At 43.4% G+C, this 72089-nt stretch overlaps 2 protein-coding genes across 3 annotated transcripts; one reads left to right on the top strand and one right to left on the bottom strand.

Annotated features, from left to right (window-relative positions):
* The first annotated feature begins 4928 nt into the window (after positions 1–4928).
* Positions 4929–6087, top strand: LOC111161308 (claudin 2). The gene has a single exon (XM_022524899.1). The coding sequence runs from the start codon at positions 5214–5216 to the stop codon at positions 5904–5906; it is 693 nt and encodes a 230-aa protein (XP_022380607.1). The 5' UTR covers positions 4929–5213; the 3' UTR covers positions 5907–6087.
* Positions 6088–18541: 12454 nt separating this feature from the next.
* LOC111161294 (MORC family CW-type zinc finger 4) lies at positions 18542–66397 on the bottom strand. Of its 2 annotated transcripts, none has more exons than XM_022524876.1 (17): positions 66296–66397; positions 66105–66177; positions 60208–60340; positions 54747–54964; positions 53969–54116; positions 51544–51676; positions 51105–51233; positions 47105–47224; positions 45602–45702; positions 39045–39143; positions 35692–35820; positions 33138–33206; positions 32698–32749; positions 31148–31323; positions 19673–20366; positions 19105–19388; positions 18542–18797 (listed from the first exon to the last, which is right to left on the bottom strand). In XM_022524876.1, exons 1-17 carry the CDS (start codon positions 66395–66397, stop codon positions 18644–18646), a joined length of 2814 nt encoding a protein of 937 aa, XP_022380584.1. In that variant the 3' UTR covers positions 18542–18643. The 2 variants fall into 2 exon arrangements, with proteins under 2 accessions (XP_022380584.1, XP_022380585.1); XM_022524877.1 differs by having other exon boundaries at positions 18665–18797; positions 19143–19388.
* Positions 66398–72089: the final 5692 nt, after the last annotated feature.

Below are 72089 nucleotides of genomic sequence, written 5' to 3'. Positions count from 1 at the left end.
TCCTGACCCTGCTGAAATCTGACCTCCTTCAGGCCATCTCTCCCAATTGAATAAGCTCAATCAACGGGTTCTTCCTCCTGCCCAGTCTCCCCAGTATAGACTCCAGAGACTCCCAGCCTCACTGGTGGCCTTTTTAAAATTCTGCCTTCCCCAAACTACTCTTCCTACTTAGGCCTACTGAGTCAGGACTGACCCTGGGGAGAAGCCCTCATCTTGGGGACACTGCTGACTCTCATGGGAAACTCAAGCTGGGCTCTTCTGCCGGCTTCCCCACAAGGCTGAAGCGGGAGCTGCTCTTCTTGGAGGCAGCGGGTCCGTGCCCTAAAAACCTCAAGGTAGCTCACCAACACTCACGGGGGACCCATAAATAGATCATAAATACAAAGGAAAAGTATGTGACCCAGCCTGAGCTGACAGAGGGAGTCCAAAGAAGTTTTCAAAGGGGAGGATGAGTCCTGAAGGACGACCAGCAATTAACCAAGCAAATGTTGGGTAGTAGAATATCATACTCAAGGCCTTAGAGACAGAGAAAGGCAAATTCAGGGAAATACACCTGTACAGCCATGGCTGGATTGTGCGTGTGTGTGTGTGTGTGTGTGTGTGTGTGTATGTGTGTGTGTGAGAGAGAGAGAGAGAGAGTATAAAGCTTGAGATTGGAGATTATTGGTGGGAAACGAGGCTGAAAAGGAAATCAGAAGCCAGACAAAGGGGGGCATTCCTGATTTCCTGTGCTAGAGAGTTTGAACTTCATCTTGAAAGCAATTAAGAGGCCCTGAAGTTTTTAAAGCATGGCAAGGGGTGGGGTGGCACTTAAGATTAGATTCCAAATTAGAAAGATTGTTGGCTACCACATGGGTAATTGATTGCGGATGTGGAACTAGAGAGACAAATTTGAGATGCCCATGAGAGAAGTGGATGCATTCAGAACATTTTGAAGGTATATTTGATAAGACTTTATAATTGATCACATGTCAAGAAGAGGGGAAGAATCAAGGATGCCTGGCTTGAGTTGCTGGATGAGGGATGGTCCTAGTGAGATGGGGAACACTATGTGAGAAATCACTTGAAGGTAGAGAAAGAGCAGATGATTTCAGCTTTTCAAATGTTGAGTTTGAGGTGCCATGAAAAAATTCAGATGGGGTCATTCCAAATGCAGTTGATTATACAAATCTTGAGTTCATGAGAGAGATCTGGGCTGGAAGTATGGATTCAGGGGGCATTGGCATACAGACAGATTATTGAGACCACCCTTAGAGAATGTGAAGAATGAGAAGTCCCAAAGTCCAAATGAAACCCTACAGGGAACAGTCAGTATTGTACAAAGGGCACAAGAAGAAAAACTTATAAAGAAGACTTAGAAGGGGACTCCCAGGGGACTCAGTTAAGTGTCTGCCTGCAGCTCAGGTCAGGATCCCAGGGTCCTGGGGTCAAGTTCCCGTACTGGACTCCCTGCTCTGTGGAGAGACTGCTTCTCCCTCTCCCTCTGCTGCTCCCCCTGCCTGCACTCTTTCATTCTCTCCCTCTGCATGTGTCAAGTAAATAAAATCTTTAAAAAAAAAAAGACTTAGAATCACAGAAAACAAGGGAGAAGACAGTTTTAGGAAAGAGAGGGACAAAGTGAGATGACAGCGATATGACCATTGGATCTGGGGACAAAAAAACTGTGGACAACCTTAGTTTCAGAGGAGGTCTAATGGCTGGAGCCAGACTAAAGAGGATTGAGCAGTGGGTGGGATGGGAAAGAAGTAGAGACATCAACATGAAACGGTTTGTATAGGAATCTTAATTGTAAGGAAATGATGAGGAGAGAGTAGTAGTTGCACAAGGAGAAGGTCGGGAAAGGGGCTCAAAAAAAAAAAAAAGTGGTGTTTGAAGCTGTCACCAGGAGATGCTCGCCAGGGAGAAGCAGAAGGTGCCATTGAGATGCAAGGTCATGATCAGGATAGGGTAGAATCCTGCCAGCTTAATGGTAAGAAAACCAATGCGTGGAAAGGAGCGGTGCAGTGTCACACCTGGTGAGCGCCAGAGCTGGGATTCAAACTAGATTTCCCTCCCCCTCCCATCAGGTGTGTATTGGCCCCTGTTCCACGCTGCTTGGCATCCACATTGGCCTTGTCAACCTCATCACTGAGGAATAGTGTTGACTGGCAGCTCTGCCTGATGCTGCCGAGATCCAGGACGTGTAATCGAGGTTTACAATATTGAGTAATTAACAAGCTTAATGTATTTCTTCCCTCAAGTGGTTTAGAATTGGAAGAGACAAGCTATTCAGCAAAGGCATATATACAGAAAATAGGAAATCCTGTTTCTTTCACTCTCTCTCTCTCTCTCTCTGGCTCTCTTTCTCTGTGTTTGTCTCTCTGTCTCTCTGTCTCTGTTTTCTCTCTGTGTCTCTCTCCCTTTCTGTCTCTCTTCTCTCTGTCTGTCTCTGTCCATATCCCTCCATCCTCTGATTCCCTCTCCCAACTTCCTTTCCCAACAGCAGGCTGCTCTCATCCCTTACACTGAAGTCATTGGCTCCTTTAGAAAGCCCACATCTTATAGTCCCTCAAACCCCTTTAAAACTTTTATTCACTCATTAAGAAGATATTTTCTTAAAGATTTATTTATCTATTTATTTATTTGAGAGAGGGAAAGAGAGAGAGAGCGTCAGCAAACACAGAAAGAGAGAGGGAGAAGCGGGGTCTCTGCTGAGGAGAGAGCCCGATGCGGGACTCAATCCCAGGAGCCTGGGGTCATGACCTGAGCCGAAGGCAGACGCTCAACCACCTGAGCCACCCAGGTGTCCCAAGAAGATATTTTTAAATACCTGTTCTGGGTGTCATACTCTGCAAGGCACTTGAGATCCAGAGATGAATACAATACAGTCCTTGCCCTTATGTAGCTCACAGACAAGCCGGGGAGGAATAAGGGTTTAAGTAGGAAATTGCAGTACAGGGCAGTAACTCCTCTTCCTAGCTCAGTTTCCTCATCTGTACCATAGGGATGATTAGCACCTACCACAAAACATTGCGGTGATGATTAAGTGAGTTAACACATATAGAAGGCTTCTAATTTATACATCAGTCACATCAGAAACACTATATAACTGTTATTATTATTATTATTATTATTACTATTACTATTACAGTTGTTATTATCACTATACTACCATGATAGGGGTAAGGAAACACAGAAAATGCTACAAGAACACAGAGGAGGTGAACTTGATCCAAGCTCGAGGAAGAGACATAAGAGTGGAACACTAAGTGGTGAGCAAGCACTAAACAGAGAGAAAAGAATGCCAGGCATCTTGCATAGAAGGAACAGCTTGCCCTCAGGTTTGCAAGCAAAAGACAATATGGCATGATTGAGGAACCAAGAGTAATTTAGCTCAGCAAGAATATGAGGAGGACAATGGCAAGAGATGAAGCTTGAGAGGTCATAGAGTACAAACAAGTTTGGACTTTATCCTTTAGCCAATGGGGAGCCACTGGAATGTTTTATGTAGATACTTGATCAGATTAATGTGTTGAAAGATCACCTTGGCAACGACATGGAGAATGAACCGTGGGAGACAAAACCGGAAATAAGACCAGTGAGGAAGTCATTGCTACAGTCTGGGGGGAGGAGGACTGACTCTGGCAAGTAGCGGTAGGGATGGGGAGAAGGGTGCCGTGAATTTGAGGTATATGCAAGAGATAGAGTTGGTGAGACATTGACCATGGAAAGTGAGGAGTCAGTATGAAAATAATGCCAAGAATCACTCTCAGGATTTTGGTTGGCACAAGGGGATGGATAGAGGTACAGTTCAGCGATCTCAGGGGGCCCAGGGAAGAACTGTTTGGGGAAAGGTGTGATAGGAGAGATGATGAGTTCTCTTTTGAACATGTCAAATTTGAGGTGCCTGTGGCATTTCCAGGTGGACATTTTATTCATTCATTCATTCGTTCATTCATTTATTTAGTTTTAAAGATTTATTTATTTATTTATTTATTTGAGAGAGAGACAGAGAGAGAGTAGGGGGAGGGGCAGAAGGAGAGGGAGAGAGAGAATCTCAAGCAGACTCCCCGCTGAGTGCAGAGCCCGACACCCGGCTCAGTCTTACCACCCTGAGATCACGACTTGAGCCAAAACCCAGAGTCGGATTCTTAACCGACTGAGCCAACCAGGCTTGAACAATGCAACATGCTAGACAGCTCCGAGTTTCTCAAGGATAGGCTCAGATACCTTCCTCTTACAAAGCCTTCTACAGTAGAAGAGCTTCCCTTTCCTCTGTCCATCCTAGGTCATCGGCTGGGAGATAGCCTAGGGAATTTCATGACTTCCCCCACCCCCAGGCCTTGGCAGAACTTTCGCTCCAAAAATCCTTCCCCATTATCTCCGAGGCTGGGGCTGGTAGGGAATCTATTAAGAAAACAGACAGGAAGTGTCCTTAGTCGTGCCTGGTGGAGGGAACTGGGGCAGGGCTGGGTGGATCTGAGCTCTCAGCGTGTGGACAGAAGTCTTCTTCGCCGACCCCAGTTGGCCCTGGTGTAGATTTCCACATGTGGGGACGATGACCTAGGGCCAGACCCCTCCTCTCTAGGCCCCTGGAGATTTGCGAGGCCTCTAGCAAGCCGGAGTCCAGAGCTGTATCCTAGGACCTGTTCCTCCTGTTCCAGGCTCCTGGAGTTTGGCCTCGGTGTGCAGCTGAGGGCCCCGTGGCAGTGTTGCCGGGCAGTGCATTCAACATCAGGCTCTGGAGACAGAAGCGTGCCAGGTGAGAGCCTGACCCGGAGCTACTGCAGCCGGCATAACCACCACTGTCACCACTACCTTCTCGGAAAGGAGCCACCCGTCTGGCCCCTGGCTTTGTCTGGCTGCCAACCCAACCCAAGGCATGTGCCTACGCAGGAGGCGATGACATTTTGGCTCCACTTTCAAAGTTCTTTTTTTCTTTCTCATGTGTTATTTCTAAAGATAACAAAGGTCAAAAGGCATCCAGCATTTTCTGGTTTCTCATAAGCTTCTGGTCAATATTTAATCTGGTTTATGGATTTTTTTTAGGTCTTCTAGATGCCTTCTTGAGCCTGCTTGTGGCCACCCACAGACACTTGTAAGGAGGAGAGAAATCAGCTTGGGAGAGGCACTCTGAAATGAGGGATTAGAGGCCAGGATCCAAGGAGCAAGCACTGCAGCCTGAAGGCAAGGGAGCAGGCCCCGACGACGCCCCCACTGCCGAGAGGTCCGCAATGGCCTCCCTTGGCCTCCAACTCGTAGGCTACGTCCTGGGCCTCCTGGGGTTGTTGGGCACCCTGGTGGCCATGCTACTTCCCAGCTGGCGAACAAGCTCCTACGTCGGTACGAGCATCGTGACAGCCGTCGGATTCTCCAAGGGCCTCTGGATGGAGTGTGCCACGCACAGCACAGGCATCACACAGTGCGACATCTACAGCACCCTCCTAGGCCTGCCCGCTGACATCCAGGCTGCCCAGGCCATGATGGTGACATCCAGTGCGCTCTCTTCTTTGGCCTGCATAGTCTCTGTGGTGGGCATGAGATGCACAGTCTTCTGCCAGGACTCCCGAGCCAAGGACAGGTTGGCTGTGGTGGGCGGAGTCTTCTTCATCCTCGGAGGCCTCCTGGGCTTCATTCCTGTTGCCTGGAATCTTCATGGGATCCTGCGGGACTTCTACTCCCCACTGGTACCTGACAGCATGAAATTTGAGATCGGAGAGGCTCTTTACCTGGGCATTATTTCCTCCCTCTTCTCCCTGGTAGCTGGAATCATCCTCTGCTTTTCCTGCCCATTCCAGGGAAATCGCTCCAACTACTATGATTCCTACCAGGCCCAGCCCCTCGCAACTAGGAGCTCCCCAAGGGCCAGCCAACTGCCCAAAGTCAAGAGTGAGTTTAACTCCTACAGCCTGACAGGGTATGTGTGAAGAACCAGGGGCCAGAGCTGGGGGCGGGTGGCTGGGTCTGTGAAAACCAGCGGACAGTGCCCCCCCCCACCCAGGGCCGCAGGTGAGGGACACTGGCACTGGGACATGTCAGAAGGTGCTGAGGATAGACTGACTTTGGCCGCTGGATAAAGCGAAGGCAGAAACGGGAACTGGTGTGACAGCTTGCAGGCTGGATTGTCAAGATGGTTGCAAGCCAGCCTTTCTGTTCCCTTCAACTTGCCCACGGCCCTGCCACCTCCCCCAACCCCCACCCCGGCCTGAGTCCCCAACCCTCAACTCCAAACCACAGAGTCTCCCCTCTGCCTTTCAGGTGACCTGCGAATCCACCCCCAAACCCACTCCTTAATTACATCCCACTGACTAACCGTTTCTGTGATCAAAGACCCTCCCTCTGGCTCAGGTTGGCTCTGAGCTCATTGCTGGGGGGTGGCGGGGAGGAGGACTGGTGGTTTTTATGGGCACGGCTCTCACCAACTTCCCAAACTTCTCTCCGAAGAAACTGTTTGGCCAGTAATGGAGCCCAGCGCCTCCATCCCATTGTTGTTATGACTCCACAGTGTTCAGACTGGTTTGTGCGTGGACTGAAATAAAACCACCCTGTGGTACCGAGGGAGCAGAGAGCAACTGGGTACAGGATGAGAGGGAGGGAAGGCAGTCAAGGACCCAAAAAAGACCTGACTCACTGCCCAGGGCATTTCCCGGAATTCCCTCCCACTGTGGGCTGGGGATCTAGCCCCCCTCCCACTAGGGGAAATCACAAAGAAAGAAGATATGGTGGAAAGCTCAAGGCAGCAGCAGACGCTGATTCTGCTGAGGAATTGCCTCCAAGCTGCAGCCCCAACTTTCACTGAAGCTCCTGCCTCCCTCTGACCTGGCCTCCTGCTAAGAAACAAGGCTACGGGTCTCCTGAGTCCTGCACGGTGGTTTCCTTAGGAGGGGGAACATGTCCTTTCTCGAGATGGCTCTTGGCTGGGGGATGACAGCGTGGGAGGCTTGGGGTTCCAAAGAAGAGACCGCTCCTTGATGCTGCCCCAGAAAGAAGAAGAACTTTGGTCTCTAAGAAGCTGGGGGGAGGGCATGTGAGGTGGCTCCAGTGGGAGTTTCTATCAAGCCAGAGAGAGGCGGCTTCCCCAGGGAGTCTGCAAGCCTAATAGAAAATCAGCCCAAAGTCTGCGATCCATTCCCAGGGGTCTCCCCACAGAGCGCCAGAGAGCCTCTGAAAGACAACAGCCCCCCAGGTCCCCCACCTCCGTCACCCTTCAGAAGGGCCCGCCATCCATCGCCAGACATCTCAGAGTTGCCAGAAGGCATCTGAGGGCTTTGGCATGGAATGCCCAAGGAGCTGTGCCCCCGATCTGAGCGAAAGATGAACCGCTGCCTGGGATTTCAATTGGGGAGGGACTGAGGAGAACGTCTCCCAGGCAGACACTTCCACCTCCAAGGTGTGGAAATGCTCCATTTCCCCTGGGGTGGGGGTGGGAGTCACAGATAGACCAAAGGCCTATTCCCTCACACACTGCCCTACAAGTACACCCAGCTTCAGACAAACTCCAGTCCACCTTCCCAAACCTCAGTACCAGCAGAAGGGGCTCACTCGTCTCTAACATGCTTCTCGCCTCTCCACCTTCTTGCTTATGATTAAGCTCTTCTCCCAAGCTGGAAGGCCCTGTCCCCTTAGCCGAGTCCTCCTGTTGTCTGGAGAACTTGTTCAGCACCAACTCCTACACTGAGTCTCCTCTGACCACTCCGTCCCTCTCCTGCCCTCCCTCCTCCACCCCCTCAGCATATAATTATTGCTTCTTTAATGCTTGTAATTCACAATTTTTGATGGATAGCTATCTTTTCGTGTGTGCCTATCTGATTTCACAAATACGTTATAAACTCTTGGAGGGTAGGGGCCATACCCAAGACCTCTCTGTATCCCCCCAGACTATCTGTAAGAGTGCTGGGCACACAGTAGGTGATCAATAAACACTTGTTGATTGAGTAATTTTGTTACTGTTTTATTCATTCAAAAGGGGCCTTGGCAAGCATGGCAGGTATGAGAGAGAACTGGGCCAGGGGGAGGGTAGAATGGAAACTGGCTTTTCTTCCCACAGGGTGGATAAAAAAAATTCTAGACTTTATGGGAGACATTATGAAAACAAGACACCCCCCACCACATTCCCAGGGAAACTTCACCTTTTCATTGTGCCCAGGGCTCCTCCCTCTTCACAATTCTTTCATGGAAGTTATTTACTGAATGGCTGTGTGTTTATTCCTTTCGCTCTCTGAACCAGCACTGTGAGGAAGGAAAAGTCAATCTGACAATCTCCATTCAGCAGATGGGGAAACCAAGGCCCATGTGAATAAAGAGATTGTTTTTCCCAGAGCTACATTGCTGGTGTTGGTGCCCCAGACTCTAGACTCCCCAAATAGGACTCTGCTGATCCACTCATTGGGAGAGCCTGCCAGGGGTCCCCCCAAGCTGCCGGAGGAGAGCAATTTATGGCCAACAAAGACACGTTGGGGACATACACAGTTCTCCTGGAGATCTCCCGCGAAGATGATCTGGGGGAGCAGGACCAATTCACATTTGAAAGAGACGTAATACCTCCGTACTAATTTCCCAAACTCTGGAGGTGTGAGAGTTTGGGAGGCCAATGATTCGGCCAGCCATTGTTCGAACCTCCTGGGGGAATGAACAAAAGCCCAGTTCAAAAAGATGTTAGCTGTGGCAACACTGATGATAACAGCTCCCGCCTGCTTCCCTACCTCCGCCCCAGCAAGATTCAACTTACACAGCCCCTGGAGAGAGTGGGTCGCAGAGCACAGGAACCTGTTACAACAGGCCCTGCCTTGCACTCCCCACGTAGGCCTTCTCTGGTGCAGAGGCGAGGACCCCGCCACCCGAGCCCATTTAGAGGGAATGGAGGTGGGCAGGAATAAGGTGTGGAGAGAAGAGGCTCCCTGAACAGAAGTTGTATAAGGGGTCGCGTCTCTGGCCTGGCACCAGGAACTCCAGAGTGCTTGACTCGGGTGGGGGGCAGTAGAGGCCGGAAGAAGGGGTTGCTTTGCTGACTGTGTTGTGCTGAGGGGGCAGCCGTCTGGTCTGGGCTCTGAGGACCCACCACAGGGCCACTAAAGCACTTTCAGATCCACAACTGCCTTGCGTTCTCCAAATACCCAAAATGAAGCAGGTCTTTTTACAAGAGACAAAATGGAGGCCTCCCTAAAGTCACAGTGTCAGAGTCTGACTCTAAGCTTAGAAATTCTTCCCCCAGCAATGTGGGTCTGTGATTCTGCCTGGGAAGGTGTAAGAGTGTCTTCTCCTCTTCGGACTGCCGCAGCCCTCCTCTCCCTGTCTGCCCTTGGGTTAGAAGGGCCTTCGAGGGAAATAGGGCCCGGGGCTTCTGTTCATCTTAGGATGAGGCTTCCCGGGGACGTCCTCCTTCCCTGTAATCTGGGAAGAGTCTACAGAGGAAGTTAGATTTTCATCCTTAACTAGAAAAACCGGGGCAGAGCCGATAAGGAGCAACTGTTCCCTTTGGCTGGGTGTGCAAGGAAAGCTTTGCTCTAAATAATTTCCTCGAAATATCCCGGTGTCTGAGTCCAAGTTGAACAGCTTTCAGCTCACCCCATTGCCTTCCATCATAAAGTAATTTAGATTAGCCACAACCAAGGGGATAGCAAAGGCCATTGTGTTTATGCCCCGAACTGATGGCTCTGACCCTTGCACAAGGAGAGATGTTTCTGCCCTCCCTCATTCCTCTGATAATAGTGTGACTCATGTTTTCTCCCCGTCAGGGCCTTACTGACCTACTGCTATGTGATCATTAATAGGGGAGGGGGAGGCTGAAACTAGCTTCTTGGGGGGAAAGGCGAGCTCCAGCTTCTTGAGAAACCTTCATCCAGCCCATCCAACAGCCATTCAATGGGCTCCACAGCCAGGCAGCCCACGTGGCCGGCACCCTCACTCCATGTGGGAAGAGGCTTCGAGGGCAATAAGTGCAATGAGGGTGAACAGCAAGGTAAAGTCTGTGCCTTGCAGGAGCTGACAGCTGATGCAGGGCCAGATAAGACATGCACACCTAAGCGTGGTGCAACGCGTGATACGGTGTGTCCTATGAGAGATAGGAGGGAAGTTCCAGAAGGTAGGGGTGTCAGCGGCTACTTCAGAAAGGCTTGTACATCCCCTCAAATCCCAATCCATATGAAGGGAGGGTCTGGCACCCCTTGAGCTTTGGTGGGGGGGGCGGGGAGGATGATCTAAAGAAACTGCCTCCTGTGGCTAAGGGACCATGGGAGACAGAGCAAAACAGTGGACAGCAGCGCTGAGGAGGAAACACGGTTATACCGTGCAGCTCATCCAGAACGCCTCTGAGTTTGCCTCACAGGCCTCCTGAGTGGCTCCAGTGGAAAGAGTGCCCCTAGCGCCCAGCCCCTTCTCCCTCATCTGCTTCTCTTGGGCAGCTTCCTGGAAATTGGTGGGGGCAGTGGAGGCAGTGCCCATCCGAGTAACCTGAGGCCTTTTGGCCCCGGACCAGAGGAGAAACAGCTGTGGGAGAAGGGAGAGAGGACGGAGAAGGGCACGGCGCTAAAGGCGGGCAGATGAGGCCTGGGCAGAGTCAACTGTTCCCTCCCACTCAGCCCTGGGTCCACGGACAGGTGATTCTTCTGTGCTTGTCGCTGCCCACTCTGGGACACAGAGGCCCCAGGCAGGGAAGCGCATGTGCTGCTCCGCTGGCTGAAGCCTGGCCTTTGCCCAGCCTGGTCTCCCTGCCCCAGCGGCTGCGGACTTTGATGAGAACTCCTGTTATCTCCCTGAGAGAGAAAACCTCAAACAGGAAGTCCAGCAGGTTATCTCTCTCTTTTGCCCTAAGTGGTGGCTCCTCCACGCTGCGATGTGATCGCTGATAAAATATTAACAGGTTGTTATCAGGCCTGGCACTGAGGAAGCTGTAATGGGACCACCCCTCTGTCTCCCACAAGCTACCACTTTCCTGAGACCAGCTGCTCAGGAATTCCTAGCTAACTCTTGCCTAAAGTTCCCTGCTCTGGGCCTCATGTCTCCACAAAACAGGTGGCAGTGGTGTTGGGCTTAACAAAGCAGGAGGTCACTCCACAAGTGCAGACCATCAGGTTGCACTTCCCCATTATCCCTGAAGTCCCAATCCTCCAGAATGGCACCCTTGCTGCTTCATAAGTCACCTCTGAGGAGGGCTTCAAAGAACTTTCTATTTGCAAACATGGCCTCGTGGAGGGAACACTGAGAAAGCTCACATGCTTTCAGACAGATACGTACAATGCAATGGGAAACAAGGTGCTCAATGAGTCTCATAGCATGGCAGACAATCCCAAGTTTCAGCGGGGGCCCCTTTCCTCCAACAGCACTTCGTGAGCCTGTGACATTTGACGAAGTTCCTGTGGGTTGCTCAGGAGAAAGGCCACTCCCACCAAAATCACAAGCAGCCTCTTTGCTTTTATGTAGAATCACCCAACGGGAGGCAAGAAGGTGGATCAGCATCCCCCACAAAGGCTATCTGCTGACATTGCGAAGACTCTGTTTCCTTGGTTTAAAGGCACTAAGTGCCTCGATGGGAGAAAAAAAAAAAGCACGTATATTTTTCTAGCAAGAGAAACCCATTCAGTCATAGATTAGCCACTGATGTCAGAATTTGCACTAGTTTCTCAGTTTAGCGCTTTTTTTTTTTTTTTAAAGAGCCAAAATGAGAAGACAAGCCCAGTGGGCTTAAGAAAAAATAGAACATCAATTCAGAGGCAATGGACGCTGGAATCACGGGAAGCAGGGGCCTTCTCTAAGTAACGCGTGCACTCTTCAACTAAATGATTCAATAGGCTTTGATGGAGATGAAGGAGAAATCAAGAAAGAGGCAGACAAGATGAGAAAGGTGGTGCCATCTTTTTCTCAGCAATTCCAGAGGCACCTCCTGTGGTTAATTTTACTCTTCTGTGTGTAATAATAAACCAGCATGTTCTCAAGAGTCACTTTCTCACTCCCCGAGAAACTTGCCCACCTCAGCACTGTCTGGGGTGGGGGTGGGGTAGCAAGGAGCCAGTGAGAACCCTCACAGGCAGAGGCCAACAAGTCCAAGACCTCCTGGAGTGTAAGAATAAGATCTTGATGGCTGTTTTGATATCAGGAAAGCTGCCAAGTGACAGCCCTGCGTGAAAAACCCAGTCAAGAGGAAATGAATTTCCACATTGTTTGGAGGGATATTCGTTACATAAGTGAACGATTTCCTGATCATGAGGGCAGTTAAACATTGTGTGGGATTGTGGAACTTTCTTCCTTGGAAATTCCTATTAGCATGGGCTGGCTTTAGCTTTTTCTTATCAAAAGGAAGAAGACAAGACTAATCGTTTTTAAGACAGGCCATACGGTGTTGTGGGCAAAGAGCCTGGGCTTTGGAGTCAGACAAACTTGGGTTTGGTTTGGCGTCTGCACGCTCTCTAGCTGTGTGGCCTGGGAGGGGCACTTCAATTCTCTCTGCTTTAGTTCCTACATATGTCAGATGGAAATGATGCCTGCCTCTTAGTGTGGTCATGGCATATGGTAGGTCCTCAACAAGGGGTTAACTGTGTTCTAAGCATATTGGTGACCCAAAGGGTAGTGTCAAAGTCACACCAAAATGTGTGTCTGTGGGGAGTTGGGGCAGATGACAAAGTCTATTTCCCACTACAGATCTGAATCTACATCAAGGGATATTCTTGCCCAGGTCAAAACTTCTCCAGATTCTTCCCCAAAGTCTAGATTCATAGGATTCACAGGAATCATTCAGATTCCATTAATAGAGGCCAGAGGAAAAGCAGACTTGAGAAGTTGGAGAATGAAGGAGGGGTGTTGGCTCTTTGCCCTTTATCCAGATCTGTGAAAAACTGAGGTAGAACAGAACCATGATCAATAAGATCCTACTTCTAGAGAAAATCTTAGTCCAGGGGAACTGCAAACTGAGGTTAATTCCCCCAACTCTGGGACAACTGGGGAGATACAACAACCACTTTCCTAGTTTGTAACCTATAAGGGTGCCATTGGTAGGCAGATTAAGCATAACCCCTGTCTTGCTAGTATTCCCCAGCCCTTGGTCCCTTCTGTTCCTTATGCTTCAAGTTAAATAATTCAATATTTCTCAAACACACTTGGGTGTTCCTTTATTCACAACCCCTCCTCCCACATAGTCTTATGACTTTACTTACACTCTTCCCTACAACCTGGAAAACCCTCTCCACACACCTCCGCCTTTCCGATCATTACCAGTTTCCAAAGCCTTCTGGAAAATCAGGACTTTGGGGAACACCTTCCTGAGCCTCTGCCTAAAGTCATCTTGCCTCTGTCCCCTGAGGACTCAATGGTCACACACATGTGTTTGGTGAGTAGAAGGCCCCGAAAACATGTGGACTAATCTCCTCTAAAAGGGGGTTGGGTTTTCTGATAACTCACATCAAGACTTTGGACTTGGGGATGGAGGCAAGTAACAAAACACATTCTTTCTGCGAAAGATGAATGCTGCATATGTCTCCATGACTAAGGCTTAAACTACCCAAGACGATCTAGGTTAGTTCTTTCCAACCGTCTGGTTTATTACCCAACCATGTGCCGTGACTGAATTCACAAGTACGGTTCCTGAATTTCCTAAGAGAAGTCGTAAGTTAGGGATGCCCTTGTCTTCAAGAACAAGGATTCTTTTGGGGAAATTACCCTTGACTGGGCCTTAGCTCACCCCTGGCTTTCCTGAACATACCCTCATGCTTCACTCCTAACCCCATACTACAGAAAGAGCTTTTAATTCATAGTATAGAACTCCGAAACATGTTCTATCTGGTGATTGCTCTTTGGGAACAGAGAACCTGCCAATTAAGCCTTTGCTTTTAAATTATTGCCCCAGATCATCTGCAATCACTGGGTGTGGACAACTATATCTTTCTGCTCCCCCCTGGGACCACCAAGTCTCCAACTTGGTCCTCTGCTAGGAGCCCATTTGTTCATCCCACAGTACTGACTTCCTCACACATGCCAGGAACTTATTTTCTTGAAGCTTGCTCTGTCTACTGTTTATAGATAACTCCCTTCTCTTTTTTTTAATTTAAAAAATTATTTATTTAAAGATTTATTTATTTTTAGAGAGAGAGAGCATGAGCAGGAGGGGCAGAGGGAGAGGGAGAATCTCAAGCACACTCCACATCAAGTGTGGAGCCCAATGCGGGCCTTGATCCTGAGACCCTGAGATCATGGCCTGAGCAGAAACTGAGAGTCGGACGCTCAATCGACTGGGCCACACAGGTGTCCCTGTTTCTTCTTCTGAAAGATTCGATCACTGCTCTTGGCAAAAGGGAACAGGAGACCCCTCAGAAATGTTTTTTTTTTTTCCTCCTTTTAGTTTTCACACTCAACATCTGTTCTCTAGGCTTCTGATTGTATTCTGTAATTCTCAGTATTTTAAAATTGCATGCTAGGGAACTTCCTTTTGATAACATTTGGAGTCTGTGGGAAAGAACACCCATATTCTTTTTTTTCCCCCTTGGTAGTCTCTCCAATTATTCAAGTGAAAATTCAGGTACAGAGAAACGCTGGGTCACTCCAGCTCACACTGTCTGCCCCCCCTGCCCGCCCCCCGGCAACCTGAAGGACTTATGGTCTGCTTGGCATTCTTAGACTTTGATGTCCAGCACTGTTGTTTCCCTCACTCAGACTGATCTAGCCAGCCCCTTCCACGAATGAGGCACTACTATAGGCTCTCAAGGGAGATGGAAATACTGACAACTTCACATCATTGACTCATTCAGTAAGAATTATTGATTGATTGCCTACTATATACCAGGTGCTACGATAAAAGGGATTGGCCATCACGGGCATGGCCCTTCCCCTCATGGAAACTTGTTAGGCAAAGAGGCAGACAGACATCAAGCAGGTTGTGCTCCCTGCTGTCTATCACAGCACACAGTAGGTAGCTGGTGAGTATTTGCTGAACGAGTGCAAGTCAACAGCCGAATACATAACAGCAAATTGTGAGACGTGCCAGGAATTGAAAACGGGAAATGATGGCAGAATAGGGTAGAGGGAGAAGAAAGGCTGCACAGAAGGCCTTTCTGAGAAAGTTGAGACTTACACAGACACCTGAAGGATGAGTACTAGGCAGCGATGCCCAAACTGGAGCTGTGATCATTCTAGAGGAGTGGAACAGTATAGGTAAAGGCTCGGAGGGAAGGAAGAGCCTGAAATGTTTCTGTGGGAAGACCACAGTGAGCGAGGGGAAAAGTGAAATATGATGAAAAATTGCAAGACACAAAGCAGATGAAGTAGGGAGGATGGATTTTATTCTAAGTGCAATGAGAAGTCATGGAAGGGCTTTAAGCAGGGAGTTACATAATCTGACTTGTATTTTTTCCTTTTTAAATCTGGCTGACATGATAAGACAGTTGTGGGAACGAGAGTGGAAGCAAGGACACCAGTTAGGAGTTGCAAAAATGTCTATGGGAGTTGATGGTTGTTTAGACTAAGGAGGCTGTGGTAAAAGTCAGGGAAGTCAAGATATACTTTGGTGATAGAACTGACAGACTTTCTGACAGACTGGATGTGGGGGACTACAAAAGAGGAAAATTAAGGATGACTTCCAGGTTTCTAGCTTATGTGACTGGGTGGGTGGAGGTGCCATTTTCTAAAATGAGAAAACTGGGGGAAGGAACAGTCCCAGGGTGTGTGTGTCACTGTTTATTTTTAACACATTTTATTTGAAATGCCTGTGAGACATGTAAATGTAAATGCCAAGTAGACAGCTATATATTTGAATCTAGGGCTAATAGGAAGACCGGACAAGGAAGTTTGTGATAAAAAGCCTTGTGACACAAAACTTACGTGTTCAAAGAAAACATTATGCCTTGCCTGGGTTAACTGGGGGAATTTGGGGTGGGGCGGGGAGGCTGACATTTGAGCCAAAAGAAAGATGATGAGGGAGGACGTTCCAGGTAAAGGGAATGTTCGAACAGTAAAGGTGCAGGAGAAAACCTCCAGGCAGGTTCGGAAACTGAAAAACAGTTCAGCTTGGATGGAATGAAGTTTGTGTTTGGAATGTTAGAGGAGTCTGGAGAGCACAGGAATGGCCACAGAGGGGGTTCTGTACTGTACTTGCTCGGCAACTGGGAGCACTAGTGGGTCTTTGAGCAGAGGCATAACCTGAGGAGGTCATTCAACGCAATTTCGTGACAGTGAGTAGAATGGATGGAAGAAGTGAGAACAGGAGGAAAAGGAAGCCAGTTAAGAGCTGATTTCAATTTTCCAGGCATGAGATAATAAGGGCCTAAATGTTGATTGTGGAAATTAAAACTTAAGGGGTAAACAGGAGGGACATTTGAAAGGAGAGTTATGATCTTGTTAGCCCAACAGGACAACCAGGAGAGGGCACCCACTTTTTTCTTCCAATGTCTTTTACCTCCACACTATATACGCTCTGGTTAAGGCTGGGAGACACTTGCAAATCTCTCCACTGTGGCTTTTAACATTGGCTGAAGGGGCCTCACGCTGGTGTGGTCTCACTGCAAACAGGTAATAAAGGGGCAGCTCTGGTATCATAGTAGACAGACTCACACACCTAACTGTTGCTGGAAGAAGTGGTATGGGGTTGGGTCTAGGAAATGGGAGCGGAGGAAGCACTAGTAAAGAGGAGTTACATTTTCCAACTTTTTTCCCCCCAACATTTTTCTTTTTAAAGCCCAATTGCCCATATTCTTTCCTACTTTGACACACACACACACACACACACACACACACACACACACACCACTCACACATGCTCACTCTCCTCCCAACAGGCTGAACCTTCAATGCTCTGAATTTTTCTGACACCACCTTCCATCAGTATTGTCCATATTTGCGCCAAGTCCCAGCTTTTCACAGCCCCCCCGAAGAATAAGTATCACTGAGAGGATAGCTAAAAATGCGCCCACAGCCCCACTTCTCAGTAATATTTATATTTATTTAGACAATGGGGGCCTTCAACAGCCTAGTCCTAATGTCTCCATGAAAACCAACCAGGCTGCAGGCTAGAGGTGTGGTGTGGTGAGGGCCTGGGGCCGGGTGGTGGTGGTGGGGGTGTGTGTGCGCGCACGTGCGTGCACATGCGCGCACACGTGAGACTGTCAGCACTCCTTCTGATGCTGAGGCCTGGCTCAGGCCTCCCCCCAGGCCTTCCGGTCTCCCTGGAGTACCTGTGCTGGGCCTCCTCACCAAGGAGGCAAAATAAGCTTGGGAGAGACTTCCAAAGTCACTCTGCAGGGAAACCAGAACATGTACCCCAAACATCCCTCTGCACCTCCTAATCCTTACTGCGATGGCTTGAGCCCACCCCACCATCCCCTTCGGTTCCTTCTCCTTTACTTGTTTTTCACTGCTGGCATAGTTTAAGTGTTCATTGTTCATTGTCTTGTGAGGAGTACCTTGAACTCGTTGGAGAGTAGGCGCTATATAAATACAATAAAGCAATGGATAAACAAAATAGCTACTTTTACAAGAGTGTAGGTTTTACTATTTCTGATAATATGAGACCAGCCCCTTACTCAGCACTAGGCTGAGGAGCAGGTGGGTGGTGAATTCTGAGGGTTGGCAAACAGACCTCCCTGCTCTAAAAGGGCTTCCCCACTTCCTGAAATCCCAGTTTGGTGGCACATATTTTTTTGAATCTGAGCATGTATTGACGTGTAAATACCGCGTGAGGGTGAGTAGGTGGGTCACGATTTAACCTTACTTCTATTCACATTAACCCATCACTTCTATCACTTCTATCTATGTCCTTTTCACATTCCAGCTTTTGTTCATGCTATTCTTCCAGAGGTAATGCTAAATATGACATGAACTATAAATATAAAATTACCTATACATTCAACAGAGTCTCATCTGATATCTATATCCAAACCTACTCATTCTTTTTTAAAACAATTTATTTTTTTCCAATGTAAGAAGAATAATGGGTTTATATAGAAAATTTGAAAAAAGCAGGAAGATAGCGAGAAGAAAAAAAAATATCAACCATAGTCCTACCCCTAGAGAACAACCATTGTTGCCATTGTTGACAGTGTGGTCGTGCTTGTTCTTTAAACAAATCTTAGTTTAGGTCCCATTTCTGATGTGATGCCTGCCTTCATCTTCCTCCCCCAGAACTTCTCTATCACGTTTGTACCCCTCACTTGTACCAGTTAGTGAACCTGGCGTGTGTTCTGCGCTTCCAACTAGGTTGTTGGATGCTCGAAGGCTGCAGCCATGAATTCTACTTCTTAATTTATCCCCAAACACCTACCACATTGGACCCAGTATTTGCTGGCTGATTTAACCTAAATGAATACAAACCACTTCAGAAAGGATATAAAACAGGCCAAGTATCTACATCATGAAAATTAAAGCTTTCAGGTCACCTGGCTTGGTGATTACTGCTTTTCTGTTCCTGGAACTCCTGAAAGCCTATTAACTAGCCTCTATCTCCACACCAAAACTGAATAAGAAGCAGAATGAGTGACAGCCAGGATTTACTCAAAGATTCTCTATATAAGGCATAAAAAGGTGGGGGGGGGAGAGATGGAGAGAGAGGGGGAGAGGGAAGGAGGAGGAAGAAGAGAAGAGAAGAGAAGAAAAGAGAAGACAAGAGAAGAGTAGAGTAGGGTAGGGTAGAGTAGAGTAGGGTAGAGTAGGGTAGGGTACAGAAGGGTATATAGAGTGTATAGTCCGGTGCTCAATCCAGTATGTGATTTGCCTCCAGCACCGTATACAGGATCCCATCCACTTGCTCTGAGTCAAACCCGATCTCACGAAGCTCCAAGTGAGGGAGGACAGAAGTAAGGAGATAGCTGACGTGGATACGCAGCCGCGTAAGCTTTGCCAAAGCCCTGTATGATGGAGTGAGGGGGCAGAAGAGATGACATGAAGTCATTAGCCAACAGAACAAAATGAATCTCCTTAAAAATGGGCCTACATCTCTCAACAATGATGTGTCCATTAGCTAGACAGAAAGAAGAAAGCACGGTGCCACCAAACACAGGGAGACTGACTGCAGCTCTCTAAGTAATTCCTCGCTCCTTGGTGGCCTCTAAATTAATTAAGGCTTCCTCCCTTAGCTATGGCCAATAACTGGGGGTCCTAAGGGATGCTTCCCGTTAGCACTCACAAGCTGATAACTAAACCCTAGTAATTAACCTTTCTAGGTCATCTCCCTCTGGGGTCCGGTAGGAGACCTGAGCCTTCTGCAGCACTTCCAGGTGCATCTCTGTCTCCTTCAGTTTCTCTTTAAGTTCCTGCTTTTCTTCCTTGGTTCTCTCCAGCTCAGCTTTCAGAATTTGGAATTCAGCTTGGCGATAGCCCATGTGTTTCTTGCTCCAATACAAGCCTTCCGTCTCCTGGGTGGTGTAGGTCACCAATTCACTCTGGACTTTCTTGAATTCAGAATGCCAGTGATTCCTCTCCTGTTCCAGCTCCTCCACCTGCAGTCCAAGAAACAGAAATTCAATGACCCCCACATGCTAGGAGTGCACCAAAATGTGTCCCTAATACATTCCTCCATACACGTTCCACTGAGGGACCTTTTCAATCCCCAGATAGGGGCTGGAAGCCCACTCGGGTTCATTCAGTCTGAGACACGGCACAGAATGAGTCGATGGCTTCTGTTGTGGAAAGGCCTCAGAACGGGAAATCGTCAAGAGCCGCGACTCTCTGGTCTCTTGGTTACAAGGATCTCTTATTCCTAGTGGGAAGGTGATGCCCTAACCTTTTGCTGGAACAAGTTCCGCTCAGCCAAAACACGTTCCAGTTTTTCTGTGGTTCTTTTCAGTTCTTCCAGCTCTCTTTGGTTCTTCATCTTTGGCGAATTGCGACCTCCGCCCTCCTCAGAACCTCGGCCCTTCTCCCCAGCGGCTGTGGCAGGGGTGGGACCAGAGGCCACGGAGGGGTAAGGCACGGGGCTCCAGGATTCCACTGCTTTTCTCCTCTCAGCCAGCTCCTCTCTGTTGAAAGGGATCAGTTGAATGGGAGCTCCTGAATCTCTAACACCTTTTGCAACACCGACAACAGCTACAAAAGGTCCCTTGTTTACTTCCTCTTTGTTTACATTTGTGCTGCCTCTGTTAGATTCTTCTGCTACCAATCTTGGCATCTGATCTTCTAATTCTTCAGGGAGCAGGGACCCCTGGTGTTGGTCTTGGGCCCCTGAATACAGGACTGACACCTCCCTACTCTGACTGGTATTCTTGTTTGCATCTGGGTATTCTGGAGAAAGGTATGGTGGTGTGCTTCTCTCCGAACTGGATTTATCATGGCTGTTCTCCCCTTCTGGGTAGGAGACAGCTGCCTCCACCCTCCTATAAGGGCCAGGCATGGAATAATCTAGAGGAGGTGTTGTCATCTCATTCTGGAGCCTTCTTCGTTTCTCCACCGGCTCCTCTCCCAGGATCCATTTGTACTTACTGCAAGAAGAAGAGGGAATTAAATGTTAAGCTGTCAAAATACAAGCTAGGTGTATTCTTATCCCATGGAGCCTCTCTCCAAACTTCCTGCATTAGAAATGACCCTAGCTGTTATCCACAGATCATTTCAGGTTAAGAAAACACAACTCTACCACTGAACTCCAAACCCTTCACTCATGCACCTTGCTGAGCTAGCAACCAGTCTGAATGGAGAGATGAAATCAAAAAGTATGAGAGTCAGTCTCTGGATATAGCAAGACAGAGTTGATTTTTGTAAGAATTCTGAAAATAGGATTGAAACCGGCCTGACTCGGAAGTTTCCAAAATGCAAGGAAAGGGAGAAACACACACACACACACACACACACACACACACACACACACACACGAATACACACACAAAATCCCCTAACAGGAGAATGGAAAAAAAGGTCATAAAAAGCCTAGTAGAGTATGCAGAGGAAAGTTGAGCCAGCTCGTTAATTTTAAAGTGTCACAAAAACCTCCCAGTATCAAAGACTTAGGCACATTTTTTATATTGCAACAGAACACCATGCAGTTTCTTTGCCAGCCAACTGGATTGTGGCTATAGCCCATATTCACTTATAAAAGTTAATTAAAACACAAGGCCCTAGTCAGAAACAAACAAGTGGAATCGGCCACTTCAAATCATTTCCCTCTTCGGGTAAAAGAACTGCCCTCTGTCAGGGCAAACAGGCACTCCCTCATTTCTTCAGGAAAGTGCAGGAGAGTAATCGCACCATCGCCTTCCATTTCTGGCTTCTGTTCGCACTAAGTGGTGAAGGAACTAAGGAAATGACTGGCACCCGTGAAATCCACAGGAAATTTAAAATCCTGCAGTAGGACAGGACACCTCCCCCACCCCCGGCACACCAGCTCATTTTTACCCCATAACTATTTTGTCCTCCCTGCAGAAAATGCAGAAATTTCAAAGTAAATATCAAATTTCAAATTTTCAATGAGAAAGAGTCAGGCATGTCATCAGTCACCTTACAATGTTTCAAGGCTGCCCACTTTTCTTTGCAAGTTCTGAGAACGTTTGTAAGACATCTCAAACCTTAGCTTCTTACAGCGCCCTGAACATTCTTTGAAACTAGTGTTCACCCAGAAAGAAAACTGGTCTGCCTCTTAATAGGTCTTGCTGTGTCAACCTTAGGGGGAAAGCAAAAATATTTGGGGGCAATGTGAGACCAAATGCATTCATCTAGAACCTGCATAAAGGGCCACTGCAGAGGGCCCATTTAGCTGTGGTAGGGAGGAAGAGTCAGTCAGTCAGTTCAGAGGTAGGAAGGAACGGTACACGATCCCAGATAGCAAGACCACACTTCTATGAAAGGCAATTAGTCAAATGATATGCTTTCTCTTCCTTTTGCTGCCTCCAAGGGTTCTATCTTTATCTCTCTCCCTGTATTTCTTTTCTTTGGTAATCTCATACCACCTCTGGGCTATAACCTCTGCTCATTCCCCCAGCCCTGATCTCTAGTATGGAATTTCCAATCACCCAGCACACCCCTTCCTGCCTGCCCCACTGGTGTCTCAGGATGTAGAAAACTGGCCTTCTGTTGTCAAGGTCAAACCCATTCCCTCTCCTATGTCTGATTTGTGTTAAGACACCAGCAAACTCTCAGTAATTTTATATAGTTTTACTACTATTAATACTCAGGCTCGAGCTCACATTCCCTGTCCTGAGCTACTGCAATGGCTTCCTCCAGCCTCCCCTTCTCTCTCTCACTGACAGACCACCTGCTGCCAAGCTACTAATCTTCCTAAGGTGCTGCCCTGTTTATGTTACACCCTTATTTGAAATCTTTATTTATTGCTACCCACAACATAAAAGCTCAAACGCCTTAGTTTGGGATTCCATTCCAAAACCTAAGAAACCTTTATTGAGCACTTACTCCACGCCAGACAGTATGATAAATGCTTAATGTGCATGGTCTCATTCAGTTTTCCCAAAAACCCTGAGGTAAGTGGTATGTTTATCTGCATTGGTTAAAGAGGATGCTCAGATGTAGAGAAGTTAACTTTGTCAGGGTCATGTAGCTAGTCAGGGGCAGGGGTGGGACATCACTTGGCCCCAGCTTTCTCTCTCATTACTTCCCTTCAAATATACCAGCCAAAAGAAATGCCCACGACTTCTTATGCTGCTTCTTTTGATTAGAATGCCCTTCTCCTACTCAATACTGCACGTCTAAGCCTGGCTCAAATACTACCTCTGAATTCCTACAGCACCTTAGCACTCAATTATAACATATTATCTCTTTTTTTACCTTGTGTGTGTGTGTCTTATAAATTTCCTACTAAAGTACTAAAGTATAAGCTCCTTGACAGAAGAGAGCTTAACTAGCTGTGCTAGATGGGAAGGAAGGGACAAAACCTGGCACATCAGAGGAAATAAAAATGAAACTATTATGTGACAGAAAAAGAAGTGGATTTTACTTAGTGGTTCTAGAAGTACTTAGCAGTTCTGTAACTAAAGGTCTGATCTTCCCCTTTAGGGACTGATACTTATTCTAGACCTGTATTCACTCATTTAGTAAGCACCAGGAATTCTTTTCAAACTACATAGCTAGTTTCTTCTCATTTTCTTTTCTTTTTCTTAAGATTTTATTTATTTATTTGAGAGAGAGAGAGAGAGAGCACAAGCAGGGGAAGTTGCAGTGGGAGAGAGAGAAGCAGGCTCCCTGCTGAGCAGGGAGCCCCATGCTGATGCAGGGCTCGATCCCAGAACTCCTGAGCTGAAGGCAGGCGCTTAACCAACTGAGCCAGCCAGGCACCCCATCTTCTCATTTTCTTCCTTTTTTTTGGTCGTACTCCTCAACTGTCTGTCTGCAGAGGAGCCAGCTGATATTTTGATAGGGGACTGCATCAAATCTGTAGCTCAATTTGGGGAATATGGCCATCTTAACAGCAAATCTTCTAATCCATAAACACGACATGTCTTTCCATTTACTCAGGTCTTCTTTAATCTCATCCAAAAATATTTTGTAGTTCTCAGTTTACAAGGCTTACTTGCACTTCTGTTAAATTTATTCCTAAAGACTATTTTTGAAGCCACTGTAAATGAAATCACTTTACTGTTTTCTTAAAGTTTTTAGTGGCTACTTATGTATTTGAAGTACAGTTAACATACAGTGTTATGTTAGATTCAGGTGTACAATATAGTGATGCAGCAATTCCATACAGTACTCAGTGCTCCTCCAGATAAGTGTGCTCTTAATCCCCTTTATCTATTTCACCCATTCCCCCCCCATCACCCATCTGGCAACCACCAGTTTGTTCTTTGTATTTAAGAGTCCATTTTATCACTTCATTCTTTTTTCCCTCTGCTTGTTTTTTGTTTGTTTTGTTTCTTAAATTTCACATAGGAGTGAAATCACACAGTATTTGTCTTTTTTTATCTGACTTATTTCACTTAGCATTATACCCTATCCTGTTGCAAATGGCAAGATCTCATTTTTTATGGTGAGTAATATTCCACTGTGTGTGTGTGTGTGTGTGTACCCCATCTTCTTTATCTAGTCATCTACCAACAAACACTTGGGCGGCTTTCATGTCTTGGCTATTGTAAATAACATTGCAATGAACACAGGGCTGCTTATGACCGATTCAAATTAGTCTTTTCATTTCCTTTGGATAAATACCAGCAGTGGAATTACTGGATCAAATGGTCATTCTATTTCTAACATCTTGAGGATCCTCCATACTGTTTTCCAGAGTGGCTGCACCAGTTTGCATTCCCACCAACAATACAAGAGGTTCCCCTTTCTCCACATCCTCCCCAACACCTGTTGTTTCTTGTGTTGTTAACTTTAGCCATTCTGGTAGGTGTGAGGTGATAGCTCATTATGGTTTTGATTTTTTTTTTCCTGGTATGAGTGATTTTGAACATCTTTTCATGTGTCTGCTGGCTATTTGCATGTCTTCTTGAGAAATGTCTGTTCAGGCCCTTTGCCCATTTTTTAGCCAAATTTTTTGTGGGTTTTTTTGATGTTGTGTTAAGTTCTTTATATATTTTGGATATTAAGCCCTTATTGGATATAAAATTGGCAAACATCTTCTCCCATTCAGTGGGTTACTTTGTTTTTTTGTTGATGGTCTCCTTCACTATGCAAAAGCTTTTTAGTCTGTTATTTAATTTCCACATATTTGTGAATTTCCCAGAATTTCTTCTGTTGTAGATTTCTACCTGAATTCCATTGGGATTGGACTACATTTTTTGCATGTTATCAATCCTTTCAATTTACTGAGGCTTGTTTTCTGGTCTAACATAGGGTCTTATCCTGGATAACACTCCATGTACACTTCAGAAGAATATAAAGTGTTCTATACATTTCTGTCAGGTCCAGTTGGTTTATGGCATTCTTCAACTCTTCTGTTTCCTTGCTGGTCTTCTGCCCATAATGGAAGTGGGCCATTGAAGTTTTCAAGTATTATTGATATCCATTTCTTCCTTCAATTCTGTCTGCTTTTGCTTTATATATTTGGCGGGGCTCTGTTATTGGGTCGACATATAGGTATAATTACTACATCTTCCTGATGAACTCTGTCATGAAATATCCCTCCTAATATCTAGTGACATCTTTTTGTTTGAAGTCTACTTTGATATTAGCATAAGCACTCTAGCTCTCTTATGGTTGCTTTTGCATGGTGTATCTGCTTCCACTCTTTTATTTTCAACCTATTTATATCTCTGAATCTAAAGTGTTTCTACTGTATATTTGGATTTTAAATCCAATCTGATATTTTCTGATTGGATAGTTTGAACTAGTCATATTTAATGTTATTATGGAAATGACAGAATTTACATCTGCTATTTAGCTTGCTGTGTTTTATATGTGCCATGCCTTCTTTGTTCCTTTCTTCTTCTACTGTTCCTTTTTCACGTTATATGGATATTTTCCGGTTTAACGCTTATAAATCTAACAACACATTGCTATAATTATTACTTTATGTAATGTTATGCCTTTTGAGGAAGCGGAGAGAAGAAAGCAGAGCAACTGCATATTTAATGTTTATAGAGTCTGCTAATCAACCTTATTTTTCCATTTGAAATTTTCTTCATTTCTTACTATGGTGTTATCTCTTTACTCCAGTACTGCTTTGCTTCCACTCACCTCCTTTGTGCTGTTATTGTCAAACATTTCACATCTGTGGATGAGCCCAACAATGAAGTTATACACATATATAAAATTATATACATATATACACTTAATTTTATGAAATTATTCTTTAAATTAACTTAGTTAAGAATAAAACAGTAAGGGTGCCTGGGTGGCTCAGTCAGTTAAGCACCTGCCTTTGGCTCAAGTCATCATCCCGAGGTCCTAGGATCAACCCCACGTTGGGCTCCCTGCTCAGTGGGGAGTCTGCTTCTCCCTCTGCCCCTCCCCTGCTCAGGCTCTTTCTGTCTCAAATACATAAATGAATAAATGAATGACTAAATGAATGAATGAATGAATAGAAACAGGAAAAAAAGCCATTATATTGTCTTTTATAATGAATTAGTTATCATTGCCAGTACTCTTATTTTTCATGTGAATTTGAATTACTATCTGGTATCACTTGCTTTCATCCTAAAGAACTCCCTTCAGTATTCCTTTTTTTTTAAGATTTTATTTATTTATTTGACAGAGAGAGAGAGATGGCAAGATAAGGAACACAAACAGGGGGAGTGGGAGAGGGAGAAACAGGCTCCCCGCTGAGCAGGGAGCACAATGTGGGGCTCGATCCCAAGACCCTGGGATAATGACCAGAGCAGAAGGCAGACAATTAATGACTGAGCCACCCAGGCGTCCCCTTCAGTATTTCTTGAAAGGGATTTTTACTAGAAACAAATTCCATCTGCTTTTGTTTATCTGGGAAATGTATTATTTCACCTTCATTTTCTAAAAAGATAGTTTTACTGGATTTAAGATTCTTGCTTGACATTCTTTCTTCTTTTACTACCATGAATATGTGATCTGACTGTGGTCTCCATTATTTTTGTTGGTTGGTTGTAGCTTCCGAGGTAGAGTTTAGGGATTCATCAGTTGCGTATCACACCCAGTGCTCATTCCATCATGTGCCCTCCTTCATGCCCATCACCCAGGTATGCCTTCCTTAAAATGGCTGCCTTGAAGTCTGTGTCTACTAAATCCAACATCTGGGTCTCTTCAAGAGCACTTTCTAGTATCTGCTTCTTTTTTTCCCCCTATGTACAGGTCACACTTTCCTATTTCTTTGCATGCCTCATGACTTTTTCCTGACAATTGGCTGTTTTCATTTTTAAAGATTTTTTTTTAATTTTAAAGTAATCTCTACAGCCAACGGAGGGCTTAAACTGACAACCGTGAGATCAAGAGTCATACGCTCCACCAACCAAGCCAGCCAGGTGCCCTGAGAGCTGGGTATTTTTAATAACACAGAACAGCAACTCTGGACACTGCTCCCATATGCCTGAGTGGTTGATGTTGTTGTCTGCTTGGTTGTTTAGTGACTTGGCTGAAGAAATCTGAGCAGAAGAAATCTGAGCAGAAGTATGAGAGTCTGTCTGTTCACTGTAGAACAAATTGATTTCTTCTTGGTTTTTCTCTCTTACCTGGTCATGTAGGAGTCACTCCTGGGTCAGCATAGGCCAGTTACTGGTCACAGATTGTGCTTAAGCCCCCACAGCCAGTTAGCTTTTTACCCTCTCCCATTGGGTGTATGTGTGGCGTGGAGGCTGCTATCACAGTTCAAGGAATCTGTTTTGGCCCCACATCTGGCCTGGTAGTAGCAGCTTGGATTTTCCCTCTCGAATCACCTCTGGGAGGGCACGACTTTGAGCATGCAGTCTTCCAGTCTACCAGGATACGTGTGATTTCTTTTTAAGCCTGGTTTCCTAGGAATTGCCCCTGGGTCAGAAAAGCTTATTAATTGGCCAGTGGTTAGTCAGAGGCTGTGCTTAAGTCCCTAGTGCCACTGAGGGCCCTGTCCTTTTGTTGCTTGATCTGCGTGAGGCTCGAGGACTGCCTTAAAGTTCACCTCTTGTCCTAGCCTGACTGCTTCCAGGGAAATGGAGCCTCGTGCCTATGTGCAGCCTTCCTAATCCCAGGGCTGACTGTGATGCCAGGAGAGGTCTTTCTTGACTGTCTTTCTCCTTGGTTCTCTCTGTTAGCAAACTTCTGACTGCTCAGCCATTTCGCTTGTTGTAAGGTGTATCACAGAGCTATGAGAGCTCTCTTAATTACTGCTTACCAAGATTTCCAGTATTTTTAATAACTGAGCCACCCAGGCACCAGATTTCCAGTATTTTTGACAGTGCTTTTACAAATGGAATTCTTCATGATCTGTTCCGCATAAAAGTCAGGTCCTTCCAGTAGAGCGAAGGAGTTCTTCATCTTTCAGGCCCCTTGACCTAAGCAGAACCTCGGTGCCACTGTCCAAAAATGGCATAAAAGAAAATTTTCTTTATGAATGTGGATGCCAGGATGTTTTTGGGGCTTGCTACTTTAGGCATGAACCTCTGGCCTGTAAGCAGGCTGGGGCTGGAGCAGCAGGAGTCCAGTACTGTCAGCGCGCTGTCCTGAGGAGAGGGCTTCCACCCTGAGTGGGGGCTGGGTGGGAGGAGAGAGACCTAGTATTCCGGGTTGGCCTGGAATAGAGTTTTTGCAGACAGAACTAGGGCACTTGAGAAATGTCGGAGGCCTGTCCAACCCAGGGGAGACCACAGCTCCATACTGGGAGCTAGGGAAAGAGGGAGCCCCCAGCTTCTTGACCACACCCATTTGGATTAGAACTCCCTGAGAAGTTTTTGTAAAATACAGCTTGAAGGGGGATGGTAGCAAAGCTGAAGGCTGAAGACCCTTGCAGTTGTCTCTGAGATTTCATAGATTTTCTTCAATGAATGTTTATTTGCTGTATGCCCCTAGTACAATTTCAGATGCTTGTTTTGTTTTGTTTAATAATATTTTCCAGTTAATTAGGTTATTTGTTGGTGAAAGAGTCTATCACACTCCTCATTTCTCCATTCTGGAAGTCTCTCTCATTAAAATGTTAATACTGGCTGCTGAATCCATCTTATTCACTTATAAAATTGTTCTTCTCTTTCTACCTTGTGTTTATTGTTTCAAATATTCCTTTAAACATATCAGAATGTCTGTCTTCCCCTCCTTCAACTATTACAGTGTAATTTGGATGGTTTCTTTTTGTTATCCTTTGAAAACATGAACTATTTATAATTAGCCTTTGATATACAGTTTATTCAAGGGGTCTCTGAACATCTAAATAAATTATAGCTACTAATTCTTTCCTGTGTCTTTATGCTAATGGATACTTTGGACCTTAAGTTTGTAACTGCACATATGAAACCTAGCATGTATTGGGGATACTTACATACAGAACTCTGACTGCCATAAAATTCTTCATTTTTGAGTCCATCACTGCCTTAGAACATTGCCTTTCATACAGCAAGCACTCAAATATATGCAGAATAAATGAAGAAAAAGGACTATTTCCTTTAACAGAAATAAGCTAAATGATTATGCCCATTTGCATCCTGGCTGAACCTATTCCTCATGGCGTGTCCTCCTATCCCCTTGGCTAGTTTGTGAAACTCACAAAGCTATTTCCAATGACCCCTCGGGGGCCCCTGCTAGGTCATATAACTTATTCCGCTAAAACTTTAAAAAATTCTCTTGGATAGTATGGGCTTTATTTTATCTAGTGTTGGAAAGCTGTACTACATGACCCAAGGACCCTTTTTTGATAAATAACAAAGGAGACCTTTGTAACTGCTGACTAAACCTATTATCTCATTTAACATTGTTTTACCAAGAAAGCCATGTATATTTTACCAAACCCCTGCATACCTTTACTTCTCCCTATAAAAAGGCAGACTCTGCACTCAATCTGAATCCCCTTATCCACATCGCTTAAAATGACATCCTCAGCTTACTGACCCTATATAAAACAGGACATTAGCAATACCACTGATCACGTTATCGTTTTCCCTTGAAAGAATAGTATTCTCAAATTAAAATTACACATGAATGATGTACTTTGCCTGTCCTCTATAGCCAAAACCCAAACCTGGATATGGCTGTTCTATAAATAATTCATACAACAACCTCATTAAAGCCTGATGAAGTGCGCCACCCAATGGCCGTACTGCCATACTGCACTCATTAAATACACAAACATGTATCAGCGTCTATAACTTCCTTCCAGGGACCGGAAACCACTCTAGGGTAACAAAAGAAACACTGAAGAAAAAGGAAAAGGCAGTGGTTGCAGCAGGGAAAGGATAGCCTTCAAGAGCTACGACACCTTGAAATGCCAATGGCAATTTGGATGTGTGGCCACCTCAAGGTGATCGAAGCAGAGGCAACAATGTGCTTAAAAATTATGCAGCCCTTTACTGTGTGTCCCTCCTCACCTACAATGGGAGTTGGAAAACTATGGATGGGAACAGAGTCAAATGAGACTCAAGGCCATGAGACGGACTGGACTCTATTTTGCTGCACAGTTCAATCTTAGAAATGGCTCCTGTTGCAGGGCTCTGATTTTACGTAAGTTACTCAGGGCCTCCAAGTTCCCAAGGCACTGTTCTAGGTGATCTCTTACTGATTCTCATTTAATTCCTTTAGAGTTTTAATAGTGTCACTCCTAAAATAGCTTACTTCCTCTCAAGACCTTCTGTCCACGTTCAGGGGGGTCATGGGGTTCTTCCAATATCTACAGGGCTAAATTGTGGAAGAAGTACAGAAGAGGGGACTTGGACACATATGGAGATGTTTGCCTAGATGAGAAGCTGAAAAGACCCACCTATGAAGCAAGACACAAGGAAAAGACTCAGTACCATTAGGGGGAAAAGCCAAGAGTCATTTTTGTTTGTTTTTTTACCCTGTTATGTATATACCATTGCTTCTATCCTAGAATATATTAAGAAGATACCCCAAATGAAGAGGGTCGATGAAAAGTTCACAACCCACGATAAAACAGTCACATTACTGATAACTGCAGAAGTTTCTACTTTTAAAGGGCAACCCTGTACCTGCCTTATGGTTTGGCCTTGCCAGAAGGGGGAAGTATAGCAATAGGAGAAGGCAAGTCCTAATTAGGAGTCCTGAGTTCCAGTCTCATGGTAGTGGAGGGGCAGTCATATCTCTCAGCACTTCAAATACTCCTGCTATTTCAGAAAAAGAAGAGGTATGCTCCTTCCTGTTAGAAAGACTAACGAAATCATACCGACAAGGTACTAAGAGATGGACAAGTGAAGCCCAAAACTACACTCACACTCACAATTGACTCTAGGACACAATGGATGAGAAGGCTTGCCTAATGGCACAAACTTCTAATAGTTGTTCTTTGTATGTGGCCAACATGTGCTAGACCTATGGGGCCCCACAGGACCTCAATATTCCTAAGGTTAAGGAAAGAAGTAACACTTACCTATGTCACATTACCTTACACTTGGATTGCATATTATGTTTTTCAAAGAGTTTTCACATCCATTATTTCACTTAACACAGTTCCCAACATAATGGGAATACAAAATACGTAAAAGTATTTGTCAGCTGACTGCCTCAAAAGAGAGACAGACTCGACACAGCAGTTGTAATGCTGAAAAATTGCAAGTACACACAACACACAATTCTGTTACCCCCGAATCGTGTTTCTCCAACTGAAGTCCATGCTAGGCCTTAGGAGAAGCATAAATATGATCACCATCCCGACTTACTTCACAGGAAAATGGACCCTGAGGCTTACTACTGAAGGCAGACTATGTTGTCTACCCACCTGGAAAACTGAAAAACACTGGAATCCAGAGGCTTAAGCTGAAGAGAAGGTGTCCTGCTTTCTTCTCCAACAGATGGAGGCCGGCTAGGACTATCCATTCCTTCATATCCAATTGTCTTATTGTTCAAGTCATCCATATCTCGACTAGCAGGGATCTTCAGTGGATTGGCAAATACCTAGCAAAGAAAGAAGCGATTCATAAAAATCCCAATTTCAATAAAATACCAAAAGGATGAGTCAAATCCTTCTGATGCTAGGAGAAAACACTTGGCCAAATAAAAAGAAACTGGTTTCCTACACGAAACAAACAGCGCGCAGTAACGTACACTAGACCACTGAACCTAGTTCAGTTATAACCTTATTGGCTGGACACCAATAGACCTCCCCAACTCACTTATTGGCTCCTAGGGTCACCCCCCCCACAACACACCAGGCCCCCGAATCACCATCTAATTCTCTCCTGTGACCCAGTTGAGGGCTGGGGGTCACTCCTCTGAGATCTGTGATGCGGGCAGGGGTGGAGGGAGTAAGCATCGCAGCAAATGTCAGGGCTGGTTTTGGAGAAATGCATGCAAGAGACGAACGCATATTCCCAGTGCACACACACAGAGACATGCATCTAAGATCTCGTGGGAGAGCCAGCTGAGGAAGAGAGTGGAAACGATGAAGGTAGAGGAATATAAAGGGGAGGTAAACTGAATGAGGACAGGGCGGTCCCAGGACATCTCCCAATCTCTAGATCAGACGATTAAGCCAAGACATTAGGGTATGAAACCTGGTTATTCATATGCCTGGGTCTCAGTAGGATGTCAGAAGATTAGTATCGAATTGCCTCTATCCTCACCAGTCTGACCTACCCTGATTGGGAGGGGAGAAGGAGAATCTAACATGCTACTAGCAGATATCTCTGGGAAAGAGGGTCAAGAGGAAGATCATGCAGAAAGGCAAGGTTGGGTGGGGAAGAGACATGGGTGCTATGGTGGCTGTCAGGAAAGGAGTGTCCCTGAGAGGACGGCCAACCTTATTGCACCCTTCAGCGTCCGGAGCTGGGCAACCATGTCCGAGAGACAGTGCTCCTGAAAATTCAAAACAGCAGAGTCTTTATAAAGCCAGCCAGCCTGAAAGCAGGGATAGGGGAGGGGCACAGAGAACCACCCCTTCTTCCCAAGAGGAAGGAGGAAGGAATCACCCCTGAATCCTGGAAGAAAGGAGACTGAGGGAAAAACCAGACACTCAATAGGAGCAGCCTGTATGAGGATGGAACACAGCCTTGAATATTCTGGGACACTGAACGTGACATTCACACTGTCCATAATCAGTATGAAATCCAAATCTGAGAAATAAAAGATTTGGCTCTTCTATTTTTGGTGATCTGAACATCAGTAACAGCAGATCAAGGCAAAATCAAAAGATCCAATGGAAAAAAAGATCACCAGAAGAAATGGTTTGTTATTTCTACGCAGCTCTCAAGACTGCTGCTTTCTTCAACCTATGTCCTCTGTTGGGGAAAATTTTGTGTGAGAAAACAAAGATGGCGGACTGTCTCTCACCTGGTGGTTCTCACTGTCTACTGGCAGCTTCTTCTTCTCAACCACTTGATCCCTAGGAGAAGATAAAAGTGTTATTTAGTTCACTCATGAAATTTCTTCATCTGAAATGGTTTACCGATTGTAGATTTAGGTTATAAGGTTCCTTCCAAGCTGAGTAACTGAAGGTACCTTCCTAAACTCTGCCACTGAAGATAGAGGTCCAATGCCCCATCAAAAGAGAGAGAGGGGGAAGGGAAGGTGAGAGACAGAAGACAATCATGTGTTAGACACTCAGGAGATGATTAGAAGGAAGAAAGAATTAGGAGAACAGAAATGAGAGGGAAATCATTCAAAGCCAAAAAAGAAAGATAAGTCATCTCTCTTCTTAAAACTCCCCCTGTCCTGTTGGGAAGGGTCAAGTCCCCTCTACTGTATGATCTAAAACCTTAGGTATACTCAACTGTTTTTTAGCTTTGTTCAAGTACAGGTCTTCATCGATGAGTTCTTGTTCCTCTGGAACAGAGCATCTCCTGCAGTACAGAGAAGAAATCATCTTTGGGAAACAAAATGTGCCCTTTGGTTTTACCCTTTGCTTTCCTTACAACTATAATGAGGCAGGTCATAGAGGTTAACAACCCTTTGGCACTACAGAGTTCAGATTCCACCCACATTACAAAACCTGTGTGCCATGTCACCATGCAACAATTCTTTTTCGTTGTTGTTTTTAAAAATTTTTATTCGAGAAAAAGTGAGAGGGAGAGAGAGAGAGAGTGCATATAAGCACGAGCACAAGCGGGGGAGGGGGGCACAGGCAGAGGGAGAAGCAGACTCCCTGCTGAGCAGGAAGCCAGATGCAGGACTCAATCCCAAGACCCTGGGATCATGACCTGAGCCAAATGCAGATGTTTTACCGACTGAGGGCACCTAGATGTCCAACATGTAGCAATTCTTACTTCAAGGCACACCATCATCTAATTTTTGGTGCATATATACCTTTCCCCCAAGACATACAAAGTACTTGACAGCTACAAAATTCCTATGATGGTGCATGGCAAGAAGCATAATCTCTATTTTTACACAGTGGATTTCAAGGATGAGAGAGACCTGCCTGAGGTTCCACATACAGAGATGATTGCTGAGACCAGAACCTGGGTCATACGCCTCATGTTTATGAAGAAAGTAATTCCCAAGGTGCAGTCTAGAAGCATGAGAATCCCTAAACTAAGTAATGATGCTTGAAGAAGAAAATCAGAGGTGATGACAGAGGGAAGCAATAAGGGATTAGGAGCTTACGTTGTAAAAGCAAAATAGTGGAGACTAGAGCAAAGAGGAGAGAAAAGAGGATTCTATAAATGGAAATACATCTGTTATATGTAGAGCACAAGAAGAGAATCTTAGGAGTAAACACTAAAAGGAGTACTAGAAAATGTATTCAGTGATCTAAAGCAATCCTAGAACAAATAAACAGAAATTCGTAATGACTGGAAACCCTATGTTATACCCATTTTTTTTAAAGATTTTATTTATTTATTTGACAGAGAGAGAGATCACAAGTAGACAGAGAGGCAGGCAGAGAGAGAGAGAGAGAGAGAGAGAGAGAGGGAAGCAGGCCCCCCGCTGAGCAGAGAGCCCAACGCAGGACTCGATCCCAGGACCCTGAGATCATGACCTGAGCCGAAGGCAGCGGCTTAACCCACTGAGCCACCCAGGCGCCCTGTTATACCCATTTTATAAGGAGGCATTTCCTAGAAGGCTATGTCTCCTGAACTAAAGTGTAAACTGACAGAAGATCCAGACTTCAAAAATGAGACTCCTGAGCACTTAGTCCCAAGTTCTAGTCCCACCGTCCCGGTTACTGTCCAGGGAGAGGGGCTTAGGTACATCTGGAGATGATGGGGGAATGCTTACTCATCACAGACCTAGACCTCACTTACTTAATTTCCTCCATTTTAAACATTTTCCCTAAAACGCATACCCTGTTTTAGTACCTTTTTTTCTATCAGCATTTATCCCACAGGGGAAAAAATATATTAAGAAAGAGCTGAAGTGAAGCAAACCGTATTATTATTTTAAACCTGTGTGACTACTGAGTCAAATCGGAAATATCTGTTAAACCGAAATGAATGCTCATGGATATGCCAGGCAGTATCCAGATGTTAGATGCTGCAAGGGACATGTGCACAGACGGCATTAAATGCACAACAGGTACCACGATAGATTTAGGAAGAGGAAGGGAAGCATATGAAGAAAATCATCAACTCCACCTGAAATGTAAAGCCCTTGTTCTCAAGTAGTTTACAATCATTTGGAGAGCCAAAGTATATACATATGAACACTATCTAAAGAATACAAAACAGTATGTGAACAAATGTCAAGAATTAAACACCACAGGAAGCCAGCATAATATCACTGTAAACTACTGTCAACAGGAGAAGTACCACACAAGAATACTTCAGCTTCCCAGATGGATACGATTTCGACAGGCAGATGGAATGCGGAAACACACTGTAAGCAAGGAGAATGACACTCTCAAGTCATGGAGGAGGGAACAAGTATGGTGCGTGCAGGGAACACTGGTGCCATAGGCCTGGTGAGAGCATACGATTTGTGTTAAGCTACAGTGAAAACTAAGGCTGGATAGGTAAGGTGGGATCAGTTAGCAAGGGGCTCCGATGCCAGGCTGCAGAGTGTAGACTTGAAGTAAAGTGTTTTAAGTGAGTAAAATGAACCTAAGGGAGTGGGGTTCCGGTTATGGAGTAAGTCCTGGGAATGAAAGCTACAGCAAGGGGAATATGGTCACTGATACTGTCATAGTGCTATATCGGGACAAATGGGAGCCACACTCGTGACAGCAGAATGGATAGACTTGTTGAATTACTATGCTTGTGTCAGACATCTGAAACCAATGTAACGTTATAGGTCAACTATACTCAAAAAGACTTTTTAAAAAAGTGTTTTAGAATATAGAGACAAATCAGGAATGTTCCCTAACACAGAACTGAGTCCCAACCTTACCTGTACTTTGGATGGGAATTATAGTAACAAAACCATCTTGCAGGTAATGTAGACGGATCAACCTTGCCAGGAAGCTTCCTCCATTTAAGACACTCATCACACTGTACCCATGTCTGGTCAGGAATTTTCCTGAAAGAAGGAAAACAGAAGTATGACTGTGTATATCCTAGCTCTGTGCCCTTACGTTAGAAAGACACACCCCAAAAGTGAAAGAACAAAATTTTATATAGGAAATGTGTTAGAACTGCTATGTTATGGTCAGGGTGTCTAAAATATGCATCTTGGGGGCGCCTGGGAGGCTCAGAGGGATAAGCCTCTGCCTTCAGCTCAGGTCATGATCTCAGGGTCCTGGCATAGAGCCCCGTATCGGGCTTTCTGCTCAGCAGGGAGCCTGCTCCCTGCCCTCTCTCTGCCTGCTTGTGATCTCTCTCTCTCTCTGTTAAATAAATAAAATCTTTTAAAAAATATGCATCTTCAACTTCACAAATAAAGTAATAATAGAACTACACCAGATATGGAGATGAAAAATTATAACAAGTATTAAGAAGGTAAGCTACCATTATTTATGGAAGTAAATAATATTTATCCAGAATCACTTGTTTTAAACAAACAAGATGATAATTTTAACTCTAAAATTATTAGGAAAAAATCTATATACACATCAATATATAAATATATATATTTAACAATATTACCAAGAACCAAAACCCACAGAAATCATTTTATTTGCTTCTATCCAGCTGTGCAACAGGCTTAAAGTGCATTTGTAGGAGTCACAGAAGCATCATCATCACAAAATCTACCCCATTTCCCTACAGACTCCCTAGTCCTCTCTTTTTTCTGTTCAAAAGTCTTTGTTTATACCTCAGTCAAAACTTTATTAGATTGGTATTCCCAACATTCATCTTAAAAACATCCTATAAATGTGATTAAATTTCCTAACTAGATATGGTGGCTCCAGTCCAACAACTGGTTGAATTAAGGTAAAATCCTTCCAGAGTTGTACACAAAGCCACTCCCATCCCTGCCAGGAAGCGTAACCCAGTGAGCTATATCGCATCGTGAACGTGTTTCTCTGTGAAAGGAGGTGGTCTGTGTATAGGAGCAGTCAGCATCCAAAGAATGTAAAGCAGACTAGAGGGAGATGACTGGAGAAAAGAAGCAGAAAGAGGGCAGAGGGGCAACAAGGGCTGATTTGAGAAACATGTAAGTTAGCCTAGAGCATGTATGTATATTACATTTATACCGTTCTTCCAATAGCTATTTCAACAGAGTGATGTGGTTCTTTTATGTCTTAGTTCAATGTTCTTATCTTTTTTTTTTTTTTAAGAGAGAGAGCAGGCACGCACACGTGCAAGCAGGAGGTGGTAGGGAGGGGAAGGGGCAGAGGCAGAGGGAGAGAATCTTAAGCAGGCTCCATGCCCAGCACAGAGCCTGATGTGGGGCTCGATCTCACAACCCTGAGCTCATGACCTGAGCTGAAATCGAGAGTTAGATGCTTAACCGAATGAGCCACCCAGGTGCCCCTTCCTTATCTTTTTAAATTATGCTTTTTTTCTAGCTATAAAAATACAAGATGATAGAAAAACTGGAAAATACAGAAAGATATAAAAAAGAAAAGACACTCATATTTCTACCACTCAAAGACAATGTCCTCTTCTTGTTTAAAACTCTGTTTTAACAAAGAGAATACACATTTCTGGATATACAGCTTCCTATCTCCTGGTTCCAGGCTACTCCAGCCTTGTAACCTCTGAGCTCTAAGCTCAGGCCTGACCTCTGGTGTCCATATATTTCCATACAGCCACTGTTTTTGCAAAAAGCACTTCTAGCAGGAGTGGTGGGCAGAGGAAAGGTCCTATTAGCTTTGGTTTTACATGGAGGTGCACAGAAGAGCTGCTTGCAGAAGCATGCCAATATTACTGCCTTAGAGGCAAGCATTAGAGACAGCAACTCCTTGCCTCAGGTTATATCAAACCATGGTAGATCCTTCCACCCAGGCAGACAGGAGAGGCATTTAGCTTGTGCTTGTAATAAACAGGTAGTTAAAGGGGTTAGACTATATTTCCCTCACTGCATCCTTCCAGAAGAGTGTCATGGCTAAAAACTTGGGTTTGGGGGGCTGACTGCTTATATTTGAACCTTGTATCTACCACTTTCTACTTGTTTCATCTTGAGCAAGTTATTTAAGCTCTCAGTGTACCAGTGTCTGCATTAGTAAACAGGTAAAATTACGATTCTGTCTCCCTCATAGGGTTGTTGTAATGACCAAATAAATGTAACTACATGTAAAGAACTTAGACCAGGGCCTGGCATATAAGTACTCAATAAATAATAGTAATTATTACAATTCTGCCTCCAGAAAGGTTATGTAACACACACACACACACACACACACACACACACACACACACACACACACTCCAGCAATATATGAACATCTGCTTCATTGCACTAATCACCACTTATGTGAAAGGCAAAAAAAAAAAAGGCATCTTGTCTAGGTTGGCTTTTCTTTGAAAACCACAGAGGCTGGACATGAGCAGAGATCTTCAGAATAAGACAGTGATTTACACAACAGCCGATCATGTTGCCTTCAAAAGGAAATTCTGTATCATACATTTACCTGATAACTTCCATTTAAATCCCCCCCAACAGGTGACAATCCCCAAAATAAACTTCTAACACTCTAATCTTTGTCATGATGGTGGTGTAACTGATTATGTACGTGTTGTTACACATTCTATCCTCTGTTTTATGCTCCCATGCTGGCTCACTGAGGCATGTCATCCTGATCCACAGTTCTGTAACTCCCTATTTTTGATTCAATAAATTCTACCTTTTTCCTGGTATGCTGGGTTCTTTACTTCTACCCTCAAATTCCTTGGTACAGGCCCAACAATGTTCTCTAAGATTAAAGAGAAAGGAAGTTTGCTAACACTTCTGAACATGTACTATATGCCAGGTACTATGCTAAAAATGTTATGCTACCTAATTTCATATTCTCACGGAGGTGAAGTGACTTACTTACCCAAACTCACCAAACCATTAAGAACCAGATCCAGATTCTCAACCCACAAGTGTCTCATTTAAATGGCTTCATCTTCCACTATATCACACTGCCTGTAGGATAAACTCACAGTCCTAAACTCTTCACATTAATGAGCCAAACCACACATGTGTTCAACCAGAATGAAGAGGTCTAGAGAATGATGGAATTAGTACCCGTGATTTCCTATTCATTAAAGTTCATTAAAGTTGCGTATGTGAAAAGCACCATCTTACCCTTGTCCCTTCCACTCGCTCTATCGACATCACCCCTAATACTTTTTATATTCTTATTTACTACTCACGGTATTGGCCTGGTGATGGCTGAGGTCTCAAAATTCTCTTGGGATGTCTTTTCCTTCCAATAAGCATTGAGCTTCTGGGCAAGGGCATTTATTGTCAACCTGAAAGAAAAAGCAGGAAGAAGCACATCAATGCTGAGGATCTGTCAAACAATTTCATGATCTTTGAGATGCTCCCCTTTAAGAGAAGCTGACAATGTAGACTATTCAGTCTAAGTTTGAACAACTACACTTCCAGAAACTAGGATGGGAATCCACGGCCTTTGCAAATTACATGTATAAAATGACAGTCATCATGTCGAGTGGTCACGTTGGTTGCAATAAAAGTCTGTTCTCATGTATTCAGGTAAAATTTACAAAGAGTAAAATTAATCTTTGTTAAGTGTGTAGTTCTAACAGTTTCGACAAACGTATACAGTCACGTAACCACCATCTCAACCAAGATACTGTTACCAGTATTCTAAAATCCCATTTCTTCTCAAAAAACCCTGGCTTGACTCTACGGTTCTATTCATCTCCAACCTTTTACTTCCCCAATCCTGGTATATGTGGCCTACACCCACTACCCCCTGTTCATTCTCCTTTCTTAACCCACTATGGTCTAGTTTCCACCATCGCCACTCCATAAGACTGTTCCTTTCCCCAAAGTAGAGTCATTACTCTATCAATGATCCTGCCAATGTCCCAGTGTACTCAATCCGAGTCCTTGCAATGATCTTGGACTCTTCCCTCTCCTTTATATGTCTTATATAGTACGTCACCAAAATCACTTGAACTTTTCTTCACATCCGTCTTATACTTTTCTTTACAGCTACTCTTATTTCAGACATTCATCTCAGACCTATGTTACAAGAGCCTTTAATCCTTCCTTTAATCCATCCTGGGCCCTGTTTCCTGATTGATCAGCTGACCTAATTCATGTAAAGCACCTTAAAAACCATAAAGCAGTATATAGTTATAACATAGTATATCCTTAAGATAGAAGGGTTTCAAGTCACTCCGCCATTCAAGAATACACAATGGAGTCTCACTGTCTAAGGTATCAACTACTCTACCCAACAATCCTGTAAGACAGAAGTTCTCAAACCTTCTCAGTTTGTGGCACCCTTTGTGTCTCAAGTTTTTCACAGCACCCTCAGGTCAAAAGCAATATGTACCAGTTCCAGTTACTAAACAGTTAGGTCCAAATAATTTAATAGCTATTTGAGAAAATAATACATATAAATTGAAAAGGACATTTTTATTTCATTCTTAAACAGCCACAATTACTACTGGGATGGATATGTGTGCATACCTGTTGGGCAGTGTACCACTGCTCAAACCTTGGAATGAAACTGGACACGGTTTCCCTCACTTCTTCTTCAATGTTGACTTTCCTGTATTACTTTTTATCACAACAACCACTAAACACCCAGACTTGCAAAGATATGATGTAATCAAAAGAAATGCAACAGATTTTGTTATCTGGCAGTGGGGTGCTGCTGTAACAAAGACCCACAAATGTGGAAGCAGCTTTAGATCTGAGCGGTAGGCAGAGGCTGGAAGAATTTGAGGACCCAGACCGAAATGGCTGAGACTGTAACCTAGATTCTAGATTGAGCAGATGGTTAGTAGAAATATGGATGTTAAAAAGCCTCCTGGTGAGGGCTCAGAAGGAAGCGAGGGGCATAGTGGAGAAAATGCAAATTTCCTCAGAATACCTTCATCAGTGGGAACCGACTGTTAGCAGAATCACGGATGATGGGATAGGTGCTGCTGCTGAAGGCCCAGGAGGAAATGAGGAACATGCTACTGGGAAATTTGAGGGAACGTGATCCTTGTTACATCACGGCAGAGAACTCAGCAGAACTGTGTCCTACAGTTCTGTGGAAAGCAGAACTTGTAAATGATGACACTGGACATTTAGCTGAGGAGATTTCCAAGCAAAGTGTTGAAAGTGTGGCCTAGTGTCTTCTTGCTGCTCACATAAAAAGGTGGGGAGGAAACAAATATATTGAGAGAGAACTATTGGACAAAAAGGAATCAGGACTTCATGATTTTGGAAATCCTCAGCCTAACCAGACTGAAGAAGATGCTAAAATTGAGACATTCACTGTCAGCAAAGCCTGCTCTACAGAAAAAGCCAAGGTTGTGTCTAGAAAACCTTTTGCTAATATCTCAGATCAAAAGGTCAGTGTATTCAGTCACACAAAAAGCTCTTTGAAAAGCTTAAACATGTGACTCAGATCTTCACAGCAATCTCAGCAGAAGCCAAGAATAGAAATAGGATTATCTAGGAAAGACCTGTCAAGAGCTTCTTGTCTGAGTGAACGAATATCCATGACATACATGGGAGACCCACAAGGGTCTTGAGGTTGGCATACTGGCACACGCACTGCCTCACTGGACTGAAGGGATGGAGAGAGTATAACACTGAAAGAAGGCTGGTGGACCTCCAAAACTCTAGAGTCAGGAAACAGGCTGATGAGGCTCCTGAGCTGCAGAGACATGCTCCCTTTCCTGAAAAAGGTAAAAGGACTCTGAGGGTGCAGCCACGAGCCCAGAGGGTAGAGCATGAGGTCTGCAGGATAAAGCTGCAAGCCCTACATTTGTCGCAGGACTTGAAATTCAATGGAATTAGTTTGGCTGGACTTTGAAGTGGCTTGAGACCTGTGGCTCCGTTTTCCTTCCATTTTCCTCCCTGTCTGAACTGGAATATCCGTAACTGGTATCCTGTGCCTGTATCACCATTATATTTTAGAGTGAAATACAAAAACAAATAAATAAAGGACACAGCTGCAGAGGGAGAGGAATTTTGCCCCAGGATGCATCAGACCCACACCTGATTTAGATGATGAGATTTGGGGATTATGAGTTGCTGACATTAACAGGAGGGTTTAGACTTGAGTCGCTGTAACAGTTGAGAATTTGGGGATGTTGGGATGGGACAAATATATTCTGCAGGTGAGGTATAAGTGGATCTTTGGAGGCCAGGGAGCAGGCTGTGGTAGGTGGAATGATGGTCCTCCAAAGACACCTATGTCCTAGTCCCTGGAACCTGTGACTGTATCAGGTTACCTGGCAAAGGGGAATTAAGGTTACTTACTTACCAGTTGACCTTAAAAGAGGGAGATTATCCTGAATTATCCAATGTAATCACAAGGGGCCTTAAAAGGAGAAGAGTGAAGGGGAAGAGTCAGAAGCAGAGGAGCAGATGTGATGACAGACAGAAGCAAGTCATCGGAGTGATGTGATATGAGAAGGACTCCATCCACCACTGACGGCTCTGAAGATTCAGGAAGAGGGCCACATACAGGCCAAGGAATGCCAGCCCTCTCGAAGTTGGAAATGGCAAGGGAATGGATTCTCCCCTTGAGCCCCCAGAAAGGAATGTAGCCCTGTTAACACCTTAAGTTTAGCCTAGTGAGATTTGCATCGGACTTCTAAACTACAGAACTCGAAGACAATAAATGAGCATTGTCTTAAGCGGCGAAGTGAGTAGTGATTTGTTCCAGCAGGAAGAGAAAACAACTTCTAGGATTTATAGGCAGAAGTCAAGTATCATTGTAGTTCCCTCAAAAATTTCAAATATCCTATGAATCCTCTGTGAGTTCATTAGGTGCAGCTTGACACGTTGTTTGGGAACTGTGGCTCTAGGACAGGGCTCAGCATACAGCCTGTGGGCCAAATTCAGGCCATTGCCTGCTTTTGTAAAACAAAAACAAAAACACTGTACTGGACACAGTTCATTCCTTTACTTCTTGTCTAGGGCTGCTTTTATAGGAGAGCAGAACTGAGCAGTTGTGACAGAGACCATATGGCCCGCAAACCCTAAAATACTTATTTCCTGGCCCTTCACAGGAAAAGGATGTCAACTCCTGCTCTAGGAAGACAGCTCTACTCTATCTAGTAGACTCTATTTTCCTTCACTCTAGCTGTCTCCTCTTAGCCCCACTCCCTGTACTCTCACCATTCTAAGTTCCTGTCATTACTTTAGATCATGCTATAGCCCCATCCTGGAATTCCCTTCCCTCCTGTTTCTAAGTCCTATATCCTTTCAGACAAATCTCAAGTCACACTTTCCACCTAAAACCTTCCCTATCTGCTCTATCAGGGCATTTTTTTCCCATACCATATTAGGTTTTGGCTGATGACACGGCCATTTTATTGCTCTCCAAATTGTTTCATGTATGTGACAATTCATTTTTTAAAATTTTTATTTTTTTAATTTTTCAGTGTTCCAGAATTTATTGTTTATGCACCACACCCAGTGCTTCATGCAATTCGTGCCCTTCACAATACCCACCACTAGGCTCACCCAACCTCCCACTCCCGACAATTCATCATTATAAATCGACTGTAAGCTCCTCAAAGACAGCAACCATGTCTTGAATTTCTCTGGAAAATTCCACAAAGCCCAGCCACTGTGCCATGCACCGGGGAGGTGCTCAGTGGTGTTATTTCTTAAGCTGAAATTCATTCTAAAAATGTTGTCAGTTTGAGCCCTGGTAGTTGCAACTGAAATCTGATATCCACAACTATTAAGAGTGATATTACAGATGATTTATTTGTAGACATTCCAGCACTGTGATGGCTGGTATCTCTTTTAGCATTTGCAGGTTTTTTATTTATAATTATTCTTTAATATTATCACAGAGCAGGTCTCTATTCAAATATCCTCAAATGTTATGCATTTGCAGTTTTGATATCTATAATACTCTTAGGATGAATTTCTGATAGCAGACAGCTTTCTCTAATCCCCTTCTCAAAGTCCCCTAATTTTTTTTTAACTAAACACCTTTACTTTTATATAAAATACAGTAAAAAAGAATCATGATGCCAGAACTGGAATAAAAGTAATGCAAATTTATTATCCTCAAAAGACTGTATATAGGATAGTATACTAGTTTCCAGTTTTTAATAAAATGTGTAGCAGATATTAAGCTACTTGAGGCAAAAATCCTAGATGTTTATAGCCAAATAAACCTACTGTCTATAGACTATCTCTATTAGAATCCCCTGTAACCACCTCAAGCTCATCATGCTGAAATGAAACATCACAAGCCAAGGTCTAATATCTCTAAAATTTTAAAATTAGATAGGGGTGTGTGACAGAGAGGATATAAGAAAATGTTAAGTGATGTTTAGTATCTAATATTTGGATGTCACAAATCTTAACTATTTGGTTAATCACTAGAAATTTACTGTTCCTTTCACTCAAGAGAAATAGAATGACTTAGCTCTGAGACTTGTCAAACTGACATCATTTCTAAACTTTCACCCTCAAGAGTCAAGTTCTATTCAAAGATCTCTGTTCTGGACCAGACTCACATTCAAAAGGCCATTTTACTCAAATGGAGGGCAGGTAGTTACCATACCCACTGAGTAGCCCTAGTGTTCATGAACCAATTGCCCTGAAATTAATTTAGGGTTGCCATCCAAACAGCTGTCTCTTTTTCAAGCACTAAACCTAAAACTCCTATGGTTTCTGACAAATTGAGGCAGAAGAGTTAACTAATTTTGTTACATTTTTTTTGTGTATGTGCCAAAAGAGATTTGGGAAAATACTTTCCCCCCACTCTAAAATTTGCTACTGAGGCTTCAAGGAGAGCAGTACCAAATGTCCTCATACCTTCTCTCTCCTTATTCCCAGAACACCACTTGCCCCTTTGTGCCTATTCTTCCTGGTGCTTAGAATGTCCTTGCCCTATTTGTCCACCTAGCCAACTCCAATTTCTCCCTCAAGTTTAAGCTCAAATAGGACCTGCTTTGTGAAGCCTTGAGTGACTCCTTTAGGTGTATTTAAAGGCTCTTCCCATTTTGCATGTATCCTCCATTGAAGCAATTATTTTATAGGTTTGTGAGTTTCTTATTTGCATATATCTCATCCCATTTGTTCACAGACATCAAGGATTCTTACCTTTCATTCTTCTGTCCCTAGTACCTAGCACATAGGATATCTCATACTTGATGAAAAAGGAATGGATGACACATCCCTCCTGAAAAGTTTTACAACAAACTATTTTATCCTGGCTTTATTGATTCCTTTTTTTGTCTTCTAAAAATATCCTTGCTGCTTCAGCCTCAACAACAAGTTCCTTTTTGATTCTTTTCTTGTCTCACCTATGAAATCTAGATGCGTCTATGAAAACACATGTCTTTCCCGTTGCTTTCCTCTCAATCTGTTCACTGGCTTCAAGAAACTCATTTGGAACAAATTTCAAACTGTGGCTTTCATCCCTCCCAACATATTCGATACCTGCAGATCCTTTCATCCCTTTTCATTAAGATCAATCCCAACTCTTTGTTTCACTACAAGTATTTTAGAAAACGACTTCCATATTCTCTCCATACTTTTTAAAGGTAAGGTTTATCTCTAGTGGGCTCTCTCTATCAGGTATCAGTAAGTTTTAATTGAAAAGTCAAATCATTTTATCTCCAATCTTGGAAGAGAGATTTGAAGGAGTTCTCAGTTAACTCATCTTGCTGGCTTTTAGAGATAATTTTAGAGGTTTCAGAGAATAGAAGAGAATTGTATCTGGAGAAACTATCAGAAACATGTCAGGCTGGGAGTGACTCACCGGTACTCTTTGGTGTACTCAAAGTCTTGTTTGTTGTAGGCGGGTTTTAAGAAATTGCACTCGATGACTCCAATTACTCCCACACCTTCTCCATGAGTTGGCTTCGAAAAAAATAATGTAATTTCAACACTTATATTACTGTTGATGGTCTGGAGACATTTCCTTTTGATTTTAGGCAGTAATAGAAAGGTTACGTAACATTCAAAGGCAAGGAAAGTACAGCAACATCCAGAGAAATACTCAGAATGTACTTCAACAGACTGCAAGTATTAAACTGAACTGGCACCTTCGACCAATTCTAAGGCAAAGATTTTCAAACTATGATCCATAGAATCTCTAGGATTTTCCAGGGATTAATTGCCTTCTCTACTTAATACACACTACTTCTACCTTCATCCATTTTATATTATGGGATGGCCATAAGATTTCCTTTGAACAAAGAATGACAATGCTAAAAAACAGAACAAAACAAAACAAAACAAAATCAAGGCTATGTACTACTGTTCTAGGGAATGGAAACCAAACTTCATGTGAAAAATGATTTTAAGGATGCTGCGGAAACATGACATTCTATTAAAAGAAGTAATTTTTATATACATAGGCTACCAGTTACTAAAGGGACTCTGACTTGCAGTGGTTTTTAATGGGAAGCGGATACAAGAGATTTTTGGATTTACAAAGTCATTAATTAGACTGGCATACAAATATGAGTTGCACATATAAAGATGATAGAACAAGGAAAAGCAGCATAGGCTGTAAACTAGCTGTCCTGAGTCTTCTATAACTTTGTCCTACTGTGTAATACAAAGTGTTTTATCATTCTTCGTGCTTTAGAAATCTTACCTGTAAAACAGGAATGAATAGGATACTTGTGGATATTACTACTTTAAATTGCCATTAAAACATTAAAGATGATGATATTTATACAGTTCAGTTTATAAAGTATTTTCACATACTTTATCCCATTTAAGTCTCTCAACCCTGTAAGCTGTAGTATAGGCAAAGCAGGAACAATTATTACTGTTGTTTCTATTTTACAGGGAAGGAAAGGGATCCTCAGAGAAATTAAACAATGAAGTGAAGGTTACACAGCTTCTACATGGAAAAGTCAGAACTCGAATCCTGGTCATTAACAACTAAATTTTATGCTTCTTCTCCTATGCTTTACAGTCTCCCAATACTGAGAAAGAGCTACCTTAAACACTAATAAACTGATACACACTGCAAAGTTGCTGGTGTTCTAATACTATCTCTTCTCTACGGCTACCTAGAAAATGCACTGAGTAAAGCTCCTGGATTGATCAACATCTGTGAAGAATGAGAAGTAGAAACAGCTTTTCAACAAAACACAGCTCACTGGTAACACAGAGTTCCAGGATCAGATTTAACAACTATCAGTAAGATGGGAGTAAAAGCCATTCATGAGTCTATTCCCTTTGCAAATTTTAAATCCTCTTCCTCCTCTTTTCAGCCTTTTATGGCAAAGAAACATTAACTACTCACCTTCACCTGGCATCCCACCTTCTCAAAAGACTTTATGAGTCGGTTGTTATGATACATCATCATTCCAAACTGGTTATTATTCTTGCAAGAGAACCCAAAAGTTATTTTCACCTGCTTATTCTGAGAAGAAAATCATTAAGGAGACAAATGCCAGGGGATTTAGCAGACAACATTCTGTACTATGCTATAGCAAAAAATATCCAATACCATGGGACAGAAATCGGTATGACCTTTCTAGGGGACATTAAAAAATATGTAGCAGTAGTTTTAAAAATATTCTTAATCTGTGACCAAGTAATTCTCTTTCCAGGAATTTATCCTAGAGAAACAGTCAGGAAAGCCCATAAAGGTTAATGAGTTAGAGATTTATCAATTAGTTATGACAGAAAAACAAATAATTCAAATGTCTGGCAATGAGGGAATGACTAAAAAAATGTTGGTATAGTCAGATGGTCTATTATGTACCTCTTAAAATTGTGTCCTTGAAAAATATTTGGGACCCTTAGGAAATGTTCAGAAAATAACAATGAGCATTATCTAAAAATATATATATATATATAAATACATGCATAGAAAAGAGTGTAGGAAAATACATCAAAATACCATCAGTGGTTTGAAATTCATTAATAATCACAAAACATTCCTTAACCTTTGCTAAGTTGCTCAGTTTGCTGTTGCATAAGACAAGAGTCATAACTAGTACAACACAAATCCACACAATTCCAGTTGACGCTTGAACAGCATGGGTTTGAACTGCACAGATCTACCTGCGCATGGATATTTTTCAATAAATACATCAGAAAAGTTTTTAGAGATTTGTGACAACTTTTAAAGACTCACAAACTGTGTAGCCCAGAAGTACCAAATAAAATAATAAAAAGTTATTATTCTAAGAATGTAGTATTTAGTATCATACAAAATGTATGTCAACTGTCTATGGTATCAGTTAAGGCCTCCAACCACTGGTAGGCTATCAGTACTTAAGCTTTTGGGGAGTCAAAAGTTATACCAGATTTCGACTGTGTAGGGGGTAGGTGCCCTAACCACCCCTGCCCCCAACCACCCCTGCCCCCGCACTGTTCAAGAATCAAATGTATAAGCAATAAGGTAAGCCCTGCTAATCATACAAAACACAATGAAAGCAAAAGCACCAAGAACAAAAATCAGTTTTAGAGTTAAAAGGACAATGAATCGTCCTGTTGCAATATGTCTCATGAGAAGAAGTGAACAAGCTTGGATAGGTGAAATAGAACGAATTATGATATGTAAAAAATGAATATGATGTGTTTTTAGCAAGTCCTATTTGATTTAAAAAGCAAGGTAAGAGAGGGAGAAAGACAAAGGGGGAGACAGAGAAACTGAAATTTTCATTAAAACAAATATAAAGAAATCTTCACATCCAAATGAGTTAAAAATTATTTGTTACTGACTCAAAAAATGATCTCCATTGTCCCCTCTACATAATAAGCTACTTGCATCAAATCCATGTAACAAATGTGTCAGGTATGATACAAAGGCATCATAAAAGTGGGTACATAACACAGTAATGTTTGGCTCAGAAAATATGTTCTGGGCTCCAGAAGTTCCAATCAAACCTCAGATAAGACCCTATTCCAATGAAAAAGCAGGACAAACTCCCCAAAACAGACAAACCAAAACTCTATACCATAAAATCAACATTTTTAGAGATATGACAAATTCTGCTGTTGCAGGCTTTTAAAATCCTAAATCATGGTGGGAGTACATTGGGACAGGAGGTTCCCTACCCCAAATTAGTATAAGGAAAAAGGACAAGAAGACAAAAGAGGACTTTGATAACTGAGGAATAAGTAAGTCAACATCAGTGATCTCATCCCTCAGTGACCTTGGGGGAAATTTTATCAGGAGTTTCATTTCACTCATGCCTATAGTGAATTCGTTTAACCCAAATTCTAGTAGGGGAAGTTAACTAGTCTAATAGGAAGGAGGGTTGAAGTACATATCAAATGCACTGCTGTTAAAAAAAAATGGGGTGCCTGGGGGGCTCAGTCCGTTAAGCCTCTGACTTGTGATTTTAGCCCAGCCATGAATCTCATGGGTTATGAGACTGAGCATGCTTGGGGATTCCTGCTCAGCAGGGAGTCTGCTTGAGATTCTCTCTCTCTCCTTCTCTCCCCCACCCTCCATGTGTGTGTGTCTCTCTCTCAAATAAATACATCTTTAAAAAATAAAGAAGAAAACAAAAACAACCCCAAATTGGAATCATCTGGCGCCCCCCACCCCCAGCCCAAGACAAACCAAGACTTAGTTATGGTTCCAACCAATCCCAGGAGTATGACCTTTCAATAGTCAATAGGAAATTTCCTGATCAGCACTATGTACATGATAAAAACCCTGATGTTCCTTCTCCCACAAAAAGAAGCCAGCCTGGCCTAAAAGAATCCTTTCTTTTCTTTTGCTACCAACTTTTTGCCCCACCCTATAAATACCTTTCATTTTGTACAGCTTCTGGGAACATCTCTTAATTGCTAGATGGGATACTACCCTAATCACAAATCACTTAATAAAGCCAATTAGATCTTCAAATTTACTGAGGAGAATTTTGTTTTTGAACAATAGGAGTTGCTCTGATAGAAACCCACAAAAGAAAGAAGCTGGAGGCAGAAATGTGGTATCCCCTGAAACAGCAGTTAGAAAGCACTTCTTTAAAACTGGCTCTGTGAAACCTAGGACACTCAGATCCTAGTCTACATACAGAGATATTACAACTAATTTACCTACACATGTAACAAAGCTAGCTCTGGATTTGTTAACATGTACTTCTGTAGTAGAGAATTTATGTGTTCCCAAAACAGGAGAAAATCAATTGACCTAGGAGTAAGGACTTAGACAGCTTTTTAAAAAGGGAACAACAATTTCTAATTTTTGGTCCGGGAAGAAGGACAAAGCAAACTAGATAATGCCTTAGATAAAGCAAATCGAGTGTGAACATGTTTCTTGGGCCAGGAGCTGTGCTTAATTACTAGAAAATAAAGTATAAAAGCAGCTCTTCACAATCACTTAGGAGTTCCCACCCTTTCAAAGACTTTATTTTGCCCCAAAAGCCATCAACAGAGAGGGACCTCACTTCCATAGTACAACTTAAGATTTTTCTCAAGCGTCTGAAATCCATTCTCACTGCAATGGGGGTAGAAGTGAAAATCAGTAATTACTCCTTTGAGTGGCTGCCATTATGACAAGTACCAGGAAATCCATGTCAAACCTGCTGAAGGTTTACCTCACCTTAGAAAATCAACCTTTGATTTCCACTCTCCTAACTTCCATCAATGTAAGTCTGGACTTGTTACAACAACAATCATACCATGCCCAAAAGATTAACAAGTTCTAGTCCATATTTGCTTATTTCAATCAATGTAATATGTAACAAAATTCCAGTACAAACCAAACAGCATGGATCATTCCTTATTGCAGAGGTTCTCAAACCTGGCTACTCATTAGAATTAGATGACAATTTAAAAATAAATATTTCCTATTAAAAAAAGAGATTTCAGAATCTACTGAAACAGAAGCTCCAAAATTTCAGGATGCTGTATGATTTTTAACAATTTCCAAGTGATTTCTGATGAAACTGATACATCGACTGGCTTTGAGAAATATTTTCAACAACAACAAAAAAGAAATACCTTCTCAAAGAATATACTGTAGGGACGCTGGGTGGCTTAGTCAGTTAAGCATCCAGCTCTTGATTTCGCTTCAGGTCATGATCTCAGGATCGTGAGATGGAGCCCCATGTTGGGTTCCATGTGGAGCCTGCTTAAGGTTCTCTCTTTCCCTCTCCCTCTGCCCCTCCTCCCTGTTCTCTCTCTCTCTCTAAAAAAAAAAAAATAGAACATACTGTAATAGGGTTTGTATTATAACACACATTTTTCAATTGGAAAAAGAAAGTTTTTTGTTTCCCTATGCCAACTTAGAAATCTAATCCTGGAATGAAGAGGTCAGCTTCATGTAGTTGTAAGGATACTGTGAAGGTAGGTTTATATAAATCATATCCTACATTGGCCAGGCTCTTGGCAATCATCTGGGTGGTCACCTTCTTTTGACGTAGAAAAATTTTCATTCGTGGCTTCATATACAGAATGCCACAAAATGCCTATGGAACAGTGAAGGGAAAATTATTATATGACATTGTCAGTTCTATTGACATCCTCATAAAACACTACTAGTGACTGAGATCTATTCCAGGCAAAGATCTGGCTTAGTTTCTATACCTTGTTATGTCAACTACTGCATGAAAGTGCTAGTGACTACATGAGCTCTAGCAGAGACAGTGAAAAGGAATCCTATCACAGGGCTAAAAGTTTGTCATCTTTATCTAACTAAAGTGAGACCTTGTTCTACAATATTTTCATGGTACAAGACATCTTACCTCTCATTGTTGAAGAAAAATCACTCTTACTCACCCGTAAAGAATACTCTGTTTCTGGCAGCTCACAGGTAACACCACCAGTCTCTTTTTCTTCTGTGCCAAAGTCTGATACCAGGATGTCATATTGATCTGTATCAAAGTCCAACTCAGACTTTCCATCTTTATTTCTGGGTAAAAGAGACAAGTACCAATCTAACAAATACTGGCTCCAAAGGACAAAAATGCACTAGGAACCCAAGAGAAAAGAAACAATATGAGCCAAAACTCAGACACCTACTTCTTTCCCTATCAGTGCAAAGGAACTATAAATTACTTGGTTTGAAGATCACACAATAGTTAGAGGTATTCCCAGTCTAAACAAATTGACTATGTTTCATAGAAGTAGTGATGCCAGTTACAGAAGAAAAGGAGAAAAAAAGGGGAAGGTGGAAATATCTGATCTGATAAATGGATGTCAGCTACCCTCACGGTGCGATCTTAAAATAGATCCCAACTTTTGGGGTATTGCTGGGTAGGTCATTCAGCAGCATCTTCACCAACTGAATAAATAGAGGAATGAATCAAAACCTCTTCTGATTTCAGCAATGGTATAAGGACTAATGAAATATCAAGATTCCCCAGATCTAATCCTATTTCTTTGAGGGGAAAAAAAGGTTGCTATAGAAATAGCATATATCTGCTAGTCCTCTGGAATATCATTTATGGAATTATCATTTAACTATAAAAGTACTCATAATCCTTTCATAAGGGTCTTTCTTCTTCTCATAATCTTTTTGGGCCACTTAGCTTTGATCCACTCCAAGACTCTGCATTAGATCACTAACAACTGCCAGAGTAAGAAGGCAAGACCCATCTTTGTTCCTGGGAAAAACGCAAAACAAATGATGGGCTATAGAGAAAACATATATATCAGTTACCCAAGTTTGTTCCATGGAATCATAGTTCTCCCAAATACTCTTAAATAAGAAACAAGTAATAAGGGTTGTATGACTGAATAAAATTGAGAAACAATTCCTGGCCCTCAGGGCCACCTCAAGCTCTACCGATATCCCCCCCTGCCCCCGACACACACACACACTCCAGACTCCAAAGGCTCAGAGCTGTGGTGTTGAAAATGTAGCTCCTTCTTCAGGGCTGGACCAAAGCCGTTATGGTCTATATGAAGCCCACCTCACTATAATAGTATATTCTGAAATTTCCAGGATATTCTTGATTCTTGCTACCTCACTCCACTCTCACATACTCTGAGGAGGTTTCCTGTGCTCACCATTCCTCACCATTCACCATTCAAGGGAAAGGGGTATGGAGAAACTATTTTTTTTTAAACTGGGAAATACCACATTCTATATTGCTCTCTTAAACATTCAATGCAGATTGAAATAACATTAGTATATGAAAGCCTCTGAGAAGTCCTGCAATAAAGTAACATGGTAAATTTTGTTTAAGCCAGTTTCCTCTGTTATTTGACCATGAAAACTTTTATTCACATAACACCTAATACCATATAACTTAAAAACAACGTACAAAGAAAAAATTCTGCCTAATATGTCTGAGTCACTGGAAACACCACAGGAAAATGATCCTTTATAATATAAATTACATTACTTGAGATTTTTCCCAGTAGGACACAGAAGGATCTAAATTACCAATGTGTAAAACAAAAAACAAACAAAAAAACCTCCTTATGTTCTTCTTTTTAACTCAAAGTACTTTGTATAAACCAGCAAAGTTTTTATATCATTTTACCCAGCTAAGAAATGAGGGAAAATACTTCACCTAAGGAGAAAAAGAATGAATATATCTGATACCCTGTTCTACTAAAGATACTGTTATTTCCTCTTTTATATAAAAGGTCTCTAGATTTTTGTGGACACTGTTAAATGTATTCCACTTGACAGAAGATTAAACACATGATGACATATCCTAGAGTATTTCTAGATGGTTTTATTAGTTCTAAACGTATGATGTGAAGCCAGCCTCATTATAGTTCAAATTTATGTGCTTCAAAGATTTTCACACTTCTAATCTAGCTACTCTGAAAGCACAACTAAGAAGTCCTTATTTTAAAGATCATGTTGTGCTTTGTTACTCTAATTTGTCTTTCTCATACTTCATCTCCATTGTCAAATACGTAAAATAACTATCATTATCTTATCTCCATGAATATAAGATATTCATAATGGATTCTGAAGATCTTAGAATAATGTCAAACTGTCTTGATTATTTGTGGCAACAGCCTCATGATATGCATGTCTCTATTTCTTCAAGCTCCACATTTTACCAGTAAGAACCACTTTCTCAAACGGGAGCTGTGGTTCCAAGAAGTTAAGGAAAGCTATGAAATGAGACACAAATACGTATCAAATTTATCCACTCTGCTTTTCTTAAGAGATTTCTGAAAATGTCCTTCATCGTACTACTTTTGCTTACTTGAATCTATCATCCTTGAGATACTATACCTGCGGATGTTCCAAATAAGAACACGAGTGCCTTTTTTGCCTGGGATGGCATCAAACTGGGAAAGCAGGTCATTTTCACTGTTGAAAATTGAATAGTTCAAGATGGCTTCTAGGCTGGGCAAGGAATCCTCAGTAATAATCATTTTTTGTAAAACCAAATACAGTCAAAGAAAATTTAATATCTTAAAAGGATGCTATCAATTAGTAAGATCTGCCTTTTGGGTTGCATGTTTAGACAAAATATAGACACACAGTCAGAAGTACGGGCAGTACGGGGGAAAATGGAGAAAGGTTGCAGGGACAAAACACCAAAATCAGTTACCCCTGTAGACTACAGCTTCAAAGATACAGTGTAAACAAAGGCTATTTAAGAAACAGATCAAAGGCTGAATTTTTAGCCTCTTTGGAAGCAATGAGTTCAAACCTGGCTACTGTGCTGCTTCGGTCAAGACAACCTGTGGTCTAACAGAAACAACAGCTTGTCTTAGGTGTAGGGAAACAAGCCCTTCTTCCATCAGATAAGCTGGTGAATAGTATGTATCTCAAAACAATGGACATTTCAATACAATAAAAAACACATCTAAGCTTCTGTCAATGGTACATTTATTTTTAAAAGTATTTCATACGGTGAGACTCCAGGTAAATTTAAGACCCTTGAATAACTCTTTAAATATGAAAACTTTTGATATCTGGATTTGAGCTAAAGACAAGAGCTTTCTATCATAATAGTCATATCAGGCCCATTTTAACCAACATTCACCATTTCCAGAAAGGATATTGTTTTGCTGGTTGAATGGAACAATTGGTACAATAACTGCCTGGGCCTGGACACATTCCAGATAGGTCTGTGACAGGAGTCCAACAGTGAGAGTACCCCCATTCTTGGTGAAGACGAGAGCATCCTTTCCTAGCCGCATGGAGCCTGACTTGAAACCATTACCAAAGACCCCGATGGGACACTGGCTCTTCTTTATTACTTTATCTGTAAAGCCAAAGCTGTAATTAAACAAGAAAAAAAGAAATCAAAAAAAAAAAGAAACCAGAAAGATAAAAAGCATCCTAAGACAGGCTGACAGGCAGAATGGCTTATGAATAAAACACACTTATAAAAAGTCACTCCTTCTTTTTTCCTTTTGGTACCTCTGGGCAAAACTATTAAGTGAAAACCGTAGGAAATTACTATGATGTATTGCCCCGGGTTCTCCTATGTAGCTGGTGTGTGTACACACAGTCATACTTGACAAATGTCAAGATGGCCTCTTCTTGCTGTCTAACAGGGAGAACTGGAGGAGGCGGTGGGCAGCTGCCTTTCTTATCTAGATACAATGGTTCTGACTGCTAATAGTGAAGTTAGGGTAGGGTGAAAAGGGTGGTTAGCTCAGAGTGTGCCCAAGTGCGGGTCACAAAAGGAACCGACAGCAGTGCTGGTCAGAAGTATGAGATCTAGATCACCCTCTAGAAATCTGAAAAGCCAGAGGCTATATATCTTAACAAGTTCAACCCTCCACCAAAAGGATAACCCTTCCAATTCTTAACCTCTGCTCCATCTGCTGGGACAGTTCATTGGAATGTGGCCAAGGGATAAAAATAGGTAGGTCCACCACTGAGTATCAGCAGGCAGCTGCAGAATGAGGTCTCTCTTGTTTTATTAGGGACTTACACTGTGTCACCTCAACAATGTCTGCAGCCAGATCCTTTCCCTTGTTTAGAGACCCCATTCAAACACACAACAGAATAACAGAACCAAAAAAAAAAAAAATATGAACAATACGAAATCCAGAAAATGATGACTGACTTCCTCACGGTCTTCTCTCAACACAAATAAAACTAATTTTAAGGACTGCTTCTCTCCAGACAAAGTGTACAATGTCATACACTATCACTTGTTCAATAAATATTTACTGAGTCTCTACTACGTGCTGCGCATTGTACTCAGCACTGGAGACACAACTGTTAGTAACAACAGAAAAGATGTGATTCTTGCCTTCATGGTTTACAATCTAAGGGAGAATTTCATGTATTACAGATTAGATGCTTCTCCAATATCAATAAAACAGAAAGTCTATCTGGCACAGCTGAGTGGCTTGGCCTCGGTTCTTTGGAGAAGGTCTGAGATGCCTGGTTTCTACTTCCTGAAGGCTGTGGCTTGTGCTTACTCCCTAAGAAAAAAGGACCACCTTTAAATTTTCCATTAAAAGTGTTACACAATAAAACCATTATGTCCTTCTAGACACTTCCTAGGAGCTTTGTACATCCTAAATAAGTCTAACCACAGTAAAAGGTAATTTCTAGGGCAGCAGTTCCTTGGAAAATACCAAAAGATCATTGAGTTTCTGCCATCTATGGGCCTCAGTAACCCAGGAAATAAACTTATGGAAGCTGGTGAAATTCAGGCATTCTTAATCCTCTTGTGTAAGAAGTGCCTAAAAAAGATGGAGTCATTAGGGGTATTAAATTATATGCTATCTGAACAGCATATTTTAAATTATAAAGTACCATTTAAACCTTAATTTTAAACTAACTCTAGAAGTCATTCTGAGAACTATCCTGGGCTTTCCTTTCCCTCTAATTCAGATCAAATGCTGTATCTAAAACTCAGGGCTCCTCATAAACAGTAATCCCGTAAATACAGAAATCCAATGAAAACAAAATTAAGAAGGAAAAGCCTATCATTAAATTCCTTTAAAGTCCACAATGAATTTTCTTTAGCTTTTGGGGATAGTGTGAGGTAGCTAGTCTAAATGTCCAGCTGCCTCTCTCCACAAGAAATAAATCTATATGGTATGTGGACTTAAACCATCTCTAGTGCCACACAAGCTTCAATTTGGTGCTTAAGGGAAAGTGGTGAAAACAGGGAGAATCTATTCAATCCCCTTAAGTTCCCAGCCATTCCTGACTCTCCTGCCATCTAACCCCTCTTTTTCCCTTTATAAGAAGTATACATCCTCCTGGTGTTACTTAGTTTAGAGAGATGTGATGACTATATTAGGCTGAGAAGACAAGTAATAGCTCAGGGTCAGAACCAGAAATGAAAAAGGATAAGAAAAATAAGAAGGGAGGAGCTGGAAGCTCTGGATTTTGTTGTTGTTGTTGTTATGTTCCAGTTAACCTATCACATCCATGTGTTCTTTTATTCCATCTACAGTCCCGTGTTAGGTATTCCATTTAACTCAAAACTGTGGAACGGATGCCAGATCCCAGTCAAACAACTACTGAGTATAAAAGCCCTCACAATGAAGAACAGAATTGTATGGATGCATTTTATATAGTTTTGTGTAGCTCACTAATTTTCCAGAGATCTCTTGGCTTAGACAGGTGGCTTCCCTAAGTTAAATCCCGTTCTATCATTTTGTGTAAGAGACGGCAGTCTTTATACACCAGGGGGAGGAGGGCTGAATACCAACTCTCTGAGTGGAATGTGGGGAGACAGCAGCTTGCTCCCGAGGTCCTTAAAATGTCAAGATTCTAGAATCTAAGGAGATCGATTTAAATTGGGACTCTGACCAATGAAACACACCTCAGTGAACCCAAGGACACAGGAGGGCAGGCAGTGCTGCTTCCTAGATATACTGGTGATGTAATATGGAACATAAAACAGTGGAACACTGCTAAACACAGTTATTCTCTGGCTGTTGTTTTAGAAGAACAGACCTACTAGGAAATGCACTACTGAGCAGAGGTGGCAAATACCTTTAATCCAAGGATCTGTGGCTCTTTTTAATCCTAGACCTTTGAAAGAGGTTTTCTACCTTGTGGAAAAAGGCAGCTGGACATTTAGACTAGCTGCCTCACGCTATCCCCAAAAGCTAAAGAGAATTCATTGTGGACTTTGAAGGAATTTAATGACAGGCTTTTCCTTCTTAATTTGATTTTCATTGGGATTCTGTATTTATGGGAGAAACTTGCTGCAGTTAGAGAACTATTTTACTAGCCTGGAAATAGGAAGAGTAGCATGAAAGGTTGGAAAATGTGGATAGGGTTATTACAAATGTTTTTGGTGAAGTAGAATTTCAGTGGGCCTAGTCATTTTGCATAATTACCTCTATAATTATACAAAAGTAATACTTCCCTAACCAAATCCAGAAAAATGAACATACTTAATTTTCAAGGCTACCACTAAAGTTCAATTATTTATAATGAAATTATGGTAACTGGAATCCATGGTCAGGAGTTAGGATTGGACTAAATGAACTTTTAAATAAATGGGACCTTCTAGCTCATTCAAATTTGTTTTAAGATATGACCATAAATAAAATCTGGTATATATACTATACATTAATCCAGGACTCATTCAAAATTCTGTAAAATTAATTTTGCAGTATGAAGAACAATTGCCCAGCTCAAATTAGTGGGAAAGATACTTGGTATGATAATGCCAAAAAACGCTACAGCTAAGTAAGTGTCTGCCTGGTTTGGCTATTTTGTTCTTTGGGGAGGGAACAAAATTACAAACAGATAATACTCATCCTTTGTATTTCAATTCAAATGCCCCGTCTTCAGGGGATCTTTTTTTGACTCCCTAGACTAGGTTAGATCCCTCCACTATATACTCTCATAGAAACTGTCTTCCTTCATAGCACTTACCACTAAGTGAGATAACCTATTTAGTTGTATTACTAGTCAATTCTATTCTGCCCTTCTCACTAAACCATCAGCGCCTTGAGAGCAGGGATCTCTATTTGGTTTACCACTTTATCTCCAGTGACTGTCACACAGGTGCTCAGTAAAAATTTCTTGAATGAATCAGGAACAAAAACTGTTGTGATTATTTTGAAACCATCCTCATCCTTTCTCTTGCCTTGTAACTAAAAGCACCAACTTTCAAGGATGTAGTTCCACAGAACAAATTGAAGGCACTAAGATTGGCTGGGCCCACTATCAGACACCCATGTCACTGGGATAAAGTGTGGTGGGAAGGATTTACTAAAGAAATAAATGATTTTAGGGGAAAAATAAATATATACCTAATTAGACATACCAATATTTTGGTTCCATCTAAAATTTTATTTTTTAATATAAAACACCAACTCGAAGAGCTAAAAATAATGCTATAAATTAAAAGATAGGGCCAATTCCATACCTTCACCAACATACTGGCCACATCTCTATCTCACCTCTAGAAGATTTCCTCAAACATTCTTCTAATTATGAGGGTCTGAGACACAAGGTACACAGACTGCTGAATGGTAAAACATAACAATTTCATTGGTTAATGCCCAAATTTCATTTCTTTTCTTTGATGGATCAAATGGATTTCCCTATAAACAGGGTTATAGAATTAGACTACCTTGAAAAAGAACTACAACCAAATGAATGTTTGCCATTTTTATAGTTTGGAGCCCTCTCCCTCCTCCACAGAACCCCTCTTCCATTGTTACTCATACTTCACACACTAGTTCAGGAAGCCACAGGGAGAGTAATTAACCTCATCTGCTAAAAAAAGAAGAGAGAAGGACGTGAGGAAGCACTCATCTTTTACTGAGTGATATGTGAAGATAATCAAGTACAAACTTACATTCTCAACTACAAACGTTTTTAAAGTAATTAAATGAACTGAGAGTGGCAAAAGAAATCTCTATCACCAGCTTCAGCAGTTAGAAGAGAAAATTCCTGAATTTTGCCATCCTACTGCAAAACCTTTCAAAGATTATGTGTATGAATGTCTTCTATTTATCTTTCATGGGCCTTGATTATACCCAGGCATATTCATGGTCCTAACGCACAAATCATCCCGACTGCAATACTTCTGATCAAAGAATGAGTTCAGGTGAATAAAATTTGGAGGTGGTCTCAGGTCAGTGAAGGCCTTCAGGTCTTTACACTTGCTATTCTCTGCCTGAACTCTCAACCCCTTGCCCCTTGCTCCTTTACCTTGTTAAATTCTACTACTCACCCTCAGATATCTGTTTAAGTATCACCTCCTCTAAGAGGCTTTGACTGACTTCCTGGATCAGATTTGGTTCCCCTGCTGGTCTATCCCATTGCAACCTATGCTTTTCTAGTGTGCTTACCATTTTTTATTATGATTACTGCTCACTGTCAGACTTGCCAACTAAACTGTAAGTTCTATGAGGGCAAGAAGAGTGTCTACTGCAGCACCAGTGCCCTGACACATAATATATGCTCAATAAATACTTGCTGAATGAATAAACTGAAAGGGAAATATTAAAGAAAATTATGAAGCCCTAGGTAGAGTTTGTGAACTCAAGGCAAGAGAACAAGAACGAAGACATTTTTACCTGAGCATTCGGTGTAGTTTATGAGGTGTCATTCCACATCCGTCATCAGTAAAGGTCAAACAAGATTTATTCTTGACCTCCTCAACATCTATAAAGACCGTCCTGGCAGATACATCTGGATCTACAGCATTATCTGCAAAAGGTAGAAATCTGTGCTATTAGATCCCCTTTTCTCATATTTCAGTAAAATCTCTAGTTCAGTGCCGCAAGACAAAGAAACTGGCCTTTATTCCCTTCAGGTGGATGTCCCCAAAGGTGGGTGGGGTGCTTTGATGGTAGTGCACTTACTGGGTTATTAGGAACAATAGGTAATGATGGCAGATGGAGTTATAAAGCTGATTTCTAGATTTTATATAATGACTGAGCTGCAACCTGCCTTTCTCCCTTCACATTTCAGGGTCTATGGGAAAAATAACTCCTCTACACAAAGCATTTTGCTCCATTTTCATCTTATTACTTCTTTCTGGTCTTTCAGCCACTTCACTGCTCATAAACACATACAGGAGAGGGGGGCTATGGAGAAGAGTTAAATCTGCAATTTTGGTGCACACTGCACACATCACAGTGTATCTGTAAACATTTTCTTTTCTTTTTTTCTTTTTTTTTTTTTACATCACCTCCTCTGTTAAAGAACACAGACATTATCACCATACCTGTTTGTGGCCTAAGAGGCACTGAGTTAGCAGTTCAAACCGAAACATTTCATTGGTGGTGGTGGGGGGGTCCCAGTGAATGCTAATAAGCATACTTACAGAGAGGGCGGGATTCTACCTAAGTACACTGTCATAGTCTTAAAGGTGACACTGTCCCCCCTCATTAAATAGAGAAGGTGGAATCAAAGCAGAAAAAGAAAAAAACCTGTAGGTAAAGTTACATGATTCTTCCTGAGTTCCGTCTTCATAACGGGCTTCATCACTCTGAAGTCACCAATAGAACCGCATTCTAACATCCGGGCAAAGCTCACAACTGTCCGGGGGTGCCAATGTCTAGTAGCCATATCTTTGTGCTCCAGACTTGAGGTCACACAAGTGTCAGTCACGGACACACAGACTGCAACAGCCTCATCAGGACCTGCTGGCCCGAGTGAGAGGGCAGTTTGAACCACATGTCAGATGGGTTCCCTGAGCACTCCTGTCCCTACTAGCTCCTTAATCAAGACAGAGACCTTCCCTTCCACCCCCTTTCCCTTCCCCTGATATCCGAGACTACCTTACTGATACCACATGGCTGGGCTGAGAGAGCACGAGGTGGGGTCCTGGCTGTGTACTTGTCCCGCTGCCACTGTTCAAATCATGGCATTTCTCCACTGGGAACACCCCTTACAAGCAAGAGAAATATTACTCACATTCAAAATATAATCTGCAGTTTCAGTTACAACTACTTGGATGTGTGGAATGTCCAGCAATGAAAATAAGACATGGATTGATTTCAAGGGCCATAGTGGTATTGCCCGTGTCCATTGATAAAATCCTCACCGACTATAAGCCAAACAAGTCTTAACAGCAGTAAACCATTACCAAGAGCCCCAAAAGGGAATTAAGAGGTCTGAGAGGGTCGATCTTTAAGAACTAGGTGGGGCCAAAGTCCTGTGTCATGTGGTAAATCAAGTGGGCCAACTTTTTTGGCAGGAATTATAAGTTTGACATGCAATAGAGGCTTTATCACAAATACAGTCTTTTACTTTGTGTGAGAGGCAGTTTTTTTTTTTTTTCCTCAAACTGACAGAAGGATTCAGGACTGTGAAGCTGCCTACATTGTTTCAAGAAACCACTTGGCAAACAGGCCCTAAATTGTTTAAGGACTTATCAGTCACTCCTGCGGGCAGAAAGCTAGGGCCATTGAGACTATTACCTTTACCTTGTCAATGGCCAGGGCGTCATTTCTGTTTTGAAAACTTTGAACACAGGAGAAAGTCCTTCTAACATTTTATGGACATTCACAACTCAAGCACATCACACATGTCCATCCCAATTCTAAGTGTATGTAACAGTGCAGTTAATGAATCAGCGCGCACCTCTCACAAAATCACTTTTCATTCTTTCCTGTTTACTGCAGATTTTGCCCAAATGTTATTAGACGCTTTTTTTTTTTTTTACACGGAAACATACCAGAGAGTTTTAACACAGGCACTCCAGGAGTTACAAGGTAGCTGCAAAGAAGCAGCTAGGCATTTTATCTCCTGGGCTAGAGGCTGCTGGAGTGGGGGAGGGGAGCACCCCAGCCGCCAGGGTCAGCTGGAGCAGCATGGAATGAGACAGCAGCCAGCAGCAGCAAGCCCAGCTTTACACTTATTTTCAGTTTGAAGTGACCTTTCCCTTGGCCTCAACAAATGAAATTATAATAATATCAAGGTCAGCCTCCACAAATGAACGTATAATAATAAGGCCCCAATCTGGTGGCTGGTTTTGATCCTCTATATTGCTGCTTAACCTTCCAAAATTGTATCAACATGTAACACATGCTATCCCAGCCCACCCAGCCTACAAACAGGTAGGACAGGCAGAGAACCCTGGAGAACCCCTGCTCCACTCCCCCTGCCCACCTTTTAGGCCAGAGTGCATTACCACATCCTGGGATGTCTTTATCCTCCTAACCTGGCCTACACAATCTCACGTGCTACCAGATCCCAAGGAGTCTTTTTTTTTTTTTAAGGATTTTATTTACTTGACAGAGAGAGAGACAGCGAGAGAGGGAACACAAGCAGGGGAAGCAGGGGAGGCAGAAGCAGGCTTTGCACTGAGCAGGGAGCCCAATGGGGGGCTCGATCCCAGGACTGAGATCATGACCTGAGCCGAAGGCAGACACTTAATGACTGAGCCACCCAGGCCCCCTACCAAGGAGTCTTCTCTCTCCTAAATCGGCCCACGCTACCTGGAGTGGGAAGACCCTATCTCTGTCTCCCCTTCCTTCCTTCCCTTCCCCGCCCCACCCGACTTAGGCAAGAACATGAGAAACCAGATCCCAGGGAATCTATCTTATCCCTTGGCCTGGTCCACCTAACCCCTGATCTTCTAAGAAAGCATTCTAACTGAATGAAGCCTCAGAGCTCATCAGAACCTGAGCCGCAATGAGAAACTGTCCCATGACAGCCTCCCTGGACAGACAGGACAGCAAGTGGGAGGTAGCTTTGAGGTAGCACTTTACAAGCCCCCCATCCTTCCCTGTTCCAGGAAGACAGCCTGTGTGGATTCCTGCAAGGCTGCCAGGGCCAAGCTGCTGCCCCACAGACATCCTGCAGGTAACTAAAAGCATTCTTGTCTAAAATTACGCTCATCACCTTCCAACACAAGCCAATCTTTGCTCCTGTCCGCCCACTCCCCCACATCCCCCCCATAGCACCAGCATTCAAATGACCACAAGTTTGAAATTCAAAAATCATTTTTTATCCCTCACTCTCTCTTACCCTATGCATCCCTAAGCTCTCTCACATCTAGCTTTTTCTACTCCCCCGTCACTTTCTTAGTTTACAGAATTTATTCCCACTCATCTGGATTATCACATTAACCTCCAAACCAGTCTTTCAAAATCATGGCTGTCTCTCTTTTCCAATCCATCTTTTACACTGCTACAAGATTAACTCTCTTGAAGCCCAGCTCTGATCAGGACTTTTCCCTGCTCAGAAAACTTCAGACTTAAATAGCTGGGCCTCCTAGTCACATCCTGGCCCCAGGCTGCCTTTCTAACCTCAAGACCTACTTGGTACTCGGGATTAAAAAGACCCACGCTTGAGTCCTAGACCTGCCACTTACTAAACATGTAATCTTGGAAAAGTCAGTTAAATTCCTTGAGCCTCCATATCTTGATCTGCAGGACGAGAATAATGATGACAATAATAATATTAATTATAATAATGCCATATAATAATACCTCAAAGGGTAAAGTTAAAAATGTACTTGTGATGGCACTTTATAAACTCTCTAAGGACCTACAGTTGTAACTATTTTGTAAACTCCACACTCTAATGAAACTCAGCAACTCTACTCTTCATGCCTTTGTTCATGCAGTTGTTTCTTTTGCCTGGAATGCCCTCCCCTCCCCACACCCGTATCCACATGTCCCAATCCTTCAAATCTCAGCTCAAATGTCACCTCCTCTACAAAGCCTTTCCTAACCCTCCTCTTCCTGGTAAGCTGGAAGTCATCCCTCCTTCCTCTAAACTCCCACAGCACTTGATATGTAGATCTTTGCTGATAAACCACTTTCCATTTTGCTGTTATATAAAGCATAGACCTTCTGTACGAGTTCCCCCCCCCACTAGAAAAGTGAGTCTATGTTGTTTTCATTTTTGTTCCTACCATGGTGGCCTTGCCCACAGTGAACGCTCCATAAATATTCACTGAATGAATGATTCACTACAAAATTAATGCGTAAATGGAGGAGAAAAAAAATCGAGGGAAAACCTAAAATGAAAACTGTGGGTTAACAGTTAACCCTTTGCTCTCCTTTTCTTCCTACTGTTAATATTACCACAAATAGCTGTGATTTGTTTTTAAAATCTGTGTTTCTCTATGCATGTGTGCAGGCATGTGTGTCTACATAAATAATACATACACACTTGCACTCATAGGAGTCATCTTGGGCCCAGCTTTAAGGCTTTAATGTTTGGGACAAAATTAATATAGTATAGTCAAAATTACAAACAGAGCACACTCTTCAAGTCACCTCTCAAGTTTAGTATGCACAGTGCAGCTGTGAGGGAGTAACACAACAACTTCTCCCATTTCCCCCTAAGTAAATTGTTATTTTTCCCTCTTTTTTTCTTTTTGGTGAGTTACCCACACAGAGGTCTGGTTCCACCCTGCAGAGTTTCGCTCAAAGGATGGTGCAAACCCTTAATGGTACAGTCCTTGTTCTCTAGGACTCAAAGTGTGTCGAAGTCACTTTTTTTCTTTCTTGCACCTTCAAAAGAACGGTCATACACGATGTAAGAATTCTTGTGATAGTCAATCTAATCATCAAAGTTCTCTGTCACCCTTCCCAATACCTCTTCTGACCCTTCTGCTGCCCGCTGACTTCGTGCTCAAGGCAACTCACAATGAATTGCTTCAGTCGGGGCTAGGGCTCATCTGGCGAGCTTGGAAACCACTCTTCAAGATTTTGTTTGCTGCTACCTCGTCCTGTAACCATCTCTCCCTTCTTTCCATGTCTGAAACATTTACAATGTACTCTCTGTGCTGCATTTTGTCCGGGAATGCCTTTCTTCTTTGCTTTCCACACAGTATTTAGCACACTACTGCAAAAGCTGGTGTACTTGGCTTCAAGGGATCAACTGAAAATGCTTTAAAAGCAAACATCGATGGAGCGAGAGGTTAAGTGCTCAGTATTCATTCCAGCGGTGTGAGGGCGCTCGTGGACCACGAACCCAGCCCTCCGCGGTCGCAGGGAGCCAAATGCACTCGTGTCATCTCTTAAAAGATGTCCCATCATTCCCAGACTCTCTGGTCCCAAAAGTTAAGAACTTCGTTTTCCAGACCTTTCCTGAGGACCCTTCCGGGTCCTCCATAATGCCCCTCTGCTAACTTGGCGCCCTCCATCGGTCGCCAGTCCCTGAGGAGCCCAGCTGCCTCGGGCCCCGATATTTTTATGCATCTCCTTTTGATTATTAACTCAGCTATCCTAAAGTGCCCAGAACATCACGATCCAGAGAGAAAAACCACACGGGCGTCCTAACTCTTCGGACAAACCTTGTTTCCTCAGCTTTGTCCGCGGAACCTCTTCCCCCTTGGCCGGAGAGCGGTCCCCCTCCTCCGCCTGCGGAGCCAGAGCCGGTCCCGACGCCCCCACCCCAGCCCCCGCCAGCCCGCCGCGGCTCGGCGCATTCCTCTCGCGTCCGCGGCGGCACCACGTTGGCACCACTGCCTCGGGCTATCGCGGCCAAGCCCGCCCTCGCCACTCACCTAGCAGCTCCGCGATGGCACTGAAGGGTCGCGTGTGGCTGCTGGAGTTGCTCTGGAGGTAGCGGGGGCTCATCTGGGGGCGAGAGAAGGTCCCGTCCCGCGTGAGGCCTCGGCCCGCCAGGCCCTCCCCGCGCGCCCCCCACAGCCCCCGGGCCCGCGCGCGCGTCCGCCCCCTCGGGCCCCCGACCTACCGTGCTCAGGCGGATCCCAAAGGCCTGTGGGCCGCCGCCTGGCCGAGCCAGCCCGCTGCCCGGCGCGCCAGGGCCAGCGGGGGCCCCTCGATACAGGAGCATTTTTTTGGCCGCCACGATACTCGCTTGCTGCTGCCGGACTCCTCGCCCGGCCGTCCCGGACTGGCCCTCGCTCGCTCTCCCTCGCAGCTGGCGGCGGCCGTCTGGGGCTGGCCCTCCCTCGCTCCCACCCGCAGCTGGCGGGGGCGGGGCGCGCTCCAGCCACCTGTCCCGGGCGGGAGGGGTGAGGCCGGCAGAGCCGAGCGGCAGCCCCGCCCTGTCAGCACCTCTCCCGACCCACCGACTGCCTGCCGGGGCGGCCTCCGGGCCGTACAGAAATATGGCGACCTCCTGACAGCCGCTCCTTGATCCCCGCCCCTAATTAATTCTTGGTGTTTGCCATAGGCCAGGCCGCCGAGGGGGAAGGGGGGGGGGGGGGGGGGCGGGTGTGTGGGGAGGGGCGGGAATGAGGCTAGAGGAGGGAGAGGGTGTAGGGATTTCTGGAACGGAGTCCTAGTACGGCTGCATGACTAACGGGCAGGATAAGACAAGTCTTACAAGTTCGAAAAGACTACAGTTTTGCTATCTGGGAAGATAGCAGTCTTGCGTGATGGGAAAGCATTCTGACTATGCTGGCTCCAGTGCCTCCAGAAGTACCCAGAACTTTCTGGAAGGCAATTGGGAAATCATCTTCAAAGCTTTGCTGGTGTACAGGGAGGCTGTTTATGAAAGAAAACATTGGAATGCACTTACATGTCCCCTAATGCGGGATTGGTTAAGTTATGTAGTATCCATGAAATGGAATACTATGTGGATCTTAAAAGCCATGTTTGTAGATGCATATTTATTGATGTGGGAAATATTCATGAAGGAATTAAACAAGAAGTTACAACATGTGTAACGTGATATCTCTTTTATTGGAAAAACAAGTCTCTATATATGCATATATATTCACACATACATAATACATATGCATGCATATACACACACACAATGAGAAACACTTGACATGATGTATTCCAGGATATCTCCAGGTCTGGAACTATACATTTGTTTATTTTTCTTATTTGCATTTTCCAATTTTTGTGCTATTATACCTACACTCTTTGATTATAGAAAAAAATTGTTTAATTTTAAAAAATACAACATTCCCTGGTATGGATGAAACAATTTATTTGACCATCCTTCTAGGACTACTCAGGTTGTTCTCAACTTTTTTTTTGGACAACACAGGAAGTGCTGCCTCAGGCATCCTCATGTATAGATCATTAATTTCTGGTACTATAATTTCTACAGAATATTGCTGTCTAATAGCATATGCGTGGTTTACTCTTAATAAATATTGTAAGATGGAAGCAATTTGCCCTCAGCAAGTCAGCTATTTTGCCATGCTCATTGTGCTAGATATCTGGTAACTCTTTTAACTTCTTGCGGATCTTCTGAATAAAAGATAGGATCTCCTTATTGTTTTAATTTGCATTTCCCCAACTACCAGTGAAGCTGAAATGTTTGTTGTACATTTGAATCTCCTTTTCTGTAAGTGCCTGTTTATATCCTTTGAGCATCATTTTCCTTCCATTGGGTTCTTTGCATTTGTCCCTTTTTGTGGTATCTTAAAAATTTTTTTAAATACACAAAAGTACAGAAAATGATATAACAAATCCCCATATACTTATTACTCAGATTCAAAAGTTATCAACCTTGCCAGATCTGCTTTATATATTCTTTTCTTCTTTTTTTCATTTTTGTAAGCATTTTATTTTATTTTATTTTATTTTTTTAAAGATTTTATTTATTTATTTGACAGAGAGAAATCACAAGTAAGCAGAGAGGCAGGCAGAGAGAGAGGAGGAAGCAGGCTCCCTGCTGAGCAGAAAGCCCGATGTGGGGCTCGAACCCAGGACCTGGGATCATGACCTGAGCCGAAGGCAGCGGCTTAACCCACTGAGCCACCCAGGCGCCCCAATTTTTGTAAGCATTTTAGATCAAATCTCAAGCATCATATCATTTTACCCTATATACGTCCGTGTCCTCTAAAAATATGGACTTTTCTAAAAAACATAACCACCATGCCATTTTCACCCTAAACAAAGTTCATAACAACTTTTTGATGTCCTCCAGTACAGTCCATATTCTAATCTCCACCATTGTCTCGAAGGTATGCCTTTTTACATTTGGTTTATTTAAACCTAGATCCAAACAAGATGCACACACTGCATGGGGTATTTGTCTTGAACTTACTTTAATTTAAAACAGTCTCCCCTCTTACTTCATGCTTTTGAGTCGCTGAAGAAACCCAGTCCCTTGTAGTGTTGAACGCCCTACGTTCTCATTTGTCTGTTTGCTTCTTCATAATTACCATTCAGCTTGCTCCTCTTGTTAGAGCAATAAGTGTAACTTAACTAGAAATCATGAGTTGGCTCTAAAGCTTTCATTAGATTCTATTACGAAGGTTTTCTGAAAGCAGGAATGCTCGTAGATGGTGCTATAGACTTCCTGTTGCATCACATCAGGAAGTACCTACGATCCAACACTTAATGATATTCAGATTGATCAGTGGGTTCAGGTGGAGGCAGCCTCAATATCCTGCTATAAAGTTCCCCATCAGCCTTTCACTTTATGGTCTCATCAATGTTCATTGTCTGAAAAATAAAATTTATTGGGGTTGCAAAACCATGATCATCTAATCCCCTAAGTTCTTGGGAGCTTAGGCTGTTTGGTTGGTTGCTCTGAAATATAATTCCTGTAGGAAGGAGGATCAATGCCCAATTCTTTCCTTTTCATTGACAATTTTTAGGACGAAGAAGCTGGTGCCTGTGGTGGATGCTGTGATACACCGGCCCATCTCCCATTTCGATAAAGGACTTTGGGGCTGAGCTGCTGAGAATACTGTTGGCAAGCTGACTAGAGCTGTTAGTCCCTTCGGGGATTCCCCAGGTACAGAGACTTGCTTCACTCAAGCTCACCAAGTTTTCTGAGGCGGCCACAGTGTTGGCCCAAAAAAGGAGTAGGAAAGCCTTGACCATGTCAGTCAGACTTGGGACAATTCCGAAGGGTCATTCTAACTCTAGATCTCTCTGTGTGGTTGCCTGAGGCTGCTGGTGGGCCTGCAGCGCCCCTCCACTCCCCCTCTGCCCTTACAAGCTTCCTTCCACAGCTGCTAATCCAAAAGACACCTCTTTTCCTTTCTTGTTTTTCCCCCGAACAACACCTCTTAGTAAGGAAGCATCCTGCATGCTACAATCTATCTTGCAATCCATTTCCTGGGGAACTCAAATGATGATGCTTGAAACGGAGACTTAACCAAGAAATTGGCGCGTAGATGCTACTTGGGAGCTGGGTCACTCACAGCCCAGTTGACAATTAGGACCACATCACAGATAGTCCCCTGCCACAAGGTGGCAGTCCTATTATTGTTAAGATCTTCACGAGGTGGTGAGCTGGAATGGTATATCAGTGGAAGAGAACATACGATCTCGTGTGATATATATTGACTGTTTGAGCAATAGGGGGGAAATAGTAGCTCTAAGACCAGTAGGATGCAGTGGTTATTGAGCTCCCAAGAAGCTTAAACTCCCCCTGGAGACAGGTTTGCTAATGCCAAATTCAGAATGTTTCCTGGGAAAGAACAGGACCCTGACACATGGTTTGGGCTATCTAGATGGATGCCACCAAAATCTCGAATCCCCAGATTTGCCTACAGAACTCATCTGACTTCCCTACTGATAACCTCCTTACCTCTTGCTTGGAGATGATGCAGAATTTCTCCTCCACAAGGCATTGTGCACTTACTTTCCCTCCTGGCCACTGGGCCTATAATGAAGTGCCTGAGCTTGCCTAACAAGGCCTGATGAGGGAGGAAAGTGACTATGCCCCCAGGAAGCCACAAAATCTAGCCAGCATGGATTGGCAGGAGCTGGAAAAATTCCCATGGAATTGGATTCTGCAAGCGCCTGATCGATGGAGCTAGATTATGATGTTGGATACAAGTGAGTTTCTCAATGCGGGAACACTCCTGGAGTGTAGGATTTAACACCCTGACAAGGACCACAAGAAATGGTACAAACTCACTGCTGGGGTAGCTCCTAGAAGTACAGGAAGAGTGAGGATCTATGCTAAGTGAGGTTGGCAGGTCAGCATTGCTGGGGCAATCGTGGAAGAAGGGATAAAAGGATTCAGAGGTGAGCATCCTTGAGTAGATACACTAATCAGGCCTGAAAAACTCAACCAAAGGCTGCGGGATACACCATGTAGCAAAGATGAGGAACGAGCTGGCGAGAGGGGCACCAGCAGCTCTAAGAAATCCGGTCCTGGTTCTCTTCCGCAGGTCAGGCCTGCAAGTGGGAGTGTCCGCTATGGAGCCAGGCTCTCCAGAGCAGCTCTGACAGGATGGAGAGCCTTGGCTGAGAGCAACCATCAGAAGCCAGGTGGGTGGGTGCCTGAGTGGCTCAGCTGGTTAATGGCTCAGGTCATGATCCTAGGGTCCTGGGATTGAGCCCAGCATGGAGCTCTCTGCTCCACAGGGAGCCTACTTCTCTCTATCCCTCTGTGATCTCTCTCACTATTGCCCTATCTCAAATAAATAAATAAAATCTTAAAAAGAAAAAAGAAGAAGTCAGGTGGGCGCAGTTAGCGTAATTAGTAGCAGGCTTGGAGGAGGAGCCAGAAGTGCAGTTATGAAATAGAATATAGCATGGGGGGCAGAGCAGATGGGCAGGGACAATAAAGGTCATTCTGGTGAGGATCGGACCAGAACCCTTATACCTGGAAGGAGCATTCAGAATTTTCCGTGCCAAGTGACCCACTACCGTTTCTTAAAACCTCGTTTGCCCCTCACTTTTATTTGATTCAAGACTTGGAACTACTAAAAATGCCCATTTACTGCTTTCTTCCTTTTTAAAAATTTTATTTATTTATTTGAGAGAAAGAGAGTGAGCAAGCCAGCAAGAGCACAAGCCAGCGGGGAGGGGCAGAGGGAGAAGCAGACTTCCTGCTGAGCCGGGATTCCCAGGACCGTGGGATCATGACCTGAGCCAAAGGCAGACATTTAACTGACTGAACACCCAGGCGCCCCTTACTGCTTTCTTCTAAGCTGTGCCGTCCATGTCACCCGTTTGCTATGGCCATTGGGAATGCTGCACTAAGAACTGGTATGTTTACTACTTGGGGGATTTGGTGTTTAAACAAAACCTTTGTGTCCTCCCAAGAGTCTGGCCTCCTGACTGGCAGCTGGGGTCAGAGGCTGCCTCTCAGCCCCTCCCCAGCTCTGCAAGACAGAGGGACGGTCCTCAGTGGCCGAGGGAGCTTCTGGAAGTTCGGGATTGGGCCCCCTCGGGGCCTTGCTGCCGCTGCACAGCAAGAAACAAAAGCAGCAAATGAATCCATACAAACCGCATCACTGTGGCTCCACAGGGCAATAAAAAGACCATAACACGAGGTTCCACATACTTGGCCACCAACAGGCCTGCGGCAGCAGCTGGCACATAGTAAGGGAGCACTCCAGCGAACAGATCCTGTCAGGGGGCCGAGTATGGGTGGCGGCTGTGAAACCCTGGGTCTTGCCTCAAAATGAGGAGCAGGGAAATGCTCAAGCAGGGTGTGGTGGGGTCCTCTGATAACCTCCAGCCTGCCCCTGTCTGTCTCGCCCCGATCCAGGGCCAGCCTTGCCCTAATCCAGGGTCTAGGACCTAAAGCCCTGAGCCATCTACTTGATCTTTTCTTTTTTAAGATTTTATTTATTTATCTTTCAGAGAGA

The sequence above is a fragment of the Enhydra lutris genome, unplaced genomic scaffold, assembly GCF_002288905.1.
Source record: "Enhydra lutris kenyoni isolate GAN:26980312 unplaced genomic scaffold, ASM228890v2 scaffoldscaffold83, whole genome shotgun sequence".
Classification (NCBI taxonomy): Eukaryota; Metazoa; Chordata; class Mammalia; order Carnivora; family Mustelidae; genus Enhydra; species Enhydra lutris.
The sequence above is the reverse complement of the archived record's forward strand: the minus strand, read 5'-3'. Positions and strand labels throughout refer to the sequence as shown.

Excerpts from the sequence above, each read along its gene's own strand:
- LOC111161308 (XM_022524899.1), top strand. The coding sequence starts at position 5,214 with ATGGCCTCCCTTGGCCTCCAACTCGTAGGCTACGTCCTGGGCCTCCTG.
- LOC111161294 (XM_022524876.1), bottom strand. The coding sequence starts at position 66,397 with ATGCTCCTGTATCGAGGGGCCCCCGCTGGCCCTGGCGCGCCGGGCAGC. Across the intron at positions 60,341-66,104 it reads TGCCATCGCGGAGCTGCTAG|ATAATGCTGTAGATCCAGAT; the intron begins GTGAGTGGCGAG and ends TACCTTTTGCAG. Across the intron at positions 19,389-19,672 it reads GGAACTTGTTCCAGCAAAAG|GTGGAGGAGCTGGAACAGGA; the intron begins GTTAGGGCATCA and ends CTTGGACTGCAG.